The sequence below is a fragment of the Megalobrama amblycephala genome, linkage group LG14 (assembly GCF_018812025.1).
Source record: "Megalobrama amblycephala isolate DHTTF-2021 linkage group LG14, ASM1881202v1, whole genome shotgun sequence".
NCBI lineage: Eukaryota > Metazoa > Chordata > Actinopteri > Cypriniformes > Xenocyprididae > Megalobrama > Megalobrama amblycephala.
In genome coordinates, this window is record NC_063057.1 from 23,654,098 (window position 1) to 23,705,669 (window position 51,572).

Below are 51,572 nucleotides of genomic sequence, written 5' to 3' on the forward strand. Positions count from 1 at the left end.
AATGCTCATGATAACTTTCATTAACTCTACAACAGGTAAATCCACTTAACCAACTAATTATTCTTTGACAGCGATGCCATAGAAATGTACAGAGCTACCGCAAAACGGAAGTTCAAAGACAATTTTATAAAGATGGCGGCGCGCTTGTTTCTCTGGTAAATAAGGTCTATAGCCGTTGTTATGAAATATTCGGTGTCTGAGATTTTCGGTGACACTGGGCGGAGCTTACATGAATATTCACGAGTTTCCTGTTTTGAGTTAAAGCGCCACTGAAAGTGTTAGTGGATTGTCCTTGGATCACGGAACTGTTTTCTGTAACGTGATTGTGTTTCCGTGTCGAATGAATTTATGATTCTTTTTTATTAATAACTGTTTATGTATGCTCAATAGTTTGTAGGTTACATTGTGTCGTGAGATATACTTTAGCAGTGATTACGGCCACTGGTGGTCTATCGTTAGGGAATGAGCCAACATTGAGTTTGTTTGTTTTAGTAGGCTACAACTGTTTTGATTTTATTTTAGTTCGTTTGAGAAGATAACTTGTATAAATGTATCTGTGGTTGCATAATAAAAGTTTCAGTTGTGATTGTGTCATTCCCTATATTGCTTTCTCAGATAGCCTGCATAACTTAAACCAGACATTATTTTAAAACACATTGAGAGTTAGATTTATGTTCTGTTTTTGTTTTTGACATGCATTAATTAATGTAAACCCTCTTTATCCTTTTCTGCAAAACGCACAAATCCTAAAGTGTTATTTTTTTCATATTATAAGGAAACATTCTCAATTTTTTTTTCCCACAAAATGATGCATTTCATTGAAAAAAAAAATGTAATGTGGAAAAAACATGAAGCACTGTGAATCAGGATTCAGTTTAACACAGCGTTGATATGAAACTATATGGAACTAAATGATCAAACCTGCAGTATATTCACAATGAAATGTATTAGTTCTATTCTACAAGCTTTCCATAACAATTAACATTGTATTTATGTTAAATAAGCTGCTAAAATAATAGACCATGTAGTAATTTGCATATCTGTAGTATCAAAGATGAAAGTAAATAATGAGAGTAGTTTCACTTTGAATAAAAAAGAGCAACTGATTCTGTGTTGAAATTTTATTCGCAAATGAGAAGTCATGACATATGACGTATTTAATAAGCAAAAACACTTGTATTTAAACACACTTTACACAGGGTCTTGTGATCCCAGACAGATGAAAGTTTGGTCTGCTCTTGTGATTCCAGTGATACCAGCCTTTGCTACTGACACATTCAATCTGAAATATATAATAAAATATCATTACTACAAACATGCATTAATAAAATTTTTAATACACTGTCATGTTCAAAACAAAGTGAAAAATAAAAGTGTCTGCTTTGTCTGGTGTACAGGGATATTTACTGGCAAAAGTCATATTTGGGAATGAAAGAATATTGGCTATAGATATTATATTAGTTATGCGTAATTCACCGTGGCCTATTTGGTTTGTCATTAAACTATATTTAAAGTACAGTAACATGTTTTCTTGCATGTGTGCAATTTTTGAAACATATTACATATAGAAATTCAAGTCTACCCAGATTAGAAGTGCTTCTGCAAACTAGGAAAGTTCACTGCTGCCTTCACCACAGGAGTTACAATTAATATTATTATGCTACCATACATTTCGGCAAACTTTTAAAACTATATCCTAGACTCAAGGTAATACAGAAACAACAAAAATAGGCTACTTAAAACGCTATTGGCTCGTTTAGCGAATCCTAACGACACCTCTGGCGAATCATTGGCTGTGTTCATATCAAACATAGCTAACACATGACACGATATAACACAATATAGCTTATATATAAAATCTTGTGCATCAATAACAGTTAGAATATAAGCTTGACTTCGTTTAACGCTGAAACATATGCTAATTACCTTTAATGTAAGCCGAAGAGCGTGCACTAACACTTTCAGTATATCTCTGGCGCTTTAACTCAAAACAGGAAACTCGTGAATATTCATGTAAGCTCCGCCCAGTGTATCATTGAAAATCTCAGACACCGAATATTTCATAACACCTGTTACACATTTAACGACTAGCTAAAACAGACTGTGCTCAACATACAGCGATTGTTTCCTGCTCCTGAAGCAGATTTATATACTTACACATGGAATTTAAACACCGCCTGTAATCGCAAACTGAACGCAACTGGCTCTGACTGGATGCGTTTGAGCGCGATCAGTATCCATTTACATTCATAATCGGCCTTACAATCGTTAAGTGTGTCCTTGGCTTAGGCTGCTGCGTCCTAATAAAGATTCTAGAGCAGTTTTTTTAGGCTGATTCAGCGCAACTCCAAAAAGGAGGACAAATGAGTGTCCGGTGTCCACAAATCCCTTCACTCGATTGGGATGTTCTCTTTTATTCTGGACGGCAAGTGACATATTGCAGTATTAAACACGTATTTATACCGATTTCATCAGGCTCAGAAAATTCTTCAAAAAGAACACAAAGAATGTCCTTCTCAGCTGCCATAGTTGCAACGCTTGCGTGATCAGAACAGGGTGTTCAACGATCCACCGTTTCTGTTTAAAAAACGTTTTGCAACGTTTTGTCGGGGCTGAACGCAGCCCAGGTGGACTTTATTTATTTTACATGTTGTAGCAAGCCTTATAAGCCTGTGTATGAAAGTAAAGTTATGTTTCACAAAATTAAAACAAGAATAAAAAGACAAAAATGTTATTTAAGAACTTTTATTTAAGAACAGAAGTTGTTCTAGTGTTTTAGCACTTGAACGGTTTCTTTTCTTGCACAGAGCTTCTCTGGCTTTGGAAAAACTCGTTCACACGGCACAGATGTAGCTGGTGTTGAGAGAGATTTTTTGGCAAGGTTGAAGAAAGTTTGTTGATTTGCCCAAACTCCAGTGGATCTCTTGTGCTGTTAATGTCAGGTGTATTTCAGTATCGCTGTCCTTCAACTGTTGCATCTGCAGCGACACTATGGACCTTTTGTGTCTCGCTTATCTTGTGGTCCAATAGTTCTCATAGGTTCTGCTCCAGATTAAAAAGTTTGTCGAGACAAACTTTAAGTTGGCTTGAAAAAGCCGGTCCAGAAAGTTTGAAGAAGTTTGAAAGTTTTAGTTTAGTAGTTTTGATGATAGATAGATAGATAGATAGATAGATAGATAGATAGATAGATAGATAGATAGATAGATAGATAGATAGATAGATGGGCAGTAGTTATATGTATTTCAAATATAAAATAGGATTTTGTAATGTGTATTTGATAGTGTTGATGAAAATGGCTTCATATTTTGTATTAAAATGCTTTAGTGTTTTGTAGTTTTAAAATACTGTAAAATACTTTGTAAGAAGTCTACATGATGACATCATAAAAACGCAGCCTCTGATTGGTGCTTAATACTCAGTAGTTTGCCCAGACTGGAGATGAGAACAGAAACAGTGCAGGCTGCCAGCTTTCCATAAACTGCTATAATTATTAAATAAATGTTCTTACTACACCTTGACAAGTTCTGTTGCTACTTTCTGATTATGTTTATGACTATATTTAAACATATTGATCATTTAAAATTGCTGAAATGTTTGTTTTCAACTTCAAATGTAACTTATCCAATAATTGATTAATAAATATTTGATTGCTGAATATTGTACCCTAATTGAAGAAGCTGTTTACTAGGATCATGATTTTGCATACCATTGCATGTTTGACTGCCTGACACACAATATATTATTATATTTATGATTAACAAACAAATGATTAATTAGTTAGAAACTGGTTTCTATGGATACAGTTGCCATCAGTTGTCTTTTTATGAAAGACTTGTTTGTCACTAACGCAAAGTAGGCCTTTCCTTACCAAACACCAAGTGACTAAATTAGGATACAATTCATTCCCCATCTGTGAAACATTAAACTGTGGGTTACTTTAAACATAGCCTTCATCTGAGAGATCACATGGATATGTGAATATTTCATCTGTTAACTGGTTGCATATGTCAGATTTATGGCATGACTGGCAGAGAAAAGCTATCAAACATTGATTACTTAATCAATAATCGACAATAATGATGTTTTTCAGTTAAAAGGCCAGAAGTTATGAAAAGTAAGTAAAGTAATGTGGTGATAGACGGGCGTTGTCACAGTAACCAGGTGAAGGTAATGAGGAAATTGAAACTTTGAGACACAATTGCCCTGCTCCCTCCAAAATAGACACAAATGCATATTCAAATTCCCCCTACACAATCAAAATTAATCTATTACGACTGTCACTATCAAGTGAAATGTGGAAATAAATGAAAGGTGTCGCAGCATTACAGTTACACATGCTCCTTCATGCAATATTACTTTTTCTACTTTTTTTCAGCGTTAAGCATTACAACCAATCCCTGTTGAGCTCATGATGCAATAACCAATCAGATGAGATTATTACAGGCAAATTAAAAAGCTGCGGATTGGCGGGAGTTTTTGCGACGCTCGTGCATGTGCTCAGTTAGTCAGTGCGGGACACACTCTGAATATTGCCAATTCTGTCCTGGAAAAGTGCAGATAGCCTACATTGTAAGTAAGATACTAATTTATAATACTTTTGATTTTCATTCTACTAAAATAACAGTGTTTTTATTTTCTAATGCGTAAAAACTATTTAACTAATTCATAAACGATTCCTGTCAGTGCGCCATAGTCTACAAGAGTGACAAAACATTTACTGTATTCTTTTAATCGACATGAACCATTATTAAATTATCACGAGCAATAATCGACAATGATGATTTTCAGGTAAAATGCAAGAAGTTACTGTCATAACAGCTTAAACATTTCTAGGAATGTCGTCTGCTAGATGTATGCATCATATTTTGTGTCAAATTAGTAGATTTAATCATTAGTTACAAGACGCAACATTCACTTCTTATTACGCACATTTTATTGTGTTGCTTTAATATCGGAATTATATTATCAGAAAACGGAGCAGTACACATTTGGGTTTATGACTGCGGTACATTTACCTGCCACAAGATGGCAGTGTTTTCAACATTCTTAATGTTTCAGATATTTCCCCGAAACAGAGAACAGCTCAATTCGTGTTTTCGGTACGGGTGTGTCAAGCTGAACAAAAAGGCTGTTTCTCAGTCAGTGGGCATCTGACCACCACTTTACCTGACTTCCTTACATTATAAAGTGCTTCTCCAGTGGGTTAGGCGAGTCAGGTAAAGTGTTTAAAGCCATCCATTGTGGTTTAACAATGCCCACATGATTGGGTAACACCCACGTGATTCTGCACACCTCAGATGTGTCAATGCTAGAATGCCTACATTTGTTGGACATGGATCATTATTGAGGGAACTTTTAAATAAAACTTTTTCAGTACAAAATCTTTTCATATTTTAGAACATAAAGACAATAAATATAAATGATCTCAAATGAAAATAAAATAACTAAATACAAAACACTGCTATCAATAGTATTGCTAAACTAAATCTAAACTATTAAATTACTACAAATATGTAAACAATTTGAACTACTAAATTACTATTACTGAAATGAAAAATGATCTGAACTGCTAAATTAAAAGTAATCTAACTATTACTATAAAATTTAATCTAATTGAACAATGAAAAATGAAATAACTATTCGGATTTGAATCTTCATCAACAAAACTGATCTCCATAACACGTTTATGCACACGTGTAATTTTTAGGTTGAGTTTCTCAATGAGATCTTCATGGTACAGTGTGGTGGGAATGTTAAACTCATTGAAGTCGCTGCACAGAAGTGTCAGAGAGACTTCCCTGCTGACTGGATACTCCGATGACTTCGATGAGGTGCGTGACTTCCTCCCTTTCGGCATCTGGATTTTAACAAAAAGACAATTTACACTTAGGTTTACATCCCCTAAAAAGCACAGTGAATGTATGAGCTTATAGATATCTGTGACATTGCACCCTACTATTTACACAACAAATGAAATATTGCTATAGCAGAATTACATCAACCATGTGACCAGTGAAGAGAGTGGCTAATGCTACAAATGTAATTTTAATCAATTTATTTATTTGGTGCTTCTAACTTCATGTTAGACTGAATAACCTTCTTATTCTATGCACAGTTCACGTATCCATATAATTAAAGAGTAAAGTAATGTGTATTTTGCTCCGAGCTCTGAATTTTGGCCCGAACCCCCCGGTGTGGTAAAAATAGATCGAACTAGAAGTGTAAATGCTGCCATTTAAATTGTGTATATAATTTATGTATAACTTTTTATTTTGGTTTCTAAAATCACTTTCATAATTAATAATTTAAGTTGTGTTTTTATTTGTGTTTATACATTATTTTATTTATTATAAGTTGCAGTACTTTTATTTTGAAGGCTCGGTTCAAGTTTATGCGCAAATGCTGACTTCACGTCAGATTCTCAGCTCCTGCAAGCAAGCGGCAAGCACGGACATTTTGTATGCTCCAATAAAGTTTTATTCTCTACAAAAAGGACTTGAACACTCACAAGGAAAATTATAAGATTATTTCCCTTTCGTGCAGCATGCAGCCAACGAGTTTTCACGGTGGATTTGAAGAAAAGTCGTGTCTGCGCATGCTTGGAGGGAGATACAAGAAGAGGAAATAAACTGATAAAGTGTCAACAAACAGAGGTAAAGCTGCTGAATTTATATCTCCTTGACATTAGTTGAGTTAATTAACTGAATGCTTTCCACCTGTGCTAATTGGGTTCATTATCTGAACTTGCTCCTCCTGAACTTGAATAAAACATCATTACTTACTAGAGGTGTAACGAGACACTCATGTCATGATTTAATGCATATCTCGATACTGAAGTCACGATACAATACTATCACGATTTTTTTTAAACCAAAATGGCAAAGTGAAGGTGTAATGCTATAACTTTGGAGAAGCCTGTTGCTATTATTATGAAAAGCAAATGTCATTTTCCTCAGTGTGACGAGGTTTAGAAAAAGGAGAAATTTCAACAATCATCTGTACACTCTAACCCTTTCATGCACGAATTATGATAGGCTACTTCTTTTTCAAAAGTGTTTTTATTACTCTTTATGTTTGTTTTTTTCATGCCTAATCACCTTAATTTTTTTCAAACATGCATTTTTCAAGGAGTTGGTGAAATGTCCACTAGAGTGGACAACGCGCATTTAAAACAAAGGATGAAATATGTGTTTGAGAAAACAATTATTAAAAAGAAATATTGTAAACACTATAAAACATGTATTTTTTGCTCTTTAGCATTGTGTTCATGTATTTTGAACATATTCCAGAACTTTTAACAGTCTCAAGTTGAGCAGTTGGTGGCACTGTATTGACACATTAGGGTCCACTGCCACTGTATTGACTAAAAAAAATGAGGACATCAAGGAGCAATATAATTTTTAAAATATCCAAGTATTGATTTTGTGATTTGAGGAAATTGATTAATCATGTGTGGACATCATGCATCACTGGCTATATTTAGACTACAATGTATAGTACAGTTTATAGAGTTTTTTAATATTGAGAGTTATACAGTCATAGTTCTGTTTAGTGTACAAAGTCATTTTAGTTTAACATTATTCATTGTTTTAAAGACATTTTAGTTTAACATTATTCATTGTTTTAAAGTCATTTTAAAGACATTTTAGTTTAACATTTCATTGTTTTAAAGTCATTTTAGTTAAACATTATTCATTGTTTTAAAGTCGTTTTAGTAAAACATTATTCATTGTTTTAAAGTCATTTTAGTTTAACATTTCATTGTTTTAAAGTCATTTTAGTTAAACATTATTCATTGTTTTAAAGTCATTTTAGTTTAACATTATTCATTGTTTTAAAGTCATTTTAGTTAAACATTATTCATTGTTTTAAAGTCATTTTAGTTTAACATTCATTGTTTTAAAGTCATTTTAGTTAAACATTATTCATTGTTTTAAAGTCATTTTAGTTAAACATTATTCATTGTTTTAAAGTCATTTTAGTTAAACATTATTCATTGTTTTAAAGTCATTTTAGTAAAACATTATTCATTGTTTTAAAGTCATTTTAGTAAAACATTATTCATTGTTTTAAAGTCATTTTAGTAAAACATTATTCATTGTTTTAAAGACATTTTAGTTTAACATTATTCATTGTTTTAAAGTCATTTTAGTTTAAAGTCATTTTATTTAAACATTATTGTTTTAAAGTCATTTTAGTTTAACATTATTCATTGTTTTAAAGTCATTTTAGTTAAACATTATTCATTGTTTTAAAGTCATTTTAGTTTAACATTATTCATTGTTTTAGTCATTTTAGTTAAACATTATTCATTGTTTTAAAGTCATTTTAGTTTAACATTATTCATTGTTTTAAAGTCATTTTAGTTAAACATTATTCATTGTTTTAAAGTCATTTTAGTAAAACATTCATTGTTTTAAAGTCATTTTAGTTTAACATTATTCATTGTTTTAAAGTCATTTTAGTTTAACATTATTCATTGTTTTAAAGTCATTTTAGTAAAACATTATTCATTGTTTTAAAGTCATTTTAGTAAAACATTCATTGTTTTAAAGTCATTTTAGTTTAACATTATTCATTGTTTTAAAGTCATTTTAGTAAAACATTATTCATTGTTTTAAAGTCATTTTAGTAAAACATTATTCATTGTTTTAAAGACATTTTAGTTTAAAGTCATTTTATTTAAACATTATTGTTTTAAAGTCATTTTAGTTAAACATTATTCATTGTTTTAAAGTCATTTTAGTTTAACATTATTCATTGTTTTAAAGTCATTTTAGTTAAACATTATTCATTGTTTTAAAGTCATTTTAGTAAAACATTCATTGTTTTAAAGTCATTTTAGTTTAACATTATTCATTGTTTTAAAGTCATTTTAGTTAAACATTATTCATTGTTTTAAAGTCATTTTAGTTAAACATTATTCATTGTTTTAAAGTCATTTTAGTAAAACATTATTCATTGTTTTAAAGAAATTTTAGTTTAACATTATTCATTGTTTTAGTCATTTTAGTTCAACGTTATTCATTGTTTTAAAGTCATTTTAGTTCAACGTTATTCATTGTTTTAAAGACATTTTAGTAAAACGTTATTCATTGTTTTAAAGACATTTTAGTTAAGCATTATTCATTGTTTTAAAGACATTTTAGTTAAACATTATTCATTGTTTTAAAGACATTTTAGTTTAACATTATTCATTGTTTTAAAGTCATTTTAGTTTAACATTATTCATTGTTTTAAAGTAATTTTAGTTTAACATTATTCATTGTTTTAAAGACATTTTAGTTTAACATTATTCATTGTTTTAAAGACATTTTAGTTTAACATTATTCATTGTTTTAAAGTCATTTTAGTTAAACATTATTCATTGTTTTAAAGTCATTTTAGTTAAACATTATTCATTGTTTTAAAGACATTTTAGTTAAGCATTATTCATTGTTTTAAAGACATTTTAGTTAAGCATTATTCATTGTTTTAAAGTCATTTTAGTTAAACATTATTCATTGTTTTAAAGACATTTTAGTTTAACATTATTCATTGTTTTAAAGACATTTTAGTTTAACATTATTCATTGTTTTAAAGTCATTTTAGTTTAACATTATTCATTGTTTTAAAGTCATTTTAGTTTAACATTATTCATTGTTTTAAAGACATTTTAGTTTAACATTATTCATTGTTTTAAAGACATTTTAGTTTAACATTATTCATTGTTTTAAAGTCATTTTAGTTTAAAGTCATTTTATTTAAACATTATTGTTTTAAAGTCATTTTAGTTTAACATTACTCATTGTTTTATTTTGTAATGATTATAATAGAGCCGTTAGTCTGAGATCAATTCTTTATTATAGTGAAGTTTAGAGCAGATCCATTAATCTGACATTGATTGCTCATGTCACGCTCTCTCTCACACGGCATCGTTATAAAAGTCCACAATGCTGTTGCAGATGAAATATAATGTGGATAACATTTAATAAATATCTTTTCGTCAGGTTAGATACTGATTATTAATCATTCAAGCCCCTTTATCTTAACCGCTCTGTTTAACCGTCGGTCTCCACATCCGTCATGTTTGTAGTTTTTTAACACTTTTTACTCGTATTTGTAGTTCTAATCGAATCATCGTCCACAGCGAAATGTGTTATGGGCAATATTAGCCATTACAAGTGTGCACGGATCTGCACTTCGGATTCTAACCGGAAAAAGTAGACCATCCGGGTATCTTTGGGATACTCATTTCAACATACTACGATTTGGGACATACTAATTCTTTTTTCGAATACTATTTAGGACTGATAGTATGTGAATTGGGACGCAGCAGTCTTATTTCTCATGGCCACGAATTAAATGTGTAAACAACCTGCACAACCTGGAATTATCAGAAATGGATAAGACTATAATATTTTAAAAGCACAGAATTAAGAAATTATTATATTAACATGTTGCCTATTGTGCGACACCTACAGCAGCATTAGAATGAAGTTTATCAAGAATATGCTGTTTTTTTATCACCTTAGGGGCAGCTTAAATGACACCTTTTTAACTGAAAACAGAAGACTTTTAATGCGTTTTTGTCAACGCTAAAATGTGCTTTTAATATACTCTCTGTATTTAAAAAAGTATTTAGATACTACTTGTAGTACATTTGAACCCATAGTGTACTACAAGTGGTAACTAAGTATATTTTTTAAATACAGAGAACTAACCGATCCAGCCCTAAAGCTTCAGTGGAATACAGCAGTAAATCGAGTGAATCCAGCAGGAGGAAAATGCTGTCGTGTTTGAAAACACGCCGCTGATTGGGAGCGTTAAATAGCAAATGTGTGTAGTATTTAAAAATATTCAGGCAAATATATACAGTGACAGGCAACTGAGGGTGTGTGCTGACGTCTGACTCTTTCTTCTGTTTATTAAGTGTCTTCCTGAAAAAGTTTCACTTCCTTTCTGGAAGTCAAAGAAATTCCAGTTCAACCCGACAGTTCAGAGGAGGAGAAAAGAAGATCTACAAATATTATTTGAGGTGAGTGTTTCATCTTTCTTTAGTCGTGTGTGTGTGTGTGTGTGTGTTATGATGTGTAACTTTGTGCTTCTGAGACTTTAAAGGTGCGCTGAAGTCATACTGATGATTTTGTTTGAGTTCCTCATGTCACGATCGAACAGATGATCAAGTGTGTCTTGGTAAGTGAATCACAGAAGGCAGATTTTGTGAAATCCCTGTTTTCTCTGCTGTATTGTGTTTATTAGTGAGTCTGATTCCTCAAACAGTATTTCTTATCATGCACTCTGATCTCTTTGAGAGAGAAACTATCGCTCATCATCTTCCTGTCGTTTTCAGCCAGTTTTGATATAATACTGCCTCCTTCTGTCTATATGATGAACTCATAACAGAGTCATTCATTGAAACCAGCAGCACTGAAATTAACTGGAAGTGTTGAACACAACAGTGTTGTAGAAATATAGAAATACTTCCCAAATATCCCACTGCGAAAATAAAGAAAACATAAATGCATACAATTTGTTTGCTTTTGAATGCAGACCTGTGAAAATATGTGATTAGAAAAATATGCATAATAAAGCAGATGATCTGATGAACACAGATAAATATTTTTTAATAATATATATTATTTTTCCAATTGTGCTAATCAGAAAGAAGAAAATCATATACACATAGGATGGCTTGAGGCTGAGTAAAGCTTGGGATAATTTTCATTTGAAAGTGAACTAATCCTTTAAAGGAACACTCCACTTTTTTTGAAAATAGGCTCATATTCCAACTCCCCTAGAGTTAAACAGTTGAGTTTTACCTTTTTTGAATCCATTCAGCCGATCTCCGGTTCTGGCGGTACTACATTTAGCATAGCTTAGTTCATTGAATCTGATTAGACCGTTAGCATCTCGTTAAAAAATGACCAAAGAGTTTTTATATTTTCTTCTATTTTAAACTTGACTCTTCTGTAGTTACATCGTGTACTAAGACCGACGGAAAATGAAAATTTGTGATTTTCTAGGCCGATACGACTAGGAACTATGCTCTCATTCCGGCGTAATAATCAAGGAACTTTGCTGCCGTGCCATGGGTGCAGCAGGAGCAATGATATTACGCAGCGCCTGTGACCCCCTGCTTGCTCAGGGAGCGTGCCTTGCAACCATGGAGACATTTGTGAGAGACGCTGCGTAATATCATTGCGCCTGCTGCAGCCATATCATATCAGCCTAGAAAATCACAACTTTTCATTTTCTGTCGTCTTAGTTCACGATGTAACTACAGAAGAGTCTTTTAAGTAGTTTTAAATAGGAAAAAATATTACATCTCTTTGGTCATTTTTTTTTATCGAGATGCTAACGGTCCAATCAGATTCAATGAACTATGCTAAGCTATGCTAAAAGTAGTTCCGCCAGACCTGGAGATCAGCTGAATGGATTTGAAAACGGTAAAACTCAACTGTTTAACTCTAGGGGAGATGGAAAATGAGCCTATTTTCAAAAAAAGTGGAGTGTTCATTTAAGGAGTCTCAGAAAAACATCATGTTTTTGCTTCAACTCAAAAAGCATTTACAGAATAGGATAATAATTGATTTGTGGGGTGTTTTGAGCTGAAACTTCACAGACACATTCTATGGGAGACCTGAGACTCATAATCTTGAATTATATTATCTTGTACAAAGGATAATTTCAGGACTTAACACTCTGAGGTCTGAAAACGCGCCGGCGCGTTTTGCAGGTTTTTTTTCACATTGCAGCAAAACAGACTTAAAATACTCCGTCATTTTTTGTCGTAGAGACATAAGTAATATATCAATTGAAACTATAGAATATCTTCTTTTATTTGTATACACTCAGAGTAAAAACACAATGTTGTGCTTTTTGTAAAATAAAGAAAACTAACATGATGCGTGATTTCTCCTCTCCCTCTGAACGAAGTCCAATCTGATAGTTCTCAGAAAATGAACTGTAACTTAGTGAATACTAATCACAGAAAAATGTAACTTATGTCTAAAAAAACGTTAAGATGTCAGGTTTTAAATCATGTAAGTCAAATCGAAAACAAACCTTCTGTGTTTATGTAATCTGTATGAAAAGAGAGCCATGTCAGAAGTCCGTGATTCAGCTCATTATCTGCTAATGCGGCCACGCCCACGGAGCGAGCGCTATTCAGACGCAAATTCAGAGGCAATACATGCATTCATTGTCTCAATCATGTATTTATTGTCTTGAAAAGTGTTTATCTGGATGTAAAAATCATGGTTAGCGAGCTCTAGAAGACATGCAGTTAGTTCCTGTTTTCTTTTCTTCTATAGTTGAATTTTAGATGAGTTTTTGTTTCTTTAGCGCCCTCCGGCTGCAGTATGAATTGGAAACTCCATTCATGGAATAGCCTCTTCTTCTTTTAGATGAATTTGTGGACTAAAAATGCACAGAGCGCCCTCCGACTTCAAGGATGAATTGAAAACACCAGCGCTCATAGTAATGACAATGAATATTAAATAAATATAACTCCTCTGTATAGAAAATTGACATAAGCATATGAGAATCCAATATTTCTCCAAATGTGTATGCTTTTAAACTAAAAGCCTATATTCAGACTCTTTGCATCACAGAAATACATTATATTTTAAAGTATAATATAAAACCATTACTTTATATTGTAATATTATTTTTCTGTATGTTTCATATATCATGATGAGCTTGAGACATCACAGAAGGTTTTTTTCACAGCCTACCTGACTGAAATGCCTCATTAATATGCAAGTCATTTCAGCTCATTACTATCCAATTCTTTTGTCTTCCCAGGTGAGAATGGCCATTATTCAGTGGTGATTCACGCCTCCTCGCATACTGTGTTTCTTGGCAAAAAGTGTCTTACAAAAACTAAATCAATATATTTTTTTATATGAAGGAGTAGGCAGCATAATTTTTACATAATTTTGAAGCAAAAACTCTAGTTTACAACCTCCAATACCCAAAAGTCTTGTAAACACAGATTTACTATACTTTTTTTGGCCTTATTTCCGTGACTTAAGTTTTTTGTTTTTTCAATAACCACGCATAAATGTTATTCCTTCAAAAACACAAACATGTACATACATGTTCCTCACATATTATTGTAGCCTAGTTTGTGCTGAATACAGTGTAATGACACTTTTTCCATTAATATGTTTATGAACAACTGAAAAAAGCACAAATGTCAGGGCATGTCAAAACTTCTCCAGGCCCCAAATCAGCCTCAGACTCCAGAGGGTTAAACAGATGTGTTTGAATGAGTTCACTGAGTCCTGGTCCGATCACAGCTTCATTTCATAATCAAAATTACATTTAAGTGCTTAATTTAACATGTAATATGTGGACCTACTTCAGATCTTTTCTTTTTGTCCTGCAGCTATTAATCGGTGAAGGGCGATGGCATCTGTTAAAGAGCTGCTCAAGAATTCACTGTATGAACTGTTAAAAGACGATCTAAAAGAGTTTCAGTGGCATTTAGAGAATGATCATGAGAGTATATCAAAGTCTGACATGGAGAATGCAGATAGGTTAAAAACTGTGGATAAGATGGTGGAGTGTTTTGGACCAGAAGAAGCTGTGAAGATCACTGTGGTGATCCTGAGGAAGATAAACCAGAATAATCTGGCTGAGCAGCTGGAGCTCAACAAACTCAAGCAAGGTAATGTTTAATTCACAGTGACTGTGATGTTATTGACAGGCAATATGAAGACATGTGCTGCTGTTGGAGCTCATTCAGAAGAGATATGGGGTAAATAACAATCACTGCTTGTTCTTGGAAAGAAGAAAAAATAACAGCAATCAACAATTACAGGTCCAAGACGATCAGCAGCAGATCTTATACAAGTACATTTATTAGAACAGTGTCTGATTTTACTAATGGTTACATGGTTTACAGTGACATTACCGCACTATCACCATTAATCAGGGTGTTTCCATCACCATAAATGTTCCCAGCTTAAACATAATCAGTGTAAAATGTGCATGTAAACACACTTGCAGTGCAAGAGTATATTGAATACAGCAGATGTGCAGTTTTTATCACATGTTCTGTAGCTATGTTTGTAATTGGAACTGCAGACCAGATTACAAATTACATATATTTTTCAATAAGAATTTATGAAAATCATGATCACTTGTTTTTTTTTAAAGGCTCATCTGCAGATGACAGAGAAGCTACACTTCATGATTACACAGAGACCAGCCGCAGACTGAAGAACAAATTAAAACAGGACTACATGCGGATATTGGTTGGTAATTCACAGACGGGTCATCAGAAAAACCTGAACGATATTTACACTGATTTATATGTGGTGGAGAATGAGACTGGAGGAAGAGTAAATGACCATGAGGTGAGACAGATCGAATTGAATCAGAAACAAGATGATGCCAAGGACACACCAATCCAATGCAATAACATTTTTAAAGTCAATGAAAACAAAAAGGTACTGACGATGGGGATCGCAGGGGTAGGAAAAACTGTGTCTGTCAATAAATTCATCCTTGACTGGGCTGAAGGAACAGAAAATCAGGATTTAGCCTTCATTTTTCCTCTGCCGTTTCGTGAGCTAAACCTGATTACAGAGAACTGCAGTCTCATGGGACTGATTCATGAATACTTCTTTAGTGATCCTAAAGAACTGCCCTCTCTTCCTGAAGGTGATGGTAAAGTCCTGTTCATTTTTGATGGGCTGGATGAATGTCGCTTCCCTTTGAGGTTTAAAGAGGGAGGCAGATTTACAAATGTTCATGAAAAAACAACAGTGAATAAGATAATAACAAACCTTATCAAGACAGACCTGCTTCCCTCTGCTCTCATCTGGATCACATCCAGACCAGCAGCAGCCAGTCTGATTCCCCGAAACTACATTGATCAGGTGACTGAAGTGCGCGGATTTAACAATAAGCAGAAAGAGCAATACTTCATCAAAAACAGCAGTCCTGAGGTTTCTGAAAACATCATCCAGTACATCAAGAAATCCAGGAGCCTGTACATCATGTGCCATATCCCTGTATTCTGCTGGATCTCTCTCACTGTTCTTCAGCCTCTACTGGCTCGAGAGAACAATGACAAAACACCTACAACCCTCACAGAGATGTACACAAGCTTCTTAATTTCTCAGCAACAACAGATGAAAGAAAAATACTGTGATGATCCTGAAGCCAATGCAATGCATTTTGATCAGATTATTCTGAAGCTTGGGAAGCTGGCCTTTCAACAGCTGGAGAAAGGAAATCAGATTTTCTACAAAAAAGATCTTGAGGAATGTGGGCTAGATGTCAGTGAAGGGTCTGTCTACTCTGGGTTATGCACTCAGATCTTTCAGGAGGAAAAAGCTGTTTCAGCAAGAAGCGTTTACAGCTTCGTACATCTCAGCATCCAGGAGTTCCTTGCTGCTCTCTATGTGTTTTTGATTAATAGAGACAAGAAAGAAAACCCATTTCTTCAATCATGGACAGAAAAACTAGAATTGATTCTGTACCAAAAGCCACTTTTTCAGCTTCACAAGGCTGCAGTCAATAAAGCTTTGCAAAGTGAGAATGGATACCTGGATCTTTTCCTCCGGTTCCTTCTGGGTCTTTCACAGGGGTCCAGTCAGAATGACCTGAGAGAACTACTGCCAGGACTGGAAATAGAAACAGAGAATGTTAAAGACACTGTTGACTATATCAGAAAGAAGATACAGGAGGAGAAATCAGTAGAGAGGACCATCAATCTCTTCCACTGTCAGCGAACTGAAAGATGACTTTTTGGAGGAAATCCAGAAGAATCTGCAAACAGGAAAACTTTCAGAACAGAAGCTTTCCTCTGCTCAGTGGTCTGGTCTGGCGTTTGTGCTCCTCATGTCAGAAAAGACTCAAGAGAAGTTTGAACTGCATAAATACATAAGATCTGATAAAGCAGTGGTGCGACTGCTGCCAGTGATCAAAAACACCAGAAGAGCACTGTAAGAGTCTCCGTTATAGTCATTTATATACACTGTTAGTCATTTTAATTGGGCCTAAATTTTATACAGGTGATTTGATGGACAAGACTGTTATTGATGTGTGTGATGATATTAAATGCCGAGGTATCTCCATCAGTCAAGCTGTGTCAGGCATCAGGCAAAACTCAGGAACCTGAGCTTTACTCATTTTATTATGTTATTATAATTTTACAATAAATTAAAGAAACTGAAAATATTATTTATTTTATAAAGAGATTTTTTTTTTTAGCTTTGCTTACATCAATTCAGTCAAAAGTTTTTCCAAATGAAACCCAACCTTTTAAACATTACTACTGCATTACTGTTGTTTTGCTCTCTACACAGGCTACATAGTTGTAATCTCACTGCTCTGTCTTGTGAGAGTTTGTCTTCAGCTCTACAGTCCTCAAACTCTGTCCTAAGAGAGCTGGACCTGAGTAACAATGAACTGCAGGATTCTGGAGTGAAGCTTCTTTCCGATGGACTGAAGAGCCCAAACTGCCATCTGGAGATATTGAGGTAGACTGTTTTAAAATAATTAACAAAATACTATCAGAATAAATGATTTTGTCACAAAATGTGGCATCTACTCCCAATGGAATGCCAGAACAAAAGACAAAACAACATTTGAAGGAGTGGGATATTTTTAAATATTTATACAGATGTCCATATTTTCAGAGTTGAGAGGTATGGGACCTTATGGATTGCATAAGTCTGAGAAAAATATTATTAGGGCTGGAGGGATGGTAGTGGACTGTGTAAAGATTTAAATTGCAAAATGGCCTTAAACAAGTACTAAATCTGTAAATTTTGCTAGATTTGAAAAATACTGCTTTTCAAAACCATCTATTTCATGCATGCTTTCCTTCCGATAGCACTGAACAAGCTAGTAGTGCCATCTAGTGACTGTGTATGGGACACCATTAACATCTCAGCCAAAATTCACAATTAACACAAGTTGACTGACAATTTTTTTTTTATGAATTCATGCAATACATATTTTAGGCAGTTGGATATGGCTTAGTATGAATTTTGGATGTTGAGGTGTAATTATAAGAATATTCTTACATTCTCCATGTTTCAGAGTGAAACAGCACAGTGCTTATTTGCACATGAGCAGCTCATGGTCCTGTTTTCAGTGTTTCAGAGCGGCAAATTAGTTTCACAGTGAATCAGTGGTCTCAAACTCAGCTCCTGGAGGGCCACTGTCCTACAGAGTTTAACTCCAGCCAGCTCCAAAACACCTGCCTAAGTCTCCTAATCCTGAAGACTTTGATTTTTCAAGTACAACACAGTGAGACTAATGAATGTTGTCTGAGAGAATATGCAGCATGTACCAAATATTTTTACAATTTTGCTATGAGATTTATAAATCTTACCACCAATTTAAAAGCATTAAGATGTGTTTTATTGTCATTTGTTCCCTGCATTTTCTGCTAAAAAATGTTATTTTAAATTAAGTAAATCAATAAAGTATTTAAAGTTATTTGAGGCAAATGAAGAATTAATTAGCAAAAAGAATACATTGCAAAGTAATGCATTTCAACTCTTAGCAGGTAATATTTTATTTAAAAATATGCACATTCACTCTTATTTGTATGCCTAGTATCCTGAAAATGACTGTTAATGTTTCTCGTCTAATTACAAATTACACAAATTACATAAATTAATTATTTAAATTCAAAACAACTGCATTTTTAATTAGCCACTGAAATTACTATTTAGGTTTTTACAGTTACAAAGTAGTGACTACAAATAAATAATACCTAATGAATGGCTGAAATCTATATAAATTCAAGTCACGTGGACTGTTTGGTGTGTGTCTGTAGATTGTCTGGCTGTATGGTGACAGAGGAAGGCTGTCATTATGTGTCTTCAGCTCTGAGTTTGAACCCTACACACCTGAGAGAGCTGGATCTAAGCTACAATCACCCAGGAGATTCAGGAGTCAAGCTGCTTAATGAAAAACTGGAGGATCCGAACTGCACACTGGACAAACTCAAGTAAGAGTTTTGATTAAACAACTACAAAACAACATTACAATCTTTACTTATTACAAACCAGTTAAACTTTATTGCTTTCATACACTTACAAAAGTTAAATTGATAATTTACAGAGGTTTGGTTCTAGTTATGCTATTGAATGCTTCATTCTGATTGGATGATGAGCTTTCTAAGGTTAATAAACCCACAGCTAAAATAGTTCTAGTTATTTCTTGACAAACATTACAGTTCCATATCACTTTCGTCAAATGATTTCAGTTATTTCAGCCTTCATTTCAAGGGTCTCACCTCAGCCGTGGTATTGAGGGTGGAGAGAGCGCTGGATATTCACTCCCCTCACCGACAATCCCTGCCAGACCTGAGACTCGAACCCATGACCTTTGGGTTACAAGTCCGACTCTCTATCCATTAGGCCACGACTGCCCCATAACCACATTTAACAGTACATTAGCAACATGCTAACGAAACATTTAGAAAGACAATTTACAAATATCACTAAAAATATCTTGATTTCATGGATCATGTCAGTTATTATTGATCCATCTGCCATTTTTCGCTATTGTCCTTGCTTGCTTACCTAGTCTGATGATTCAGCTGTGCACATCCAGACGTTCTGCCCTTGTCTAAAGCCTTGAACATGGGCTGGCATATGCAAATATTACATATTAATGATCCCGACTGTTACGTAACAGTCGGTGTTATGTTGAGATTCGCCTGTTCTTCTGAGGTCTTTTAAACAAATGAGATTTATATAAGAAGGAGGAAACAATGGAGTTTGAGACTCACTGTATGTCTTTTCCATGTACTGAACTCTTGTTATTCAACTATGCCAAGATAAATTACATTTTTCATTCGAGGGCACCTTTAATGGTCAAATTGTCCATCTTTTGGAGTATCTCATGTAAATACAGTTGGTTATGGCTTAAGTGTACATAAACAGGTAAGTGAAACCTGAATATGTGTCAGTATTACATCCATGAATTTTGTCTTAAAGGGAAAGTAGCCTAATTAAATATTTGTCTGTCATTAATGTTAATCAAACAACAAAAGATGGTAAATAGATGTATATATGGGCGACAGCGGCAAGGAACCCAAACTCCAACAGATGACATCAGGTGGTAAACAGGTGTTAAAATGGAGAGAGAAAAAAACCTTGGGAGAAATCAGGCTTAGTCGGGGGGCCAGTTCTCCTCTGGCGAACAGTGCTTTGTTACGATTCAGGTTGCTATCATAAGTCCGATAGGATCGCAACATTCAAAGTGGTTTGTTTTTTTTTGTTTGTTTTTTTTTAGGAGTGCAAAACTTACAACATAGGGTGAACACAAAACACAACAACAAAACACAAAAACAACAATAAAACAGCAGTGATAGTAACAGCAATGAAAACTAAGCAGAAATGACAAATAATAGTAGTAATAGTAGAAGTATTTAAACAGTAATAGCATGTAAATTAATATTGATAATATTTTGTGATGCTGGCAACAGTAGTATCAGTAATGATTATAATAATGATACTAAAGACGGTGATGGTAAGTTGTGTTGAAGGCAGTAGTAATATCAGTAATAATCATAGATAACATTGATAATAATAATAACAGAAGCTGTACTAATACTGAAGATGGTGATAAATATTTGTGTTGACAGAAAAAGTAAAATCAATAATGATGATAATAATAATAATAATAATAATAACAATAACATTTGTATCAATAATAATGGCAACAGTGATAACTGTAATACTAAATATGGTAATGGTGATAATTTTGTATTGACTGCAATAGTAATAATATAATAACATTAATAACAACAACAATAATAATAAAATAAATAATAATAATAACAACAACAACAATAGTAATTAAAAACATTAGTAATGCTAAAGATGGTGATGATGATGTTTTGCGATGACGGGACAGTGATATCAATAATAGTTGTAATAGTAATAATAATAATAATGACAATAATAATAATAATAAAATGACAGTTATAATGAAATCATGACACATACCTTAACACATACCACACCTCTCCTAGTTTGTCAGTGTGCTTTTTTTTTTTTTTTTTTTTTGTTCTTTCTTTTTTCTTCTCATTCACAGTACAATTACTATTTGTAGGTATGCCTAAGCTGAGGTGGTGCATTAAAAGAGGGGTGTGGTGCATTAAAATCAGCATTTGGTACATTCAAATCATGTGTGGTATATGTTAGGTGTTGGTTTGATTTGGTTATATTTTTATATTTTTGATATTTATATTATTATTCCCATTATTATTTAATTCACTTTTTAATTATTAAAGATATACATTATACCATTACCGTCCTTATATCAAGCAAAACATCACATCATCATTTCAGTACTGCTAAATGTTTCTGTAAAATAACAACAATGTCAATAATAATTATAATAATGAAAATACTCACAATATTACTAAAACCTTGTATAAATATGTGTAATAATAAATGAATACATGATTGAACAGGATGAGTGTGTCAGATTTGTAATAGTTGAAGGAGGTCTGATCTGGAGTGTTGTGGTTCCGATATACAGTTGTAATGAGATGAAAAATATTCTAAAGAGATGTAGTCTATGAGCAAATTTTTCCAGTGCGTTATGTGAATAGTGTTTCGGGATTTCCAGTTCAAGAAGATAGTTTTCTTGGCGATGGTTAGGGCTACAAGAAGCATCCTTTTGTTTGTTATTTCTTGATTGAGAGTTGATAGATCGCCCAGTAGACAAAGGGAGGGGATAATAGGATGTGGCAGCCTATGAGGCGGGATAGGGATTCAGTGACGTCTTTCCAAAAGTGTTTAATGGGTGGGCAGTGCCATGTGGCATGGATATATGTGTCCGGGCAGTTTTGTGAGCAGTGTGAGCAAATTTCTGATGTGAATCCCATTTTAGACAGCCTTTCCCCAGTGTAGTGTGTTCTATGAAGAGTCTTGTACTGCAGTGTTTCTCAACTCCAGTCCTCGGGACCCACTGCTCTGCACATTTTGAATGTATCCCTTATTTAACACACCTGATTTAAATCATCAGCTCGTTAGGAGAGACTGCATAAACTGAACTGAGTGTGTCAGATAAGAGAGACATACAAAATGTGCAGAGCAGTGGGTCCCGAGGACTGGAGTTGAGAACCACTGTTGTACTGTATGAGTTGACGGTTGGTGTTTTTAGTCATGGAATAAATATTTTTACAAATCTGAGTCCAGAAGTCAGTATCAGGAGCAATCGAAAGGTCTTCTTCCCATTTAATTGTTGGTAAAGTTATGGTTTTATTTGAATTAGTTATAATTTTGTATACTTTGGAAAGTAATTTTTTCGGAGAGGATATATTAACTAAATATGCTAATGCGGTAGGAAGGTGAAAATTGATAGTTCTATTGTTGATTTTGGATAACACAGCTGATTTGAGTTGCAGATATTTCAAGAATTGATTGCTCCCGATACCGTACTCCTGGACTAAGTAGGAAAATGAAACTAAGTTGTTAGACTGAAAAATGTGATTTATATGGGTGATGCCCTTTTGTGCCCATTTATTGAAATTAAGTGTTTTTTTGTTACTTGTGAAATCAGGGTTGTTCCAGAGTGGGGTGAGTTTAGATGGGGCCTGATTGGAGTTTGTGATTTGATGATATTTCCACCAGGCTGTCAGAGCAGAGGCTATTGTCAATGCTTTGAAACATGGGTGGCGTTAAATGGACTGACTAAGGAATGGGATGTCTGATATGTGCAAGTTTTCGCAGAGTGATCTATGTCTAGCCATATAATGTCTGATTGCATGGGGTGAATCCATTTATATATGTATGTAAAAACAGCACTTGTTTTTATGTATTATTAAACCTTAAATGACCACTGAATCAGCCCACTTTATGATGCCAATTTTTGGCATTAATCATAATCAGTTTATTTGATGATCATATTTTATTTTCCTTTGCTACAAAAAAGTTAAATAAGCACACTGTTATTATAGCCAAAGGAAAACAGACATTGGATCAACAGCATAGCAACAATAGCAACCCTAATTACCCTAGAAACTGCATTTATCTAGAGTGTTTAAACATGAAAATGTATATGAAAAATTGCATAGCTATACTGTGTACAAAGACAATCACAATTCTGAGGGAAAAAAATAACATTTTCAGTAACAACTTTTGGATTTCAATAACCACTTTTGTCCACCACAATTTTAATAAAATGTAAATTTATCCCCTGCACTTTTTTTGGGCAAGTGTGTTCACCTGTCCTTTTATTCTCATCTAAAATGAGGCAGTCTAAACATTATGGAGCGCTCACTCTCCTGTAATGTTTCATTCATACTGGAAGCTGGAGGGCGCTCTCTCGCAGAAAGCCCAAAATGGTTTTGTAGAAGTATTAAGCTATAGAGGGTATGCATGTGATGTCACTGTCGACCGTTATGACTGCGGTTACACAGACTGAGTGGCAGCATTGGTTTTCAGTGTGAATGCAGTGAAAAACACAAAACGCATCCAAAACGGGGAAGAGCTTTGTGACTGACTGTACAGATAGCTTTGACACAAAATCTGATGTATATTTTCACTGACTGCCAAAAGCTAGAGAAAAGAGAAGCAAATGGATCACTGCAATTCACAGAAACAGCTGGACCAGGCAGATTTATCATTTTGTCAAAATGTTGGATTTTTGAGGTAAAATCATACCTTATATATTGTCTACATAAGTGGGTGTCTTTAAAAAAAACACTGACAAAAAATCAGGGTATCTTCCATTCATTCGTTTTTTGATTTAATATTGAAATTAGAAAAACAATTTAAAAAAAAAATTGGCTTGATTTTTTTTTTTTTTTTTTTTTTTCATTTTTTCGTTCTGGGATTGGAAACAAATAATCAGCTTGAACATTCAATCTCTACATGTGGGCGGGAATAAAACATCTTTTTCCACTGATTGGTCAACCAGACCTCAAACATGTCGTCATTAGTTGTTCATCGTGTTCGCTCAACAGAATAAAAGTCCCGTTTATTCTACATTCTCTTTCTCAAAGACTAGTGAATGGCTTGACAGATCGTACTGGTGCAGAGTCAGAGCTTAATTCTGAGTAGACATAAATTCATCTACATGTGAAATATTAGTTAACTCATAAATATTAATTTACTTTGCAGCTGCGCAAATAAGACAGACATATCTGTCTTATTTCTTATGAAATTAGATATGAATAGATATTACATGTTATTAGTTCAGAGATTAACTTTATTGTAATGCGAATTAGATGTCATGATTTGATGATGGAGGTGAACTCATTTGAGATGCTAATTTGAAATAGCACAAATTTAAAAAAAAAAAAGTAAAATAGATAAATAAAGGGGTAATGTTAAATATAGCCATTATAGTGCTGTCTTAGTTATCTTACTCCCCCAAATTTTTCCCAATGTGAGCCCAGCTCCAGTCCTCTACAATTACCACAATTGTAGCTCCAGTCCACTACAATTTTGAGCGGTAAAGGCCCAGGTGTACTTCATTTCCTGCGTTCCGCTCTGTCTCGTGCACAGATACTCTATCAAAGATACTCCTTTGCTTGTGAGCGCGGAAAGATGCGTTCGGCGCATATACACACGCACTGTCCGTGGACCGTGGTCATTGTACAGTTCTCTTCATATGTTTTGCTTTCCAAGCATGTAATATAAGTAAAGCGCCTTGCTCCTTTAACCCTTTGACGCGTACGATCACACCGGTGTGATCAGTCTCGTCTGGTCCCTGGAGTGTACGATCTGATATGAGAATATTCTAAACTTACATGCGAAAGGGTTAATAGTCCAATTTGTGGTTACACAGGCAAACTCAACAGCCATTGAACTGAGTAAAAATGTAAATTAAAAAAACAGGTTAACTCAGGTTAGAAGCATTATCAATACACCACGTTAGCCGTGATCGCCAAAAACATCTTTGATTATATCATGCCAAACTCTTGCAACATATATTAAACAGATGGAAAATTCAAATTAACTTACCCCTGAAAGGGAAGCCTGCAACCTTTAGCCAAAAAAGCGTAACGGCTAATGCTAACGCTCCTCTAGTGGTATACAGGGAAAGAGACCGGATGCTGTTTTTTGAATGGATGTCAATGGATGCGAGGCTTCACTATGCTGATTAAACAGCTTTTGTTAACCCTTACACTTTCTCCAATGGTAAGAGATACAGACCCTCTCATCTCCCTATAATATACACCCTGCATTCCATTCGGAAGGGATCATCCCTTTGCCCTAATCCCTTCAAAGGGTTTACCCTCCGGAGTGAGAGCTTTGAAAGGGTTAAAGGGTGTGGGGGTCAAAAAAACTATTTTTTTTTGGAACACACTTCAGCATCATCATCTTAACACCAGAGAGGCGCCTTCGTCTTTTTCCCCCTGGTTTACTCTTTGTCCAGCTGTGTTTGATTATACTGATTGGACTTGATTAGGAAAGCCACACACCTGTCTATATAAGACCTTACAGCTCACAGTGCATGTCAGAGCAAATGAGAATCATGAGGTCAAAGGAACTGCCTGAAGAGCTCAGAGACAGAATTGTGGCAAGGCACAGATCTGGCCAAGCTTACAAAAACATTTCTGCTGCACTTAAGGTTCCTAAGAGCACAGTGGCCTCCATAATCCTTAAATGGAAGATGTTTGGGATAACCAGAACCCTTCCTAGAGCTGGCCGTCCGGCCAAACTGAGCTATCGGGGGAGAAGAGCCTTGGTGAGAGAGGTAAAGAAGAACCCAAAGATCACTGTGGCTGAGCTCCAGAGATGCAGTCGGGAGATGGGAGAAAGTTGTAGAAAGTCAACCATCACTGCAGCCCTCCACCAGTCGGGGCTTTATGGCAGAGTGGCCCGACGGAAGCCTCTCCTCAGTGCAAGACACATGAAAGCCCGCATGGAGTTTGCCAAGATGGTGAGAAATAAGATTCTCTGGTCTGATGAGACCAAGATAGAACTTTTTGGCGTTAATTCTAAGCGGTACGTGTGGAGAAAACCAGGCACTGCTCATCACCTGTCCAATACAGTCCCAACAGTGAAGCATGGTGGTGGCAGCATCATGTGCTCTCTAAGCATGACTTTATTACAGTGCTTGGTTTACCTCTTCCCCCACGTCACATGTGTCCTATAAAATCCCTTAACACTATAATATGTTTACTCAACTGTGGCAGAAATGGGCTTCCATATGTCTTTACACAGTGAGTCACAGGAGACTTCAATATGATGGCAAAAAAAAACTAAGTTTCAAACTACTCCCCTTTAAACACTAGAGTCTATTAAAAAAGAGTGTCGGTTAAAAGGAATATGACTTAACCTGAAAAAACATTCGGTCAGAAGAATTGAGTGTGAGATGGGCTGTTGAATGAATGACATGTTTGTTATGGACACATTATTGTTTACATTTTACAGTCATTGCCACAGAAATCTGACTTTATACATTTGAATGTTTGATTAACCCTGGACCTTGAGCATCTGATCTTAAATCAGTGTTTTAACTGTGCTGTGCTGTTTAACAGACATCAAAAATGGAAAAAGCTGGTAAAAACTCACATGAACACACAAACTGACAACTAATTACTCCTTTCAGATGTCATTAGAAACTGTAATCAATAATTAGATGAATCGCCTACAGTCACTGCACTGCTGTGTATCTGTGGATCAACATGTGCCCAAAAAGATGGAAATATCTGAAATCATTGTGGGACATTTTATGGTCTCCACGAGGAAACCAGCTGATAAATCATACAGAATCATGTTTATTGAAAATGTAAAACAGCAGAAAGTTTCCTGTGATGGTAGATTTATGGTAGAGTTAGTGTAAGAGGAGAGAATATACAGTTTGTACAGTATAAAAACCATTACGCCTATGATTGATTGTGTCTGTGTGTGTTTTCCAGTGTGGATCATGGAGGAGAGATCAGGATTACACCAGGAGTACGAAGATGTACGTTTAACACACACTCACACACACATTCATATTTCAGAAAGATTATAATCCTGTTTTATCTGTTTGGTAACCATGGTGATTTCAGTCAGAACCTCATTTAGCACAAACTCTATTACAGAATGACATTTCTTAAATGTATTATTATTATTATTATTATTGGTTTCTTGGCAACAGACCTGAGAGTTGAGTACCGAACTCAAGATTTCCTAATAACTACAGATGAGATTCTGTAAGATAGGAGAAGAATCCTGAATCCTGATCTGAACTGAAGATCTGTGATATTTTCTGTAATAAATGATACACTGATGTGTTTTATCTCCATCAGATTCCCATCAGCTCACTCTGGATCTGAACACAGTGAATAAACACCTCCGTCTGTCTGAGGAGAACACAGTGATTACTGACACTAAAACAGAACTTCAGCCATATCCTGATCATCCAGACAGATTTGATGGAGATTATCGTCAGGTGTTGTGTAGAGAGAGTATAAGTGGACGCTGTTACTGGGAGATTGAGTGGAGTGGATATGTGTTTATATCAGTGTCATATAAGAGCATCAGCAGGACGGGAGGGGATTGTGAGTGTAGGTTTGGACGTAATGATCAGTCCTGGAGTTTGGAGGGCTCTCGCATTTACTCGTTCTCTCACAATGACGAACTGACTCTTCGCTCTTTAATGTTCAGCATCAGTAGAACAGAGAATGAGAAGAATTACTATAGAGTAGGAGTGTATGTGGATCACAGTGCAGGAACTCTGTCCTTCTACAGCGTCTCTGGAGACACAATGAGTCTCATCCACACAGCCCAGACCACATTCACTCAACCGCTCTATCCTGGGTTTGGGGTTTATGGATCAGTCAAACTGTGTTGATGAATCAGACTCAGACTGAGAGATTCTACCCATAATGCTTTGAGCTCATGATGAATCAGTGACTGTCACACACTGACTAGATGATCCAAGATAGGAGTCTCGACACAAAGACGATGAACACTTTTATTTACAGTATTTTTCAACACGTCTCAAAAGCAAAGTCCAGGGAATTAAGATCAATCACACAGTTTGATGATCAGTTCTTGTGTAAATGAAGGATCTCAATAGAAACCTGTTACTTCAACCATACGTCTGTTTCTGTTTGAATTCAGTTCTCATTTGATTTACAGCATTTATCATGTTATTATGATTATTGTCAGGATTATGTTTAGTGTTGTGTTTTTGTTCATATGTTCCTCTTGATCTGTTTGTGATTATTGTCAGCTGTGTTCACTCGTGAAGCTCTGTGTATTTACACTCCTGCTTCTGTTCAGTTCAGTTCATCACCTCAGAGAGTTGTTTGGTCATAACATGATTTTTGCATTCAATTCTAATTTTGTAAATATGTAAAATAAATATATTTTTATTGCAGCATTTATTTATTTCAGTGTCACATGATCCTTCAGAAATCATTCTAATATGATGATTTGATACTCCGTTATTATCAATGTTGGAAACAGTTGTGCTGATGAATATTTTTATAACCTGTGATACTATTTTCAGGATTCACTGATTAATAAAAAGTTAAAAAGAACAGAATTTATTCAAAATAGAAATATTTTCTAACAATACAAATCTTTACTATCACTTTTTTTTTATCAATTTCACACATCCTTGCTGAATAAAAGTATTAATTTTTTTCAAAAAAGAAAGAAAAAAATTAATGACCCCAAAATTTTGAACAGTAGTGTATATTGTTACAAAAGATTTATATTTTAAATAAATGCTGCTCTTTAAATTTTTATTCATCAAAGAATCCTGAAAAAAGTATCACAGATTATAAAAATATTAAGCAGCACAACTGTTTCCAACATTAATAATTGAGCATCAAATCATCATATCAGGATGATTTCTGAAGGATCATGTGACACTGAAGACTGGAGAAATGATCACAGGAATAAATGATATTTTTACGTATATCAAAATGGAAAACCATTATTTTGAATTGTAGTTCTGTTTGACAGTATGACTGGGGGAATTCACAGTGCCTGCAGGGGGTGTGCATATATTCCCGTTAACTCCCATATATCTGAGCGCAGGACGACTACAATCCCGTTCACGGCGGGAAGTGGACGGTCAGTAACCTGTGGCTCTATCTGGAGAGCACTCGAGGACGGGACGTCACCAACCACCTGTTTGACCAGATCCACTGGATTATGGTGCAGTCGCTCAGAGCCGTGTGAGTCCAGATCATGAGGAGCGATTGTTCTGATGAAGCATGAACATGTTGAGCTGAAGCTCTCAATCACAATGTGTTCCTCTTACCGTCTGAAGATTTCTGTTTCAGATTAATGCTGTTCTTTTGTGCTTCTGTTCATCAAAGACTCCTGAAAATAAAATCTGTCACAGTTTCCACAAAAATATGAACTGTTTTCAACACTGATAATAATCATAAATGTTTCTTGAGCATCATATCAGAATGATTTCTGAAGGATCATGTGACTGAAGACTGGAGTAATGATGCTGAAAATGATCACAGGAATAACTATACATTCACATAATATACAGTTCAATGTCAATATATATTATAGTGTATAATATATAAATATAGTGAATATATCACATTTTACTGTATTTACTATCAAATAAATGCAGCCTTGGTGAACAAAAGAGACTTAGAGTCTTTTTTTCTATTTAACAAAGTATTTTGTGTATTTCTGTTGTGTATTTCTAGTTTCTGCTGAAATAGTTCCCATCACTATAGAGGGTATGCAAGTGACGTCACCGTCGACCGTTACAACTGCGGTCACGCCCACTGAGTGGCAAAAGACTGAGTGGCAGCATTGGTTTTCAGCATGAATGCCGCGAAAAACACACAAAACACATCCAAAACGGGAAAGAGCTTTGCGATTGACTGTACAAATAGCTTTGACACAAAACCTGAGGTATATATTTAAAAACTGCTGAAAGCAACAGAAAAAGAAGCAAATGGATCACTGCAATTCACAGAAACAGCTGGACTCCAGCAGAGAAACATGGATTTGCAGTTATCATTTTGTGTCAAAATGTTTGATTTTGAGGTAAAATCATACCGTATATTTTGTATTGTTATATATTATGTTGACAACTCATCAATTAAATATTTTCCATCTTATATTCTGCATAATTGTGTGTTTTTAAATAAACAACACTGACAAAAACTATACTATAAAACTATATATATGTTTTAGGGCTGGACGATATGACGATATAACATTGATATAAGTGATTACTGATTTAAACCTACCTATATTGTAGTTATATAAAATATTCACAGGCAGATTTGCTTTATGTATTTCCCCGCCGTTGAAATCAGGCACATATGTCAGGAAACACGACTCCTGGCTGCATGTCAATAGAGAATACGAACGTCACGCCTCGTTGCATGCCGGGGCGGCGCCGCCATTTTGACAGGATCGCCCTCTATTACTCGTACTGAAATTAATACGGATTCTTGCTTACCTTTTGTTTTGTTTCTGCCATTTAAGTGGAACGTTAACATTTTTAATGGTATCGTTTGCAGGGAATAGAAGCTATTTTATCGCATCGCATGATCATTTTATTTATTTATTTATTTTTTTCACTGAAGTTTTGTAGAATTTCGTTTACAATGTTGATCTGTTTACCGTGTCGCACGCTGGACGCTCACTGCTGCTTCATCCATCGTATGAATATCCAAATAAATCTCTGTGATCAACACACTGAGAAAAGTCGATTCATTTATTTGTTGGAAACGTTTAAATGATGCTTAAACGAGCATATTGAGTAGGCCTACAACTGTTGTCATTGTAATCCCCCTTTTCCACGATCACAGATGAGGAGAATCAGAGATTATGGGTCAAATTCAGCGGACAGACGGACACAAACACAATGTATTTTTTTATTTATTTTAACAAATGACAACCGCACTAAGCAATTTCCTACCTTTATAAAACCGTTATGAAGAAAATGTATAAAATGCTTGCATTTTAAGTGATACTGAACGTTTATAGTTTGGTCTCATCCGTTTTTCTGCATGTTCTTTATTTGTAAATAGAATTTGGTATCTTTAAGTGCATTAAGCGTTTTTTTGAGAGGACATGAGAAGAAACCGTTTAAGATAAACGTGTTGCGTTCATATTTTGGGCTCATTTGCGTATCTTCACACAGTATGCTTTAATAAATATGTACAGAATTGTTTGTTTGTCACATGAAGCGTTTTTCTTGTTAAGCATTTGAATGTCCCCGTCAGGTTCTGCTAATTCACGAGCGCAGTGAGAGTCAGACTCGCAAAGGTAATGTTAATTATTAAACCAAACGAAATCAAAACGTTCAAAAACACTTGAAAATGTCATTCTTTTATTGAGTGATAAGCAGTGGGTTTAATCAGTGCCATTATTAATAGATTTGCCATCCGGCGTCTTTCCCTTGGTGTTTTTACACGTAGAAAAGGTGAAAAAACGTTTTTCACTGTCTTGTTTTCTCTCAGAACGATGATCTGAGTTACTATCACAATTATCGATGCAGCATTAATGACATACAATGGTGACATTTTTCACAATCATGACATAAAACAAATTACTGCACTAAACTCAATAACGGAAAGGCAGCGCGATCCTGTCAAGATGGCGGATAAACAAAGAAGTTACCCAGAACTCAATGCGGCGTGACGTCAGACTCGTATTCTCTATAACCTGTGGCAGTCGTTTTCACGTATTAGGTTTATTTGACAAGTTGTAAGGAACACTTTCCAGTCCAACCTTTAGTGTAATCATTTGTTTTACCTGCGTTTTCGCAGTTTCCTCTATTAACTCCAGTCACGCAGCAGGTTCTTTTGCCACTCAGTCCAGCTGAGGGAGCGCGCTTTCGGCGGGAAATTGACGTCGATGCATACCCTGGCTGCGTTCCAGTTCGGTTTTTAAATGCCCTTCCCTCGCTAACTTCACTCGGTCTCGTTGACTCGGATGTACGTCATTGCTTATGTTGCACGAGTGCCCACTTCTGGCGGAACCTTTGCAATGGGCTGAACTGGAACGTCCTAAGCCCTTGATCACTTGGAATCCGCAATGGAGCTGATTTATTATTTATTTTTTCCCCTTACAAATTTGTTTAATACAGCCTTCTATATGTATATATGTGTGTTTTAAATGTTTTAAAAAATAATTAATATATCATAGAATTGTTTGTTGTAGGGTAAATTAAACGCGATATGCGGTGACGTCATAATCGTGTTGCATTGTGGGTTATGGAGCTGCCTGAAGTGTACATGTGAAGTAGACTCGCTCCCTCGGTCAAAATCGAGGGAACGAGGGTCTATCCATGTAAACTTCCCTCGTCCACTTCACGAAGTGGAATGCACTTCAAAATGGCGGCAGGGATTCCCCCGAGGGGAGGTGTGGAGGGAAGTTCGCAAGTGCGTGTCTAAAACTGGAGTGGAACGCAGCCCCTCTATAGTGAGAGAGCGGAGGGAGGGAGGCGCGCCTCTGTGACGTCACATCCCCTCCGCGCACGAGCTCTGCTCTCGACATTCAGGAGCGCGTACTAACATGTTACTTTTGTTATTTTTATCTTTCTGTGGTAGAAATAGGACATTTATCAGCAAAATGAAACCAAAAAATATTATATTTTTAATATTGATTTAATTTCATTATTCGTAATCTTTTTATTTCCTGAAAAACAATCCGGTTTGAAGGGTTGTTCCCTTACAAACATAAAATAGAAAAATACTAAAAATATTATTCATTTTACAAGTATATATGACATTATCAGTCTTATATATATCACAGTATAAATTTATACAGGAGACTCTAGTGAATATTTCTGGAGTTTAGTGTAAACACAGTCAAACCCAGTAACGGGGCATGTTGTCACAGTGAGAATCTGTCATTGAACAGCTTATTAAAGCCTTTTCAGCAGAAATTAAACAGAAATACGTTAGTAGATATTTTATGAATAAAGTTAGAAGCCTGATATGGGCTTAATTGGTACTTTGGCATGTGTTCCAAATAAACCCACATCAAGATTGATTTACAAAATATAAAAATGTATTGTAACAGTCACTGCCTGTCACAAGGTTTATTGTATTTATGGTTGCAATGTTCTTCCTGTACTCTAGGGGGAGATGGAGAATACTCATTATGGTATATAACAGGAAACAGTGGAGTAAATGGTAGGGTCTGTTTGATGGTGCCTCATGGTTGTTTGCTACCTGTTTACCTAATCCTGTTTGAGAAACTGTTTGTTTCCTGCTCCAACATAAGTTTAATGTTTGTATCATTGTGATGAACTTGCATGGAATGTATTTAGTTTGGTGTGAAACACTGAAATTGACCAGAGGGCTGTTTCATAAAACAAGATTAGAAAACAAGCCAGGCTTATTTTACTTAGTCAGACTTGTTGTCAGTGAATTCTGTTCATAAAACAAACTTAAATTAGTTCAAACTCAGTTACCCTGGCAACTTATGCTGGGAAACTAGCCTGGTCTGGAGCAGGCTAACTGTCAGGCTAAGCTGAGCTCCTCTAACACTGACCAATAGGAACGCAATGATATTACAGCTGACTCTCTCACATACAATTATTGACTTTATTAACATATCTGTATGTATATGTGTGTGTGTGTGTGTGTGTGTGTTATTATATATATATATATCAGGAGACTTATTTCTTAGCACAGAAGAGTACAAGAGGATTACCAAATCATTGTTTTAAGTGTGAAAATATAGCAAAAGTAACAGAAATTCAAAATCAATAGACCTGTGACAAGGCCCCTGAAACAGTCAATCATTTGTAAGCTTTCATTAAGTGATTTTTTTTTTTTTGCTAGACAAAGAGCAGGAGAATACCAAGTGAGTGTTTCAGAGCCAGCAAAGCTATGAAAGAGTGACAGAGTAAGATGCAGTCTGCAGAACTGACATGTATGGTTGTTGTCCACACTGGAACTACCCACTGTAGTCAAAGCACAATAAAGTCAGCTAGCCTTTTCCAAGGCCCATATTTAATCTATACTCTGGTCTCATATATATATATATATATATATATATATATATATAGTGAATTCAGGTTGATTGTGACACTTTTGCTATTGAAATGACTATGAAATGAAAAAGTGTCCTAATCAACCTGAATTATATATTATGTGTGTGTGTGTGTGTGTGTGTGTGTGTGTGTGTGTGTGTGTGTGTGTGTGTGTGTAAACCTACAGGTTTTCCTTTTACTGGCTAAATGTTTTGTGCCCAATATTTAATTAGATTGTTTTAAAATATATGACTACATTTCTCTCTGGTTTTGTTTGGCAGCTGTAGTACTCTTTATGGTTATTAGAAGAGCAAAATTAAATTAAAATCACAAAATTAAAAATTAAAATAAATATGCACAGACTAAATTTTAATTGGTAAGATGAATCTAAACTCAGTAAATGGACCAAAGTATATTGATTTACCCCATTACAATAGTCCATTTACAGTTACTATCATAAAATACACTTACTTGTAGGTTTGAAAGTGAACATAAGGCACATTTAATGTCCAACATCAAATATTTAGCGAAATGTATATTTTAGAATTATTGCGCTTCTATTGAGTTCCGTCTGTTTAGCGCGCATGCGCGCAGCAGCACTCGTTCACTGTGAAGTTTAGCCTCAAAATGGAAATATTTGCATTACTTCTAACATTTACAGATGGAGAATAAACTTGTGAGAAGTAAGTTATGCACTAAGGAAAACACCATGTCTCAAACGCATAAAATAGCACAAAATGTATGCTGTTTCCTATGGTGGATCGATTTGATCCATGATCGACCTCTAGGGCTGCTTAAGAAAACCGTGCACGCGAAATTATCTTGACTAGGTGAACCTGGATCGAATTAGCGGGACTGCGTGAACTTCAATTACCTTTTATGAAACCGTTTTAGCCCAAACTCATTTGTTAGGTTAACTCAAGTCAGGTTTTGGAGTTTAATCCTCGCTTTTCTTTGCATCTTTTATGAAACAGCCCTCAGACATTCAAGCATAGGACAACAATCGACCTCATCAACTTCTTGATCCTCTGTAACTATACTCAACAAAGACAACACTGCTTTCCTTCAATTCCTGAACTATTTAAGTTCTCAAACAGCTGTGCTGGACAATTCGATTCCCTATATGCACATACTCTTGCCTTTGATGAAATTGTTGAATTGTATACATATGTTTCACGAGTTCACACTTACAAATAAGTCAGGTAAATTAATTGGTAAACGTATTTGGCGTGCTGTCCAGGGAGAGGGCTCCGAGCTCGGTAATCGGCCCGAACACAGAGTACCTCCTCCTTTTAGATTATATGAAGTAACCCAGAGAGTGTGAGGAGACGGGGTGGTGGAGGGATTCTGGAAACTGTCGAGGATCCTTGGGTGAGTTTGAATGTGATTATATACAGGCCTGAAATTTTTTTTGAATACATGCTAAATGAAACTGCACTCTTGTTTGTTCAAGACTTCATTGATTAATAGACCTTTCTTGCACAAAAGACGATTCACCTTTAAACTCTTGTAGCTGGACCTGTGCAAAGTAACTGGGATGGTTATAGTATTGAAGTAAAACTTAAATATTTATTCAGTGAGGAGGAAGTATTTAAAAAAATCTTTTTACTAATGTTTGATTAGAGGCCTGTGTGGGATGGGTAGGTGTTAGTGGCCGGTGGTCTGGAGCCTTAAGTTGGCTTGACTCTGGAGTTGTAGCTGGAGTCCAGCTGGAAATTTGACCGGGTGTATCCCGGGAGCCAAGCCTAGGTGGGGCTCCATACTCTGGGCTTAAGGGGGACTCATAGTGGGCCCACCATGCCAAGAGAATGGAGCCTTAACTCAGCTTGGCTTCAGAGTTATGTCCGGTTATACATAAGGAACATAAGGACACAACGGGCTCCATCTTTGAATTGAATTATTTTATTCATAAAATATCTTGTCCTTCCTTGGATTAGTGTATTTATTGATGTATATTACGTATAAATTCATGCAGTTATTCATTAAAAAAATAATCTTACTGACCCCCAGCTTTTGATCAGTAATGTGACATGCTACACTTAAGAACAGCTTCTGTAGTAATAAACAAGGTAAACAATACCGTGTTTCTCGATGGATAGCACTTTCAAGATGGTTCCTGTGTGAGAGGTTACAAATGTTTATGTTAGTTTCCCAAAAATGGACTAACGTTAAACATTAACAGTGGAGTCGCTGTCTGTTCCTGTGGTCTGTTCCTGTCTGTTCATAATGTGCTAAAATGTCAACCATCACTCAAGTAATTTTCTCTTCACTATGGCTTATAACTTTTGGCGTTATGTTGAAATATTTTTCATTTACCTGACCAGAAGACGTTTTAATGTTCTGATCTGCGTACTTAAAAGAAATAGCTAGAATTACACTGGTAAATTTTATATTAGATCGCAAACACTCCGGAATTATTATTACTATTATTCTGTTCTATTTCGTTCAGTTTTTAGACAACAAATAAATGTAACATTTAGGCTGTGTTTGAATATTTGCATATCTTTTTTATAGAGATAAAATAAAAGCAATACTCACGTATCCTGGCTCGATGAAGAGACGGTTCAACGGTCATTTGTAATTTAAAATGCGCACTCCAGAAGAATCGGAGCAGTGACGAGTAGACTTCGTCCAGTGGTAGTCCAGACAACCAAAGCGCGACCTTGAGCAATGGAACTGAGCGGTGGTCAGATGTCATAATTGTGACAACGCTATAACAACCTTCACAACGCAATGTAGTTATAGCAACCTTTTGGCCACGTTCTTAGAAGGTTGGCTACGTTGTGCCAACGTTCTGTTTGTTGGGTTATGAAGCATAATTTCACAAAGCTAAAGGCAGACCATGCTGTTTCTGCTGTTAATCTTGAAATTATACAATAATGTAAATTAAAAACAACTGATCATGTGCATAACTTCTTTGTTGGGATTGTGATAAAAATGCAGCACCTCTAATATAAAAAAGATACACATTTTTTTGAACAATTAAACAACAAATAAATTTGCTTAAAAAAAACTTCTTTAAATAATTAAATACAAGAGTTCAGTCAAGAGTGATTTCTTTGTTCTTTGACTTTTTTATCTTTTGGTTAACATTAAACACAGAGAGCAGGAATATTAGACTGCTGTCCCTTTAAGACATAATTCACAGATCCAGTACACTGATACTGACACACATGCGCTGTCTCGTTTCTCTCTTAAGACATAACCTACTATGTTTGTTAGGATACTCGCTAAGATGGGCATGTTGACATCATTTAGTGTGAATTTGTCCGTTTAGGTGCAAGACTTTAAAGAGAATTTGCACGCTGTGAGGCAGCTCTCCATGAACGCGCTTCGGATGAGCGGACACACAAATCTCCTCACAGTGCGTGAGTTCTCTTTCGCATCTCACGAATGAATGTTTAAATGGACAAGGTTTAAATGAGTTTAGTTTCAACACAGATAGCAACGTGAGATGTGAATGTGTGTGAAAACAACGTGAATGTACTGCAATGTGTTTGTGCATAAATACAGTCAACTGATCAACTGACTCACGCATGCTTCTGTACATCACCACAATCGTCTTTACTTTGATTGCAATCCTCATCCATCAACACTTTACTAGCGAGATGCTGGTTTGCTTTATCATATAACATAGTTTTCAAATCATCTGACCATACAGCGGTGGGATGTTTCCACGTTCCGTTCAGACAGGAACAGTGCGAGGCGGGAGGACTCAAGCTCTTCAGATACAACCACATTTCCTTGGGAATCCCCACTCGGGAGATTAAAGAAAACAGTGCGTCAGCAACACTCTTAGCGGAAATGTTGCGGAGAGCCTCTGCTTCTGGATATCGTGTTGCATAATCCACAATGACTAATGCAAACCGATGTCCTCTTGCTGATCGCTCTAATGGCCCGATGAAAATCGGGTCATGAGGCGATTTAGTGTCGTTACCTGTCCTAAATGACCAGCCATTGGATTAGAATGAGCCGCTTGAAACAGCATTTCCCTGCGGCTCCTAAGAACTATCCTCTTTTGTCTGAGCGTCTTGGGTCACTCAATACAACCTATTTTTTATAATTGCAAAATATGGATAGGTAAGCGGTTGTCCAGGATGGAGAGGCTGACCGATGATGGTACTGACCTGTTCAAACGCACGTTTCAGCCTCTCATCCTGAGACTGCTCCAGGGGAAAATCATTGCGCTCCGAGAGAATAAGTCTCTCGATTTGGCTCTGTTCCCCTGAGGCAGTACTCAGTGGTCCCAGTTCAGTCTCTCCCGCCTGCGTACTTGCGTTCCCCTCCGGTGCATTTTTTCCCCAAGAAGCATCCGTACATAAAGCCCCCAATAATTCTGTAAACACTGGCCAATTCGTTCCAGTGGACCACGCTCCAGTGGCAGAGAGTGGATTATGCGTCTGACGTGGAGAGAGCGGAGAAACAGGAGCGGTGTCCCCCTGGGCGGTACTCTGGGAGCCGAATAGGGAACCTGGCCATTCCTGCCCCGCCCCCCAGGGGCGGGACTCGAGGAGGTCCGGGTGGACGAGACCTGGGTAGAGGGACAGGGCGAGAGAGAGAAGGAGGTGGAAGAGAGGGAGAGAGAGAAGCTGATGGAAGGGATTCGCCGACCCCGGGGCACTCCACCATATGGTCCTCCGCGAGGTAGATAGCCGACAGCAACGTGGGGTGGTGGCACTGGACCCACTCGGCCGTTCTTCTTGGAAGCCAAGTGATGAATTGTTCCAGTACCACTCGGTCGATGATCATCTCCACGTCGCTTTTGTTGGCCAGCAACCATTTGCGGCAGGAGTCCGGGGCTGTTGGGCCATCATGAAGGTGCCGACCTGCTGGATGATGGCCCTCTTGAGGTTGTCGAAGACCAGGAGATTCTGCACCGGAAGCTGCTGTGCCACTACCTGGGACTCCCCAGAGAGCAATGGGACCAGGCGCATCGGCCACTGGTCCCGAGGCCAATCACAGACCTCGGCCGATTTTTCAAATAAGTCCAAGAATGCCTCCGGGTCGTCCTCAGGCCCCATTTTGTTGAGTGGAAGGTGGGTGGGCACAGCGTGTTGGACCGTGGCTTCCGGCCGAACCTCCCGGTCCATCCAGCTCCGGAACCTCTCGCGGTCTTCCTGCTGGGCTTGGAGGACGGCCTGGAACCGCCTCTCCTGATCTTGCCGTAAGTCCAGCAGGGCCTGGTGTTGATCATGCTGCATGACCGCGAGGGATGTAATAATCTCCGCAAATGGTGCACCGGGGTTTCGGCACCAGTGTAACAGGGTTCAAATATGAGGAAGGAAGAGGACAGGGTCGGCTTTGACTACTGGCTGTTTATTAAATAACAGGCAGACAACAGAAAGGTGTGCAGCTGGACTAAAATTAATCAAACAAAAATGCAGGTTCAGACAGAATCAAATTCATTTCGGTCACATCATTGATGCACAAGAGGTGAGGCCGGACCCTGGAAAGTCGACAGCATTGCTAACTTTCCAGTACCCCAAAATGTACACAAACTCAAGCGGTTCCTAGGAATGGTGAACTACTTAGGGAAATACATCCCTAATTTAGCCACTGTCGGACAACCTATGTATGACCTCCTGAATTCAGTGGATCCTGAATGCATGGTGATTCCCAGACACAGGAATAGAATAGAATAGAATAGAATAGAATAGAATAGAATAATTTATTTGTCATTGCAAAGTTATGCAACAAAATTTTGTGCTTCTCCTTGGTGGCACATCAACATGTATACAAACAAAATATAGACAAGAAATACAAAGTTGAATAAAAAATATAATCAATACACATGCTGATCTTACAGATACCACCTCATCAGGGCAGGTACAGCAGTCACAGTCAGCCACAGTAACCCGCTCAGGGAGAGTGTGTAAGCCTGTGCAGAGACTGAATTTATAATCGGACTGTTGCTCTTCATAACATAAATGGTACTGTAAAATCTTGAGAAAAAAAAAGGTTCAAAGTGAACGTTCAGGTGTCAGTATGTACATATTATGTAGGCTTTAAAGAGAAATGCATGTTTATGCAAGCAATGTTATTATGCATTACCTTAAAGTGTCCTATTGAGAAAGTTATGTTATAGATGTGTTTTGCAATTATTATTGTTATTTCACTTAGTGGATAAAGTGATTAGAGAAACACAGGACAACTTCAACTTAATTTCAATCAAATAAAAAAAAAGAAAAAAAAGGACATGTCATGTATGTTGATTGGTAAAAAGTGTTGGACATGCGCAGAGGGATAAGTCGGAAAGACATGCTTAAGAGAGTTCAGTAAAAAGACAGGCAAGAGATAAAAACATGTGTGGACCCCCTTTTTTCATGACATCATTGTGTCTCAGTTTCAACACTTGTCAGTCCTTACTGGTTTATTCCAGACATCCCACCCCTCCCAGAAGATCCAGGAGTCTCACTATTCCTTTATCCCTCCCTATTCTAGCTTGTAATATCCTGAACGATGGCTGAAACGTTGTATTAATAGCACTTCTTGTTTCTATTGCCTCTTTAGATTAATCATTTGTTGTGTTCCTCATTTGTAAGTCATTTGTGTGAAAATGAAAAAAAGTAAACATAAAAAAAAGAATTACAGAAACAAGGAGTGTTATGTTAAGACTCTTTATTTTCTGAGTTGACAGAGTAAAGCAGAATTCGTTGTCTCTCTCAGCAGAATATAAATCCAAAATCCCTTTCAATATTTCACTCTCATCAAACGGGAAATACAATCAAATACAACAGGATCTGTAGTAGATCCATAACAATTCCAAGACTGTATTTTATTACATACTTTGATGATACTGATCGCTACTGATGATAAGCCAATCAACCAGCAGCATAAAACTTTTTCTATATAAAATTCATCCGTGTCATATAACATTTGCCAAGTTAACATGTACAGTATGTCTTTACACAGATATACTCAAATGATAAGGTTGAGTCTGATTGCATGACGTTTCTTCAGACTGATTGCCGTCGCAGTCAAGAGTCGAATCAAGTTTCTGGTCAAGATCAGTCATTCCCCACCACCTGCCTCGTTCTTTCCAAAAGGATTCCAGTTCATATTCAGCTGCAGAAAGCGTACGTTGAATGATGCTGTCTATTTCTTCGGCAGCAAGGGGGCGCACATGGCTGGCCACATCGTTGAAGTCGAGCGGAAAATAGCTGGGAACTTCATTGCCAGGGAAAGTAATAAGCTGGGAACCCTGACGATTGACGTGCTCATATAGCACCCAGACACCACCTTTCACTTTGTGGGAAGAAACTATATCACTGAAAGCAATTTCTTGAAGATTGGTTTCTTCGTGGAGGGACACTTTTCTTCCTTGATAGTTCACATGCTCAAACAGCTGGATTTCAGGGTTGTCCAGGTCATCTGTGACCATCTTGAGGGGAAGAAAACTTGCCTTTGTCATCAAGGGTGGCATACTCTCCTTCCTCAAACACCCGCTGCTTTCCAGCAAAACTCTTGTCATAATACGCCACCCATGGTGCACCAATGACTTTTATGGAGCAGATGACTTTGTTGAAGCCCTTTTCTTCTAAGTCGTGGACATCATTCTTGAATTCAGCTGTTCTGCCCTCGAAGCCCTCTTTGGTAAAAACAATGATCTTGCTCATTTTGATTGAAGATTCGAAGAGAGAGATGCTGGAGAAGTCAAGTGTGAAGCAGCTTCCTGTGGCTCTGCTGGAAACAGTGACTTGCTAGGTGTGCAGAGCTGCCTTTTAAAGCACAGAATCACCAAAGTGGGCGTTGACTAGATTATGAAAGTTCATGTAGGTGTGGAAGCCGAGAAACATGTCAAATCTCAAACTTCTGTTCAGTATCTACAGAAATGTAGCATAATACAAGGTTCAGAACTCTCTAAGAGCCGTATGTGGGGAAAAACAATCAAAAACAACATTGTGTTGTGTTCACTTTGACTGCTGTTTAACTCTCGGATACATGATGCTACTGTTAATGACCAAATCCTAAATACTGTGAATTGACCCACTTCACTATGTTCTTTCAATCCAGTAAACCACTTCTCCCTCCAAAGCTGCGATACTGCCACATGTCCAAGAGAAAAGTGCCAAACGAATCGACAAATCCGGTAACCTATTGCTTTTAGTGAGAAACTTTTAAAGTCAACTTTTAAAGTGTCGTAACATTAACCGATAGATGAGGCGAAGAGTGTTAATATATTTATGATTAAAAAGTGAGTTTCTTAAAATAGCTTTGTAACTTTGCTGGGTAACATGTATCCACTCTTGTGTTTATTTGTAAGAAAAGGAATCTTGTATATTGATTTTGCATTTAACTCTTTCCATGTAGGCCTATCTGGCACCTTACCCCACCCTACCCTAAATCTAACAATGACTCAACAAAATACATAATAGTCATGGCAACAGAATAATACCCCAATATATAATTTCATGATGATAAAATTCTCATGCCCATTGCATCTGTGTATTGACTCCAATGGTTTACTAATTAAAGTGAGAGCGCTTTTGTCATCTGTAGTGTCACACACATTCATCTTGACATTCAGACACCTTGGGAATGAGGAACCATTGTCTTACACCCTTTTACCAGTTAACCAGGATTTCCCAAGAATATATATTCCTTATCAATTCTTATTAAAAACATAATTGCACCCTTTTCCAGGTAACTGATAAAGATAAAATGCATCAGTATTTCATCACCCAAGATAATATTCATAAATCAAAAATAATTTACAGGAATGTTGGCACTGTAAAGGTTTTGAGTAAATCTATAATTTCAAAGTGACTGAAGTTCAAATCAAGTGCTTTTGGTGTTAAACTCATGGTATAAGACCCAGAGATGCCACAGTTATTGGCCCTTGAGTTTCATATAATCCTTGATTCGGTTTGTTGTCAGTAACTGAGGAGCTCAAACACTTAATTCAAGCTCTTAATGGAAGTCATTGATGTTTGTGATGTCATTCTGTTTTTCCATAGGAGCTAATAAACAATGACTGCTATATGGGCTAATGCAGTGAAATTCACTTGAACCTGGCATCATATGCCATCAGACGTCATCTTGACATGGTTTTGGAGGTTGGGATGATGTCTCTTGGAGGATTCTGCCGTCACATGCTCCAGGGATGTAGCAAGTTTCCTGCAGACACTGAAGCTTCTAACACATCTGACTACTTATTTGGCTGTACAGGGTAAGAGAAACTGATCCTTCACCAGCAGTTACAAGCAGCCTTAACTTGGACAAGTTATGGACTGAGTGAACAATACACCTTTGAAAGAGTATACTGTATATCAAGGCATGAGCAGAGAAAGACCATGGTTCACACAGTGTGGATTATTAATGGTTATGTCTTCATATTCCACCAACATCCTTAGTGGTGGTTGATGAAAGTGGCCAATATCAACTTGGCGGACAGGAAATGTTCAAATGATTTATTAAGTGTCCTCTCACCCTGTTATAATAATGTTCACTACATGTACAGTGCTACAATATAAGCTCAGTCTGTAGTTTCCTTGTTTATTATTATTAATGTTTGACTGTTATATAAATGTGTAGACATTACTGATATTACTTTCTGAAATGTTATTTTACTGCAGTGTGTGTGCTTCTGATTCCTCCACCCCCTGCAGTCCAAACCAAGGAAAGCAGACTGTCTTGGTGACTATCAAGTCCTTCTACTTCATATCCCACCAGAAGTTGACATGAATCAAGCATAATAATGGCTTACCTTTATTCATTTTTTCCTGTGCTGTACAAATACTGGTCAAACAGTAATCACATGATTGTTTTAAGGTCCATACAACCTGTGCCTGCCTAGTATATGATGTCCACTTTGTTCTTGTAAATGGACTCCTGGGATTACACTGCAAAAATGCATTCTTTCTTAGTATTTTTGTCATATTTCCACTCCAAATAACTAACATCAAGAAAAAGATATTTTGTCTATTTTCTGGAGAAAAAAAAAATCTAAATGAAGTGAGTTTTTGCTTAAAACAAGCAAAATTATCTGCCAATGGGCTGAGAAAAATAATCTTGTGGGACAGAAACAAGAATTCAAAGAGAAACAAGATTATTTTTCATTTTGAAGTGGTTCAAAATCTTTCATCAAAGTTGTCCTAAAACCTTCTTTTTAGGACAACTTGGTTCTTAGGACAACTTTGAACATTTTTGCTCCACTTCAAATGTTGACTGCTGTAATTAAGAAAAGCAGTGTTTGCAGTGTATGACTTTGCTAAGTATAGAAATGTCATCTTCATTTTATACTGGCCAGCATCCACCAGCTGCTGCTCAAGTTTGATTCGTTCACATCATTGGAGCAGATGAAGTTGGCTAGCCCCGCTTGATCCCAACAACAGGCATTTCTCAAAATGCTTGAACATCGATCTCTTCACACAGATTGGGTAAGTACTCTTTTTCATTTCCAAAATGTTTGACATTCATACTTCAAAATCTCGTCTTGACCAGAATAACACCATCCTTCTTTCCAGACGGGTAGTGTTAGGGTGTACCGGCGGTGAAGGTGTAAAATCAGTGACGACGGAAAAGAATATATAGTCCAGGGTGTTTATTTTGGTGCAAAAATCGTGGTTCCCCAAGCAAAAAAAAAAAAAAAACTAAATATATAAAGTGACAAAACTAAAGCAAAGCAATAAAGTTAAAAAAGAGATCATATTAAAGCATGATAGAACTACTCAAATACACAAAACAAATGGTATTAACATATAACATTTGCATCACACTATTGATCAAAAGTGAATCACAAACAAAAATCCTTGATAAATTCTAGTTTTCCTGATTTCCCTGTCATGTCCCTGAAAATGGAAGTGCCATTCCTACCGGGCAAATGAAAGCTTTCACTGGACATGGGTTTGGCCATTAAGAAGTGACACACAATGTAAGTACAACAGTATTTCATTTGTATATTGTTAGATTGGATGAAATTTCCACATCAGAAATATCAAATCCAGCCCCGGAGGCCAGATTTTGTCAAAAGATATCCATTTGTCTGGTGTGTGCAACCCAGCAAAACCTGAATAGAAAGTCTCAAGACTCTATGATCAGCCTGAGAGTTTGACTGAGAAAGCCAGGGAAAAGCAGAAGCAACATATAAAGTGATGATAATAAAAGAGCAGAGTTTATTGATTAATCTTAGTTGCGTATGATTCAAAGTAGTGTTAATTTCGTTACTTATTTTTTATTTAGTCTTAGTCTTAGTCTTGTGGCAAATGTCCTTGTTAGTTTTAGTCATATTTAGTCATTCACATATCTTTTTTTGTTAGTCAAGTTTTAGTCGACTAAACGTCTCGTCATTTTAGTCTAGTTTTAGTCAAAAGCAAAACTCAAGGTATCTTAGTCAAGTTTTAGTCGACTAAAAGTCTTTTAATTTTAGTCTAGTTTTAGTCAAAAATTTTTAGTCTTTTTTTAAAATAACACATTATTACTGAGATTATTACTGATAAACATTTCAGTAAAAAAAGTGTTTTTTACATATCTCAAACATTGGTTAAATGTCATAATTACCTGACAAAATACACTTGTTGAATGATTTTTGTTGAATGTAAATGTTAAACGTGTCTGGTTTTCAATTTCTGATTTAGGAGACACATTCACAAATGATTAACCTGTGCTGAAGAGTATTTTATTTTAACCAACACAATTCAAAAGCTGGGGCCCAACAGACTCCGACTGACAACTTAAGTTACAAAGGTTTTTAGTCGGACATAGATGGCCTCTCCTCTTTCCTGGCTGGTTGCTTGACCACATCTAGAAGCTATTGTAAGAATAAATACAACGAAGCCTCATTAAATGCAATAATATCAGGAACACACGTGTTATAGTGGAAATAAATAACTTAATGAAAAGCCAAAGATCAAAACTATATATATATAGTTTTGTAGTATATTATTTCTAGTATAAAGTAAATTACCAACTTAATGCAAGTTATACATGGTATTGCACACACCATTATTGATGATATTTGGAGCAATATTATATGTAATTGTTAAACTTGATTCCCTTACATATACATTTGCTTTTAAGCCTAATTATTAATTTTGATTATGATGTGATTGTGACAGGGGCGTGGGAAGAGGTTTCAGGTTGGGGGTGCTTAGTTTTTTCTGTTACCATTTTTGAATAAGAAACAATATCAAGGCTATAAAACTTGTCAAAACTCCGCGAATCACAAAAGTATCAGTGAGAAGTTGAGAACACTCGTTTAAACAGTGCATACACTCGAGCTTGACTGCACATCACATTTTTTTTACTTTATTGATACTGCTTTTAATCGTAATGCAAAGACTGGTCATCGGGACATAAGCTGTCATGTACAATAAAAGAACCTGCGCAGCGACAGGAAATATAATTTAACACAAAAAGCCTGCCTAGACGGTGGACTTGCGCTCAGGATTTTTTTTTTTTTTTTTTTTTTTTTTTGTTTGAACGGTGTGTGGACCAGTGGCGGAGGCAGAAAGTGGATGGTGGGTGGGCCTCTAAAAGTGTGGGTGGGCCAGAATAATTTGCATCATCCCATGTTTTTCAACTGGCTTAATTTGGGCGGGGGAAAAAAATGATGGACCGTCCCTAAGTGGCGTCAATTCACAAAAAGTCAAGGTATGGCAAGTTCAAATTACGTTATTTAATATAATATTACGTGACAATATCAATTCAAGTAAATCTATAAATAAAAAAATGTTTTGCAAACAAAAATAAAGAATTGCAAAGGAAAAATAAAGTATTGAGCGGAAAAAAATAAGTTTTGCAAACAAAAATAATAAATTGCAAAATAAAATAAAGTAGTGCAAAAATAAAAATATAATCAATTACAAAAATCAATGACAGCTGTAATCCTATTTTATCTTTGCCACATATTTTTCATGCTCAAACCTACTAAATCATTTGCAACACTCATTTTATTCTGCGTTTCAGTCAAGCGTGCGCTCACGATTTTCTTTTGCGCTGCACTTTTCTGCGCGGTTCTCTTTATGGCACTGGTTTGACGTGTGGGTGGAGTCAAGAAACGGGGGCACGTCCCCGCGAAACACGTCATCGGCAGGAGACGCAGATTGGAACAGAACAGATCAAGCATAGAGACAGAGCGCATTTATTATAATCTGAAAACCACCGGGGAAAAACAATCCAACCGTCTCCAGGCTGCCTTCTTGTCTTTTCTGACTCATTACAAAAAACAAAACAAAGCCTAAAAGATGCTGTGTGACAAGGTGTACAGCTAACAAGCTAAAAAACCCAGAAATACGTTTTTATAAGCTGTCGACCCCAAAAAACGAATGTTTAAGGATACACAAGTGGACACAGGCAGTGAGACAGAGCGCAACGGGTCATATTACTATAAGAAATGCATTGGAGTGGGTCGTAATCGGCGACAACATATGCTAAACAAACCAACAAAAACAAACCATTCACTATTTTTAACCATGTCAAAGAATTATTTCACCTGTCGCTGATTACGTTCCCCTCCAATGCATTTTGCGGGGACGTGCCCCCGTTTCTTGACTCCACCCCCACGTCAAACCAGTGCCATAAAGAGAACCGCGCAGAAAAGTGCAGCGCAAAGGAAACCGGTATCGTGAGCGCTTGCTTGACTGAAACGCAGAATAAAATGAGCATTGCGAATGATTTAGTAGGTTTGAGCATGAAAAATATGTGGCAAAGATAAAATAGGATTACAGCTGTCATTGATTTTTGTGATTGATTATATTTTTATTTTTGCACTACTTTATTTTATTTTGCAATTTATTATTTTTGTTTGCAAAACTTATTTTTTTCTGCTCAATACTTTATTTTTCCTTTGCAATTCTTTATTTTTGCTTGCAAAACATTTTTTTATTGCTCAGTTCTTTTTTGTGTTTTGCAAAACTTTATTTTTGTGCAAAACTTTAAGGCATTAATTTGACTCCATACAGTAGGCTATACGGCTGATTGGAGTTTTACTGGCATAGCCTGACAACATCTCATCTGACCACAGTTCACTGTTGTTCAACTGAAGCTACCTTTTCCGCGCTCGTTTGACTTGTGCCTGGCGCTGAGGCGAAGGTGGAATGCGCGTCTGAAAAGTGTCCCGTTTGTTGTGGTCGTAAAGAGACATTTCTTTATAAACGCGTTTTACTTGGCGATGTTTTAAAAACTCTTTATTTTTGATATTTTTTATGTTCTGTTGGTGGTTTGTGGAGTAGCATCACCCGGGGGGATTAGACAAATGCTGAATTAGAGACGGTAAAGTGAGTGGGTCCAATATATTGGTCTTAAAAAGTACAATGGTTACAATGGTTCCGACGCCCATATAATATATATATATTTCCTTGGATCTGACTGGGTGGGCAAGCTGGGCCCACCCAGGCCCACCCGTAGCTCCGCCCCTGGTGTGGACGAATTCTTTCTACGCACACACTATTTTATTTCTTGATAACAGGCCGCTGCTAACTATAACACACCGTTGCCATGAAAAACAGAGCGTTGCCATGGACACACAGGATTCTAACCGTAGAGACGGAGCGCACTATTTTCTTTAGCGGAAGCAATACAATCGGTTTTAAATCAATAAACTCCTTTTTAAATCATCATTTTGTGTCAAATTATTGATTTATTTGGTAGGTAGTCAGCCTAATCAGCCTGTTGGGGTTGTATTAGCTATAACAACCGCCTCGCTCTGCATTATCCCTTACATAATTTAACATAAAAATAAAACTTTTTAAATAGCCAACTCAGAGTGTTTATTACAAATAAATGTCAATGAACAAACATGCATTTACAGCACCCCCACTTTCCGCGCCCGTGATGTGAAGACCCACACATGCATGTGGCAAAATAAGTAAGTTAACATAAAATATATATAACCTGCTTAATGTGAATTCTTTGTCCGCAGTGTTTCCCGTCAGTTATGATGACACATTCTGACTTTTTGTCAGTATCAAAGCGACGAACTCGTTCTGAACAGCTGATGAAAAAGCAGAGGCGATTGTAGGCGAAAATGAAGAGAGATTTTATCTTAGTTTTTATTTTATACAAAACATTTTCGTCTCGTCTTTTTTTCGTCAACAATAATACATGTTAATTTATTCTTAGTCAGCGTTTTTGGACAGTGGTGCAGTCTTGTCATCGTCTCGTCTTAGTCATGAAAAAAAGGTCGTTGACGAACATATTTCGTCTCGTTCAAATTCAAAGTTCAAACTTCATCTAGATGTTACACTACTCAGTGCTCTGACTTCATCTGAACAGTACAATTCCAACAAGTTTTATTATACCAAGGAAAAAACAATGGAAAATTATTGCTTTACAACATCATCTAGTGACGGTAAAAACCTTGAAATGGAGACATTCTCTGATCTTCTACTCATGAAGACAAACATCCCTTTATACCACACAATCATAAGATTAAACAACAATAGAAAGGAAATAATAAGTAATGTAAATCATAAAAACATAAAATAACAAATGAATAATAATAATAAAATGATTAAATGATAAAATGGATACATGATGTAAATCAAATATTAATAATGATTCAAATATAAAAACAAAGAAAATAATCTATAAAGTAATAATGAAAATAAAACACCAATGCATGGTTGCTTTCTTAAAGTAAAACAGGTTGTTATTGAAAACCCTCATATCCTTATGTGTTAGTTTGTTACATGGGAAATAAACTGTTAACGTTTGTAAAAGAGTTCGGTGTGTTTTCTTTGAGTGTTAAACCATTATAACAAAACATTAAACATTGAAAACAACAAAAGAAAAAAATTATATAACAAAACAATTAAACTAAGCTGAGGGCCACAAATGGCACATGATACCACATAAATAGAAAAGTAACCACACATCTACAATAACTGATGTTCTTGTAATACTATTTTTATTGCATTTTCTTGAACACTTACACAACAATGTACATCACATATCTGTAACAACACATAATGTGCAGAAACAAAAGCAAAACAAACAAACAAACAGCGGGGCTCATTTTACATAAAAAGTGTAATAGCACAAACCAACATTGGGTAATACAATATACTTTGGTCAGAGTTAACAAAAGATTGCATATAATAACCAAAAATATAAGCAATAAAGTAGGGTTAGTATAGTCCATTAAAGTATATTTTCATATGAATATAATACCTAATTATTAAGCAGTTTGTTCCTCCATTATATTGTTAATATCTCTGTGTTCAATAAATAATAAAAAGGGACTCCAGACACTCTCCAGACAATTTGTCTTCTTTACTCTTAATAATATAGGTATTTTTTCCATTGCAATGCATGAAGATATTTCTCTTAACCATCGGGTTATAGTAGGCCTTTCTGTTTTTTTTTCCAGTAAATGGCAATGAGCCTTTTGGCATGCAGTATACACATGTCTACCAATACTTGTGTATCCTTCTTAATATTCCAGTTAGCTGGATGAATACCAAGAATAAAAAATCCAGGATCCAGTGGTAATCTCACTGAGACTATATGCCATATCATATTAATAATTTCTTTCCAAAACTATATACAATGAATGAATGTGCCTTTTTCACCGTTACATTTAAAACGAGTATCTGGTATGTTGCTATAAATTTTATTTAATTTTACTGGAGTTATAGAAGTACGCATTAGCCAATTGTACTGTAACCGTTTAAGTCTGCTATTGACAGTCTGTGTTTGGGCCTTTACACATTTTTGCTACCATTTATCCTTATCTATCTTCAATCCAAGATCTTGTTCCCACATAGCTAATCTGGATGCAGATGACTCCTGAGAACCTGATAACAACATTGTATAAAAGAGATATGTGTCCTCCACCTTGGCTTGATTTAGATATACATTTCTCCAAAATTGTTAGTTCTGGCTCATCAAGTCCTTGACCCTGGGCAGTACGTATGAAGTTCCTAATCTGCAAATATTTATAATAATGTTTTTTAGGGATTTTGAAATTGTCAGTAATATCAGCAAATGACATTAGAACACCATCTTTGTATAGGTTTTTAGCTTTCCACACACTTTCCACACACCGTACTCAGCCCAAAGTCGAAAGCCTAAATATGAAAAGACAATGCAGAAAAGCTGACCGCATGTGGCGAAAGACAAAACTCAAAAAATATTATAAACAGAAACTTAAACAACACCCGCAATCTTTTTGCTACTGTAGAGAGACTAACAAACCCCCCAAGTCAGATTCCCAGTGAACTGCTCTCAGACAGCAAATACTGTGAGTTTGCTTCCTTCTCTTGAAGATCCTTGAGCTGCACCGGGGTAAAACAGATCAGATCACAACATCAGAAAGCAGCTATTATGTCTGTTTTCGAAGCAATTGATGGTAAAATTTTGGAAGAAACAGTACAGCACCTTAAAACATCAACCTGCGCCCTTGACACACTTCCCACATCTTTTTTCAAAAGCGTGTTTAACTGTTTAGAAGCAGATCTCCTAGAAGTGGTAAACGCCTCACTTCTCTCTGGGACTTTTCCAAAATCCCTGAAAACTGCAGTTGTTAAGCCCCTCCTGAAAAAGAGCAACCTGGATAACACCATATTGAGCAACTACAGACCAATCTCAAATCTTCCTTTCATAGGCAAGATCATTGAAAAAGTTGTTTTCAATCAGCTGAACAAGTTCTTAAGCTTGAATGGATACTTTGACAACTTTCAATCTGGTTTCCGACCGCATCACAGCACAGAGACAGCGCTCATAAAGATAAT

General features: G+C 36.1%; 1 protein-coding gene across 1 annotated transcript; it reads left to right on the plus strand.

Annotated features, from left to right (window-relative positions):
* The first annotated feature begins 6,386 nt into the window (after positions 1-6,386).
* On the plus strand, positions 6,387-28,369 carry LOC125245096 (NACHT, LRR and PYD domains-containing protein 12-like). Its single transcript, XM_048155547.1, is given in 10 exon segments — positions 6,387-6,653; positions 10,695-10,818; positions 10,913-11,175; positions 14,375-14,656; positions 15,148-16,723; positions 16,725-16,943; positions 17,307-17,480; positions 18,791-18,964; positions 26,849-26,895; positions 27,224-28,369. Coding segments are annotated over 7 exon segments (2,997 nt in total). The 5' UTR covers positions 6,387-6,653; positions 10,695-10,818; positions 10,913-11,175; positions 14,375-14,394; the 3' UTR covers positions 27,769-28,369.
* The last annotated feature ends 23,203 nt before the right edge of the window (positions 28,370-51,572 follow it).